Consider the following 72,089-nt stretch of genomic DNA (forward strand, 5'->3'; position numbering starts at 1 on the left):
CCACCAGAGATCCTTTCTTGAGCTACACCAAAGAAAACCCCAATCCTATTGCCAACGAGTCAATTCTGACTCATAGCCACCCTATGGGACAGAGTAGAACTTCCTCAGAAGGTTTCCATGGAGTAGCTGGTAGATTGGAAAGGCCAACCTTTTGGTTAGCAGCCTAGCTCTTAGCCACTATGCCACCAGGGCTCCTCTCTTGAGCTCTACCTGGTAGAAAATAACTCTATTGTCGCTTGCCGTCGAGTGGATTCCAACTCATGGTAAACCTATGTGTGCAGACTAGCACTGCCCCATAGGGTTTTCAATGCTATGATCTTTCAGAAACGTATCGCCAGGCCTGTCTTCTAAGGCATCTCTGGATGGGTTTGAACTGCCAACCTTATGGCTAGTAGTCAAGTGCTTAACTGTTGGCACCACCCAGGTAAAATCGCACATCTCTGAAAGGAAGCCTTGATGTTTATTTTAATATTAATAATTCTACTTTATATTATTTAAAATAATATAAACAGGGACAAGGAAAAACTCCATAACTATAAGTATTAGTTGCTCCACATGGGAAAGTACATTTAAAAACATTTTGAAATCCTATATATTCTTAGAACAAATCCAGACCAATGGAAGGCCATATTTGTTTTAATCTTTTTCTCTCTAAACTTATGAAATGAATAACTTCCAACTATGTCATTTGATTTTATCAAATGACATTTTACGCCTATTGAGCAAAAAATTTACATTAAGAATGAGGGATTGTGAAGTCACTTGATTTATCTTCACAAAACTTGTTTATTATAAATAAACTTGGCACTTTTGTTTTTAAAAGGCTTTTTATACCCTTACAGTAGTTTACATGTGTATATTTGAAAGTAATTATTGTTTTATTGTTGGTGATAAGAATCTGATGTCATTTAAGTATGGTTTTTATTATTTTGTGAAACATTGTCCTTTCAAAGAGTTTTAAAAAATTATGCTCACTTCATTTTATTGGGCCATATGAAATACAACGACACCCTGGTAGTGTAGTGGTTAAAGGCTACGACTGCTAACCAAAAGGCTGGCAGTTCAAATCTACCAGGCACCCTTTGGAAACTCTATGGGGCAGTTCTACTCTGTCTTATAGGGTTGCTGTGAGTCAGGTTCAACTGGACATCAATGGGTTTTTTTTTTTATGAAATATGCAAGGGTCCATCTATCCTTAGTTACGCTTTCTCCTGCCATACTTTTGATTCTTTTCCCTGCATGAGTAAAAAAGGTGAATTCAATGTCTGGTCAAATACAACATTGCTTCAAATTTATTAGAAAAGCAGATAAAAGAGGTTAGAAAGATGCAGCAATATGTAATTTTTTTTTCAGTAGCCTAATTTCATTTATATTTTTCAATTAGTACAGAACTAACAATGAAAGGGGAGTTTGTACTACTTTACTGTGATACTAAAAATCCTCTTCTTTTTTTTAAATTGTGATTTAGGTGAAAGTTTACAGAGCAAATTAGTTTCTGATTAAAAAATCCTCACCTTTAAAACATTTATTTTGCACATATTCCAAGTAACATAGCACATAACATTTTCTGCAAGTAAACTTATGCAGAGATATCAAGTTTTATAAAATACTTTTAATAAATTTAGGAGAGATTAAAAGCTCAGTAATCTTCAGAAAGCATTTAATGAAGCACACTTATAATAATTATATCAATTTTCATTTATCTTGGTGTTCCCAGGAAATTTTTTCACCTGAAATAGTTTGTGACCTAAATCAAGATAAGGAAAAAAATTAACTGTGCATTTTTTCCTTAGCATAGTTTTAAGTACAGAACAACAAAAAAAACCCATAGCAGTTAATTTATTGACTATTAGTTAACTGACAATTAACTTACCTGAAATAAATTCATAAGATATAATGTTTTATTAACAAACGGAATTTGTAAACAGTCTGGTGGAGTTTTATGAATTTCATGCATCATAAAATTAACATTTTGTTTTGGGTTTAAGTAGAGAATGATTTTAAATTACTTAAATGAAGACAAAAGATGATCATAGTTACTCTCTGAGTAAATGCTAATGATATTTGGAAAACATTTTAAATAGCTAAAGCTGCTTAACACAAACTAATTCCCCACACTTTCCAATAATCCTTTTAATGCTTTTATAGTGTCTTCCCTTGTTGATTGAGAAATCCATCCTGGCAATTAATTGTACTTTGTGTACAATCGATTGTACTTCGTGTACAATTGCCACTTCCACACTTAAGCAAGTATAAGAGAAATATGAAGACACAAACACATATAAGTTAATTTGGGGGCTAAGGATATCATTTAATTGCTCAGAAAGCATTCTACACCTACATTCAAGAAAATAACTTATTGTGATATTATGATATATCTCCAAATTTATAACATTAGATTTTCAAATACCAAAACTAGTAGCATTTTCAGCATACACTATTGTGTATATCAGACAGCGGAAATCGCATTACCAAAATAAATTATTTTACTCCTGACGGCACAGAGCCAAACACTGAGCTCTGAAGGCTCCTGAAAAAATCAACTCTGGGAACATCTCCACCAGGTGAAAAATGTAGTGAGAAAGCAGCTTTCATTTTCCAAACCAAAGACCACATCTAAAAATAACTACAAATCCTTCAATTCAGAGCCATCCGATTCGAGAGAAAGCAATTATCTGGTACCAAAGGAATAATTCTCCCCAAGGTTTTGAAGAAAATATTTAATTTGCACATCTGAAATGAAAATTCACTTTTCTTTAGCCTCCACAATACCCAGCTCTCCCACATAGTCTTCCATAGCAAACATAGTAGTTAATAAAAGTTTTCAAGTAGGAGTTACAAGAAGGAGCTTTGAAATAGCTCTGGAAGCCCAAGTCTTCAAAGAGAAGGTACAAGAAAGCAGAGTAAGTCCTGAAAATATATACATATATATAAAAGAAAATTAACAAATGAAAGCTTTATTTCTAGAAAGCATTGAAGTTATCTGAGAACCAGGAAAATCTAGGGGCGCCTCCTATTTATAATAGCTTTGTCTCGAAGTCTGCCTCCAATAAACAAAAACGTTAGCAGATGCTGCTATCATTTTACATTCAATAAACTCCTAATATCCGTTGACAGATGTTACTCTAATAAGGACAGGTTTACTGCTTTACGCATGTCTTTGCTAATGTCCTAAATTTGGGTTCCAGATGATCTAGAAACTCAAGCCCCTCTTCTTCCTGCCTGTCACTGCAGCAGCCAACCGAACCAGCCACGGACCCTTTTCCTTCATAGTTATATGAATGAACGTAGTCTTCAGAATGTTTCTGCTCCTCAGCTTGTCCACACAGATACACCTTCTGCATCAAAAAAAGAGCACATTTTATTATTATTATTTTTTAAAAACACCTAAACATATTAGCATAAAAATAATGTCTTTGATTTACCTTTTACTGTTTAATTTTTAACCAGAGTGTGTCCTCTAATGGATTCCTACATATAAAAAACGCACATGATTGGTCTGTATTATAGTCATTCTTAAAATATAGCAAATAAATATATGCTCCTAGTGAACATATTTATGAAAATCCACATACATCAGGCAACTACCTTTGAATTTCCCATTTGAACATAAGACTTGCATAGGTGAAGTTTACCTCTGAAATAGCTTCACGTATTTGGGGAAGCAATATAACCTATGATTCTTATGTTTTTACACCACTATATACCTGGCTTATGTTAACCTATATTGATTAATGTGAACATAAAAGAAAACTAAGAGCTAAACCCCCCCGAATCATTTTAACAGCCTATCTGGCGATTTTGATAGTCAAAACTTTGTGACCACATAGAGGACGCGAAAGCACTACAAAAATGCTTCTGATTTATGATCTGCTTATTACCCTGTAACAAGTACATTACTCCAGATGGTTTTCCTGATAATTTGGGGAGAAAAAAACTATCCTCCCTAAGCACATCTACATATGCTACTCCTCAGTGATGGTTTATAAAACTGATTTTTAAAATTGAAATATACAAGATCGTTTTTCTATTTGAGTTTGGACCTGACATCCACATCTGTAAGAATTTGACATGAAGAAGGTGATGAGCTCCAGGTGTATGAACTGTGGAACTTTTGGGAAACCCTGATTTATAAATAGTGTTTAACTTTCATATACTGTGAACTTGAAGAAATTGGAGCTTACTTCACCGAGACGAGGTTGGGTGAAACTATTCCAGTCCGTGTATATGTATCTGCCAGTGTCTGTTACGCCCTGACCTACTCCCTTGCTGGATTCCAAGGTTTGGTGTTCACCTCCTTTGTTGGACTCCAAAGTGTAGCCTCCTTTAACCATCTCAAAACTCTGCTGGGTTTTGATTCCCTGGCCACCAAGGGTGCCCCCCTGGCCACCAAGGGTGCCCAACAAGCTTGTGTCACAAACGTAGGACGTCTGTGTGGGAAGTCGAATATTTGCCTCCTGAAAAATAAAGTTAGGGTTATAAAAAGAATGAATCAAATTGAAACTAACCATATGCTTTCATTTTTTTTTTCCCCACCATGTGCGAATCATTTAACAGGGATGCCTCTTAGTTACCCATAAAATGTGGATAACAGTCCCCCATCACAGGATAGTGAAGTTTAAATGAATTAGCATATGCAAGGCACTGAGCACTCTGCTTGGCAGAGTTGGTGCTCAATGAACATCAGTCATTATTCTTATTGTTACTATTATGATGCTGGAGCCCTGGTGGTGCAGTGGCTAAGCATTCGGCTGCTAACCAAAAGGTTGGCAGTTTGAATCCACCAGCCACTCCTTGGAAACCCTATGGGGCAGTTCTACTCTGTCCTATAGGGTCACTATAAGTCAGAATTGGCTCGATGGCAATGGGTTTGGTTTTTGGCTTTATAATCAAACTATCATCATTGGATCACCACACAATTCAAATAAAGGTGAAATTCAGTTTACCATCACTTCTTCTCCAGGACCCTCAGTATTGGATACAATTAAATTTTGCTGGGCCCTATCTTCGGGAAAACATTTTTTTACTGTCTTCTTAGCAGTAACACAGAAACATGTAAACAGGATACCTAAAATATAAAAAGATTGAAGTAATATAGTATTTATTTTCTGGCTGGTATGTATTAAGTCATTTGAATTATATGATTTTCTAAAGTTTCTTCATTGAACTTTTAAAAATTCTTTTAATAAATTAAGATCACTTGGGTCGTAGAGTTTAAAACAGAATATTAGCAAATGTATTAATACATAGATGATCTCTGTCTCGGATATTATGACATTAGGTTACATAAGATACAAATCAATTTAAAGTAAGAAGGATGAAGTGAACATGGCTTATTAATAGTTTACCTCCCCAGGTCCAGAATTAATTTGTATGTTTTTCTTATTTCCTCCACATTGAAATAGTAACTTTATTTGTCAGAAGTCTGAGCTCTCAGGCAGTCCTGTTCATCCTGTTTCCTATCCTATGCCCTAATTCTCTCCTCCTCAATAAGACACGCCACAAGTTGGTATTATTGGTACTTAAAATTATGAAGAGCACACACCAACAGCTTTAGAACCACAAAATAAAGAACATCAGGCATAAACGCAAACAAGAAAAGCAACTATGTAAACCAGTGTCCGGTTTTGAAAGTGTGCATCAACTAATAGAGCACTAAGAGGAGCATCCAGTTTATGCCTGGGACTCAAATCAGTGAATTAGGACACAGTAAAGACTTTTTTTTTTTTTTTTAAAGACTATGAAAAAAGTTCATAAATACAAATGGGCTCTGTGTAATCAAACAGATTATTAAAACATCTACGGTCATACTTTTCATTACTTTTGTATCTCCAAATAACAGGCTGCAGGATGCAAAATCTTGGTGACCTTTGCGGCGTTATTTTTTCTTTCGTGGCTTACCATATAACCATTTTCCACTCACTGGAGTCTTCTTCAGATGTATGCGAAATCACTTTTTCGTACTCATTAATGACATCGAACATCTAAGCAAATTTTGGAGTTCCTTAGTTTTTACTAATTCTTTTTCTGAATTCCCTGCATAAATATGGCTAGTTGGAAGACTGTAATGTTTTATATATAATCTTAACAATCTTGTCCAATCTCTTCATTTTGCATATGGAAAAATGAACTCAAAGAATAGGAAATGATTTACCAACATCTCACAGCTAATTATTTTAAGAACTGAGGCTAAAACTTCTGCAAACTTTAAGTTTAATCTACTTTTACTGCTATTTTTCTTCTTCTGTGACTCAGAACTCCAGGTCACATACTAGGCACATAAAGGCATATATTTACCAAAAGCTGTAAATGTCATTGATATAAAGAACTACCATATAATATTGAAAAAAAAAAGAGAGAGAGAGAACTTCAGTTAACACATTACATATAATTATACTTACATAACAACAATGCAGAGCCCAACACCATGGCAAGAATAGCCCATTTTCCAAGTATGACATTTGATATCTCAGCATCTCTCACACCTACAGCATTATTTCTACAGTCAGATGGAGCTATACACTCACATACTGTCACCGATAACACATGCTTTGCAGACAAACCATGTCTATCTTTTATTATGATAGGCACAGAATAATCTTTATAATCAAGAGGCTTCTGTTCACGAAGAATGGCAGTTTTACCTGGGAAGATAAAAGACAGAATATATATTGATATGACCTTTCAATAGCAATATTATTCCTACTTCATGTTCTTGGGGGCGGGGGAAACACTTAGCTTAGAAGAAAAACTCTAGTGGTTCATTTTCATGCCTTAGGAATGATATTGATTTTTTGGAAAAACAGGAAAAAAGTTGACATTGCATTACATTCTGTGTTAGTCTATCTCAACATAGATTCATATGTCTTCTTAAAAGATACTTGGAACACGGGTCTCAGCTTAAGAGAAATATAATTATTACTATAAAAAAGCAAGATATTATCTTTTGTTTCTTTTAGGATTATTGAAATAATTTCCTAAAATAAATATTTATTTATTTTGATGAACTAAGGTGAAAGTCATCATAATAAATAAAAAGACTATCAGTCCTCTTGCATTTCTATTGACTACAAAATTTAGCATAATTACGTACCATCCTTTGATTCTAAAGTCCATAATTTGCTGGCAGACTTATCCAAAAAGAATTGAAATGGTGGACCATTATTAGGCCCATCTAGATCTACAGGTTCCAAAACAGCAAAATCTTTATCATTGTGACAAATTGTCAATTTTTTATCAATTTTTGGTGGGTGATCATTATGATCTTCCAAACGAACTACCAATGTTCCAGTGCAAGATCTGCCATCTAAGGAAAATAACAAATAGGGTATTAATTGGCTTCAAATTGTATCTGTTTTCTACAATTCTAAAATGCATAATTGATATCTGCTTTCTACTAAATTCCTGAAATTAGATTAGCACACACATTTCCCCCATCTCAGACACGATTGCTACCAGAACACAATAATGACTTCTCTTCCTTGAAGACCTGGGCGCTGGATCACATGATCTCTTGGGTTTTGTGTTTTTTTTCCCCCCCCCCACAACTAAAAAATATGAGATTATGAGTAATGTCACTATAGAATAATCAGGAATAAGTCAATCACAAAAGGACGAGTACTGCATGATCTCACTAACATAAAACCCTTAGAACAGGCAAATGTACAGAGATAAGAGTTTACCAGTGGTTAACAGGGGCAGGAGGGAAGGGAAAAGGGGAATCTTTGCTGAGCTAGCACTGAGTTGCCATTTATGGGTATAGAAAATATGACAATGAATGTTGCTGATGGTTTCATAGCATGATTGATATAATTACTTTCATTGAATTGTACAGATAAAAAATGTTGAATTGGCAAATATTGTGTTACCTATATTTTTGCAATAATAAAAAAAAGAAAATGGATTTCTTATATCTTCTTTCTGTATGAAGAGCATATACTTATCCTTGGAATACAAAGACTTTACAACCCTCTACATTGTTTCTTGATTTCTTCCCCTGACTTTTTTCTTGATGAATCCTCAAAACTATTGCCCTGAGATAATCTTTAAACCTTAAACTAAAAGTATCCCTTGAAATCTTAAAACCAAACAACATTTAGCTTAACTAGTGAAGACTTTTTTTTTTTTTTTTTTTGATGAAGACTGTCTGCCTTGAACACTGTGCTCTTTTAAGAACTATCCGTGTGGAATCAATTTGACAACAGCAACTTGAAAGATTACACGGGAACCTTAGGGAACAATGAGTTTACGTTAATGAAGGACGAACAATTCGGAAAAAGAGGGTGAGAATAATTGCACAACTAGAAGAATGTAATCAATGTCACTGAATTGTACATGTAAAAAAAGAGCTTGTTAAATTGGTGTATGTTCTGCTGTGTATGTTCTCAACAGTAACAACAAAAAATAAAATGAATTCAATTTTTAAAAAAGGCATTTCAGAAAAAGCAAGAGGAAAAACTGAAAAAAAAAAAAAAAGAATCTCATAAAACCATTAAATGTTCTCCTTCCGATAGGGTTGCCATGGCCAGGAATACTTTCTCCTCCCCTGGCAAAACCTTCCAGAATCTGTTCAAATGTCGCCACCTCAGAAAATTTGATGTGACATTTACAGACAATGATAGCCATTTTTCTCCCTTGACTTCTCAAAATACTGCTCATACTTGGCTCTCAGTCCACTGGGCACAGTTCAATAGCAAGATCTGAGTCTTATCATCTGGAAAGCCCAGTGGTCTGACTCATATTTCTTGCCTAATTTATAGCTTCATGTTAACACATTGAACATAATACAGTTATTATATTTACACTTTGCAAAAATTTAATTGAGTAAACCAGGAAATTATTTTGCACCTCTGCCCTATCTTAGTTAATATGTTCTCAAGAATACAGTGTGACTATTACTGGCCTAACCCTTCACACTTAAGTCTCAAATATTTCTAGTTAAAATAGTGCCCATTATTTGTACTTCAGAGAGAATGAAGTTCATAAAGTATGTTTAAATTCTACAGTTTGTGATAGGATAATAAACTACAAGAAGTGATGAGACTTGAAAACCAAAATAAACAGATTATTTAATTATTTAATTGATAAAATTTCTCTCTCTTTTTTTTTTGCTTTGAACATTAGTCCTAAATTTTGAAATAGTCTATATATGTTGAATTTATCATAAAGACTACTAATAAATTATATGTAAATATAATCCATATTTTCTTTTTAGCTCAAAATAGCACAAGCCATAACATGTAGTAAATTGCAGGGGAATTTTTTTTTTCTGTTGAATAAGCAAAAAAAGAATTTATTCAAAGTGACTTTTAAATCAATTATATGTGGTAACTACTGTATAAGCTACTTAAAAACTATTCTAGCTGAACAAGTTTTAAAATAGCTAGAAAGAAAAGAGAGCTATAGGTCTTATAGGGAGAAATACATGATAGAATATAAGCATTTTGAGTCTTCCAGAAACATAAATAACTCCGAACACTAGTAACAACTTCAAAGTTAGCAAACTAACAAAGAAGTGAGTAATGTGAAAAGAAAGTTTTTTTTTTTTTATTGAAAAATGTAGTTACAGTCTCTACATATGAGTCAACATGTATGCGCTGATTTTACTTTTTAAAATTTAAGCAGAAAGCAGTTTCTCTGTATGGAAAAATTGAGAGAAATCACGCTTTAAAAAGCTGATAAAGAAATATGACAGACACTCTGGAATACCCTTTAAACTTGGAACTCAAACCACCCCTGGAGGACACATTTCAGCCAAAGTACTACTTGGCTCATAAAATAAATAACGCCCATGAGTACTGTGCTCCTTTAAATAATCATCTAAAAGAAACCAGAGGGTGAAAATTTACCCTAGACCAAAGATGAAAAGGTAAGGGGGCACAGGGAAGCTAGATTAATGGAAACAGAGTAACCAGAATGGAAATAATGAGAATGCTGGCACATTGTGAAAAATGTAACCCATGTCACTGAGCTACATTTATAGAAAAACCCTTTGTGGTAGAGTTGATTCTGGCTCATAGTGACCCTAGTTGGAATCAACTCCATGGCAGTAGGAAAAATACATACAGAAATTATTAAATGAGAACCTAATTTGATGTGTAACTTCCACTAAAAATACAATAAAATATTTTTTAAAAAAGAAATATGTCATCCATCAGAAAGCATATCATCACTTATTAACCCTATATTCGACTAAAATTTATCACATAACATTATTTTCCATCACAGTGTCTGTTTTAAGGATGTTGTTAAAAACAGAATGACGGATGCTTGAAATTGTTAAACTGAATGATATTTGAGACCAGAGCTGAAAATAAAATTGTAAAAGGCTTCTAAGCTACGAAAGTTAAGTTTCCACCTTACCTCTGGAAAATGGAACCAAAAATAAATAATTACTGGTAACAGTTGAAGATGAAATGGTAACTAATGGCATGTTTGTTTTCCTCTAAACCTTACTTTAACTCATAACAAATGTCAAGTATCAGCACGTAAGGAATACCACACACTCAGAGATGGAAAGTGTATCTCAGACATTAACTAAAGTCTAAACTCACAACATGTCCACAATGAGGATTCTGAAAATAATAGTTTCCTATTGCCACTTAGATGTTGTCAGTAGCCACAACTAACTGCTTTATGAATCAGCCAATTCCATGTGCCAACTAGGAACTAGGTGCCATTGAGTTGATTCCAACTCATGGCGACCCCAAGTGTGTCAAAATAGAACCGTGCTCCATAGGGTTTTCAACAGCTGATTTTTTAGAAGTAGACTGCCAGACCTTTCTTCCAAGGCACTGATGGGTGAGCTTGAACCTCCAGTCTTTGGGTTAACAGCTGAGTGCAACTGTTTGTGCCACCCAGGAACTCCAACTCCATGTACCAAAACCAAAAAAAAAAAAAAGCAAACCTGTTGTTATCCAGTTGATCCCTATGCATAGTGAGCCCACAGGGAGCAACGTGTGGATTCCAACTGCCCACCTTTTGGTTAGCAGCCAAACGCTTAACCGTTTGTACCACCACGGCTCCCTCCATGTACCAAATCTGTTAAAAAAAAACCATTGCTGTCAAGTCGATTCCGACTCATAGTGACCCTATAGAGCCCTGGTGGTGCAGTAGTTAAGAGCTCAGCTGCTAACCAAAAGGTGGGCAGTTTGAATCCACCAGCTGCTCCTTGAGAACCATATGGAGCAGTTCAACTCTGTCCTATAAGGTTACTATGAGTCAGAACTCCATGTACACAGTTCAATTGTTAGAAAATTCTTAGGTTCTTTCTTAAGTCTCAATAAGTCTCTTAATAATCTCCAATAATTTTTTCATGGTTTATTTTTATTTTTTGGACTATGCCTTCTAAATGTTTACCTCTCCCACATGACAATCCTTAAATATTTAAAGAAAATTACTTTTACACAAAGTCAAATATAACAAAACATTTTCTAAGCTTTTAAAGTCAATTTTCTATATTAAAACTAATTGTTCAAGAGGCAATTACACCTTTGGAACTGCAAAGCTCTTAGCAGTGAAAGTCACAACATAGACCTGGAGATTTTTGGGACTCTCAAATAAAGGAATGACAAATACCTGCTTTAAGCAAATGTATACCAAATTCTATACCTGATAAAGGGTTGGTTTATCAAAAGAAAAAAAAAAAAAAGCATCTAGTTAGGGTAACAGAAAGTACATTAGAAAAAATGAAAGTACCCTTTTTTATATAGAAGACACATAAATGCGAGAATTAACACATTATAACCAGTGCAGGCATGCTTACAAGAATTAAGAGAAGTGAAGACTAGTGGGAACAATCACAGAAACTCTGATTGTCATTAATTTGAAGAAGCTGAGGGACCTGAATTTCAAACATGAGGGGCAACACTTTTCTAGTTAAAAAAAAAAACAAACCCAGTGCCGTCGAGCCGATTCCAACTCATAGGAACCCTATAGACAGAGTAGAACTGCCCCCATAGAGCTTCCAAGGAGCGCCTGGCGGATTCAAACTGCTGACCCTTTGGTTAGCAGCCATAGCACTTAACCACTATGCCACCAGGGTTTGCAGTGTATGAAACAGTGCTTCCTAAAGTGACAGTGAGGAAGCCAGCCTGACCGAAAAAGAGGATCAACACAAGAAACGTGATGAAATAAATGAGACCCTAAGAAAGCTAGAATACCTAGACCATTATACAGAATATTGATGACTATTAAAACTAAATGTTCACACGCAAATATAAGTAATTATTTATTTGGCTGTTGGAAGTATATATTAATGGATTAAAATTCATGGAAGCAAAATCTTCATGTCATCATACGGTCTTTCATTAAAAATTTCTGACATCCTTATCTTTCTTTCTTCTTGAGCACACCAGCTACCCATGACCTTGGGACATATAGAATTCAGACTTCTGCTTTTATTTCCTTGTACTATGATCACTGTGCTTATGTTCTTTTAGCACCAAAAGACAAAGTTAATTTCTTATATTTTTTTCTATATTTTCCTTCTCTCCAAATAATATTTTGTTTTCCTTTCATGAAGCCTCTACATTTCTGTGAAATTTTCTCCATTTATGTTTTAATCTGGGCAGCAATTAACTTCTGATGATTTCCATACCTTATTTTATGGAGTAAGAAAGTTTTCATACTATTAGAATCTCTTATGAGAATATAAAATCCTTTACTACAATAATTTCAGTACCTAACCTAAATATGGTAATCATTTAATTGACAGCATGAGAGGATTTTGCCTTGTCTTATGAATTCTAATTTCCACAGCAATTTGCCTAGAATTTGGAATTTGATAGACAATCAATATTTGTGGAATAAATGTAAATCCTTGTCTGACAATGTAACAGTGTTCTTAAACCCATTCAAATTCACTTAAACTTGTAAAAGAACAGCAAATCACCCAGGATTATACTAATGTCTTCCCCATTCTTTAGCAGATTTTTTTTCCTCCTACTTTTACTGAAAGAACTATATTAAAAGTGTACTGTTACAGGTTGAACTGTATTCCTAAAAAATGTGTGTCAACTTGATTAGGCCATGATTTCCAGTATTGTGTAATTGTCCACCATTTTGTCATCTGATGTGATTTTCTTATGTGTTGTAAATCCTACCTCTATGATGTTAATGAGGCAGGATTAGAGGCAGTTATGTTAATGAGGCAGGACTCATTCTACAAGATTATGTTGTATCTTGAGTCAACCTCTTTTGGGATATAAAAGAATGCAGCAAGCAGAGAGACAGGGGACCCCAATACCACCAAGCAAGAAGAGCCAGGAGCACACATCCTTTGGACTGGGGGTCCCTGTGCTGAGAAGCTCCTAGTCCAGAGGAAGATTGATGACAAGGACCTTCCTCCAGAGCTGATAGAGAGAGAAAACCTTCCCCTGAAGCTGGCACCCTGAATTCAGATTTACAGCCTGCTAGACTGTGAGAGAATAAATTTCTGTTTGGTAAAGCCATCCACTTGCGGTATTTCTGCTATAACGGCACGAGATAACTAAGACGCATGTGCAAAGTATCAAGAGGAAAGGAAGATCATACATGTGATTAAGTAATGATATTCACTCCCAGGTTTTCTTTCAGAGGAAATTTTATATTTTGAAACCAAAATGGGAATATTTATTTAAAACTGATTGATTGTCTCACTGATTAAGACTTAAGACACAGTATTTCCATCCCAAAGGCAACAGAAACAAACCAAAGCTGAGCAAGGAAGAAAAAACCTGAAAGGAATAGATGTGTTAGATGAATTAGCTTGCCCTTCCCGTATAAATTGTAAGCAGCTAGCATCTTCATTAATTTTACCTTTTGTCTCTCTTGTTAGAGAATCATCTTTAGGTAGATGTGGCTTTTATTTTAAAACTATAGAAAAACAATTAGGGTGGAATATATGAGAAAACACTTTGCATTTATCTTATTATCAAAATATCAAGGTGGGCAATGAATAAACAGGAAGCTTTTCAGTATTTACTTTCAATTTTTGTTAATTTTTCATGAGATTTGATATGTATTTATTCATACACTCACCCATTCCTTCTAAAGAAATTCAAAGATTCTATAGAAAAAGACTACAGCATTGGTATATCAGCTAGTTTGTTTTGAACAGCCAGCATATGTAGACAAAAAAAGCGGAAACTCCTTGGGTTCTGCAGATAGTCAAAAGAACAGACTGTCATAAAAGTCTATCTAAGTTAATTCATCTTTATCATTTATGGCAATTTTCCCCAAATGAGTGAGAATGTAATTAATTTATGTGATATAGAATGAAATATTATAACTTCTATTTATACTTTTGATCTTCTTTTAATATCTATTTTGTGTAATTTTATGATGTATATAACACACTAGCCCACGCCCATTGCCATCGAGTTGATTCTGACTCAGAGTGACCCTATAGGACAGAGAAGAACTACCCCATAGGGTTTCCAAGGAGCAACTAGTGGGTTTGAACCGCTGACCTTTAGGTTAGCAACCAAGCTCTTAACCACTGCGTCACCAGGGCTCCAATATAATAGTACATGTATATAAATAAACATACTATCAAAAACATGGAGGTACATATTTAAATATGATTTACTGATAAGGAAAACCTTTTGAACAAACAGTCTTATTAGTAAATCATATTTAAAAATGATCATTACTTTATGACACTTGAAGGGCATTTCTTACAACACAGGTCCTAGAGCTAACTTGCACAGGAATTGCAAACCATAGCAAAAGACTTAAGCCATAGTTTGATCATTTCTTTAGGAACTAGGATAAATGTTTTTTTCCCCTTTAAGAAAGGCTCAGGAAAAACCTACCTTGAACTCATCTGTTTTAGGTGGATTGACCCCTTTCAGCAAATTCATATCATAATAATCTAAACCCAAAGTCCTGGAAAAAGTGGAGATCCTCAAGTATGTCACCATGTTCCCAGGGGAGCTCAACTAACATGGTTTTTGAAACTTAGATTTTGGCTCTCACAGCCTAACCTTTTATTTACTGATGCACCAGAGCCTAAATTGAGTGGTCTTCAAAAATTGGGCAATCATACTTCAAACATTGTTTACATTAAATTGTGATCTGGAAATAAGCAGATTTCCTTAAAAAACATGTTATGTAGAAAGTGGGAGAAAAGACACTCCTTCAGATACCTTGGAGGGAGGAGGGATTGTGGTGGGCACAGAGGAAAGGATGTGAACTGAATGGAGAAACCTAGACACAATCCAGTTCTATCTAATCCTAATATTTCATAATAACTTGCTGTCAACATGAAAATAATGCTACGTTTATATTTTATTTCTAGAAAATGACACTCACCTGCATCCCTTGCAATCACTGAAATATTATATTGGTCATTTTTGACAAATTTTGATTCTCTATCCAGTGTTTTTATAGTTTTCAAGTTGCCAGTTAGTTCATTAACTTCAAACCAGTTATCTTCATCTCTTATCTTCGTATATCTAGTTTTGAGAAATCAAATGTCAATGGTCAAGCCAAGGACAAGCCAAGGAACCTAGTCTTACAAATGTCATTTTGAAAAATACGTACAGTTTTCCTAAATTTGAAATCAGTTGACTTTACAATTAAAAATAAGGGGCTTTTTGAAAAGTTCATTACCTTAAGCCTTCACTACTGCCCCTTTCCGGATCCACCGCTTTGTATCCAGAGAGCTCTGTACCAACTTTAAGGCCATCTTTACTCTGAATAACTTTCATTGGTGGCTGGCATTCGGGGCCCTCATCAGCGTCTTTAACTTTAACAGTGACAGTTGCAGTGCACATAGTAGGAGTTTGTGAGTTTGCCGCTTTAGAGAACTGTGCTTCATTAAGTACACCGATTATCAGAATAATTTGGTGATGGGCTTCATAGTTCAATGGCTGTTCAATAAACATACTTTTATTAGTCAATCTATAATACTATATACAGAAGACTTATGATTATAATGGCAAGCTTTAGCCCAAAAGGGAAAATCATTTTTATGCATAAAATGTTACCAAAAGTTGGTGCTAATGTAGTTAAAGACGAGTAATTACGTTTCCATAATGACAAACACTATCAGAGGCAAAATTGTCAATTTTAAGATTCAATAAAATTTTCTTCTCACATTTATTTGAGAAGATTCTGCCTTTATTTTTTCATTACAAATTTTAAATATTAATAGAAATACCAAATAAGTGTTTGAAAAATTTGAATGGACTACTTTTCTTCATTATTTTATTATTTAACACATGGGCTAACAGCGATAATAACTACAACAGCAGAAGTCCCTCCAAGCTAAGTATATAAAATAATTAGATAGATCACTAGGACATGAGATCTGGTCATAACACAGAAGATATGCTAAGTATGTTGAGTCAACTGATATAACGACATCATTTAGCAGCACCTATGAAACTTTTCAAAACATGTTAGATTTGGCTCTGCTTAATTCCTAATGTGGAGCTTTGGTGGTGCAGTGGTTAAGAGCTCAGCTACTAACCAAAAGTTCTGCAGTTCGAATCCACCAGTCACTCCTTGGAAAACCCTATGGGGCAGCTCTACTCTGTCCTACAGGGTCGCTATGAGTTAGAATCAACTTGGCGGCAATGGGTTTGGTTTGGTTTTTAGTTCCTAGTGAAAACGCAACTGAATAATTAGAAAGAATCCTGAAACAACAGTTAAAATGATTAGAGTCCAAAATCTGTCATGATAACAAAAGAAGGAGAAGCAAGAGAAAGAAATCTAGGAGCTAAATAAATTTTAAAAAGTAGATAAATGACCGTATAGTAATTAAAGAACATCTTCTAAAAATCTTATCAGGAAAACACAATTTCTGCACAAAGCATCTAAGAAAATACATCGCCTCTAAGAAATTAATGAAGGAAGATATGTAAGAAGTTAGTGAGGGCATGGGTAAAAACACTCAAAAAGGAACCACGTGTTGTTGGTGTAATCATTCTAGGTGCCAGCAATTGCAATTAAGTTTTTAAAAACCCCAAAGCACTGGCTTCCTCAAACATAGGATGATTAATGCAAACTAAAAAACCCGAAAACCAAACCCATTGCTATTGAGTCAATTCTGACTCATAGTGACCCTATAGGAAGAGAAGAACTGCCCCAAAGAGTTTACAAGGAATGGCTGGTAGATTTGAACTGCCAACCGTTTGTTTAACAGCCAAGCTCTTAACCACTTCGCCACCAGGGCTCTGATTAATGGGAATAGCTGTTGAATGTTTAATACAGTGGTCTGTCTTATAAAGACATTATATCCATTGCCCTTGAGTTGATTTCAACTCATAACAACCCTATAGGACAGAGTAGAGCTGCCCCCATAGGGTTTCCAAGACAGTAAATCTTTACAAAAGCAGGCTGCCACATCTTTCTCCTGAGCCGAAAGCTGGTGGAGGGTTCCAACTGCTAACCTTTTGGTTAGCAGTTGAGCTCTTAACCACTGTGCTACCAAACCCACTGCAGTCTAATCAATTACGACTCATAGAGGCCCTAGACAGGGCTCCCTAAAAGACATTATGGAGAGGTAAAACATATAATGAAGGTGAAGGGAGTTGAAAAGCCAAGAGGTCTGATTTCAAATAGTGATTCCTCCAATGCTGCATATCGTGTGTTCAACACCTGTAAAATAAGGGATTTGGACAGGTGGGTGCCTAAGGCGAGTATTTGATTACTACTTCCATCTTTCTCTGCTTTGGATCTCCTCATATACAGAAGAGTGGGTTTTCTACCTGCCATGCCTTTCCCCTAAATGAGAGTAAAATAATAAAAAGAAAAAACTGTATGTAAATCATTTCAGCATTACATTGCATTGCAGTACTAAAGCCTTGTACGTGTATGTCAATGCCCAAACATAAGTTGACTTTTTTTAAAGCATCGCTTGATTATTTTATTTGTTTACCTCGATAACACATAAGACTCCTTCATTTGTATTTGGATCTGTGGAAATCTTGAAGTTTCCATTTTCGTTTCCCTGTAGGATCTTATACACAGCCTTTGAGTGAGGAGTGTTGGGCAAATCCTTGTCAAGCACCGCCATTCGTAAAATCTCAACGTCAATTCTGTTTTCTTCTACCTCTACGAAGTACTGAAACAATTGTCTCTTATTACTATAAATATATGGCTTTAACAATGTGATTTTCTGTTCAAAACTTCATGTTTAAAGAAAAGTGACGTGGCAGCGTACATACATCTTTTGGAAAAGAATTTACAAATTTAACGGTTAGCGTACTTCTTTTCACCACACACTGCTTTTTCAAATCTTACCCCATCCTCAAAGACTAACTCATGCCTCGATTCCTCAACTCCTCTAGGTCAATTTTCCTGATGCTCAGATTTGTCTCTTCTCTGAACCCCCATAATTTTTATGGTCTATCTCTCCCTTTTTAGACATACTAAAAAGACATAATAAGGACTTAATAAATGCTTTCTGTTAATATATCAAGCTCTCAACACTTGTAGATAATTATAACCTACATTGATTTCTTATAATTACTGGAAAACTTATCATACCAATCTTTTTAAATTTATTTGTGATTAACTAGCAATCGATGTAAGGAGAATGTTATGCCTTTGATAAATTAAATTATAGTTCTCCCCCAGAGAGGCAAAAAATATTAAAAGTCTAAAAAAAATGAGCAACTCGCACTCTGCTAGAGGAATAAGATCAATCTTTAGAAGAATGACAGCCACTGGAAAATAACAGATCTAGACTTTAATCCCAGGTTTTCCTTTCATGTCGTCAACTATTTCTACAGAAATCATTTTTTTCTCCCTATGTTATTTGTAAGTGGCAGATATTGAAGCCACAATTTATGCTCTCACAGAGCTACCAAATTCTAGATTAGATTTAAAAAAAAAAAAAAATGACTCTAAGTAAATGAATAGAGGTATCTACTCACAGAAGTTTCTGTGAACACTGGTGAATTGTCATTTTCATCCAAAAGTGAAATAGTAATTGTTCCCGTATTAAATAAACCAAAGGGTTGGCCTCCCATGTCTCGCACTTCCATTATTAACTCGTATGTTTCACAGGACTGAAAAAAAGGGAAAAGATACGTTGATGAATAGTCTTCTATTTCCCATAACTTGCAGTTATCATCACCATTATGTAGCCTCTGATTATTTGGTAAACTTTTAATTATTATTATTATTATATTTAAAACACACACACACTATAAATACAAATACAGAGCAAGAGGCTGGCCAATCAGTATAATGGAAAGTTGGTGTGTCTAATATAACATTTAAGATCTTAAAGCTATTTTAGCTTCAACAAATCAAATCTGGACCATGATCTCAAGTGAGACCTCATCTAACACCTTGTACCTTCCCAACGTGTCTGCAGGTACAAAGGAATTCTCTAGAGCAACCCTAACCAAAGCCATATAGAAACCTGCTGGAAGAGGAGGTCACAATGGCCATATTGTCACTTCCCTTGAGAGCTCGTTATTAGTTTAAATATAATTTAGTGCTTGGGAAATAAACTAATTACCTCTCTGTCCAGGAAAGATGAAACTGTTGTGATGACACCTGTATCTGGATGTACAGAGAAATGCTTTGGGTGACCTGGGGTTTGTCGTAAAATTTTATATCTCAGGCGAGTATGTAAGGTGTCAGGTTCATCATTGTCTATGGCAGTCACTCGCCCCACTGAAGTTCCTATTCAGATAAATCCAATATTGTAAAAAAAAAAAAAAAAAAAAGGAAATTAAAATAATGATATAACTGAATTACAAACAAAAATAAAATCAAGGCATTGTTGTAGAGAATTCTCTCAAAAAGCCACAAGTAGATTCGTTTTACAAATAAATTGAGGAATGGGTAAATGTTCTGTAAAACTTCTCTGAGCCCTTTCATCATTTCACTCCATGCCCTTAACTTGAAATTCAATTAAGTGACTACCTGATTTGTACCTTACATAAATGAAAAGCAGTTTTTGTTTTTTTTTTCTCCCTCCACCTTGGTTCCCAAATTCTTCTCCCTTACCTCCTGCCCCAGTTCATGGGCCATTTTTGGAAAGGTCCTTCTCTGTATATCGTCTCTTTTGTAGTCCAACTTGGTAGTGTTAATTAGAGCAATAGCACAGTATTTGCACATAGAGTTTCCCAGACCGTGACCTTTTGGAAGCATATTGCCAGATCTTACTTCCAAGGTGCCTCTGGGTGGATTTGAACCGTCAACTTTTCGGTTAGTAGTCCAGCATTTAACCATTTGCACTGCCCTGGGACTACTTAAAGTGTCCTATAGTATATCCTTAAAAGTCAAGCATTTAAAAATGTTCTAGGTAATTGTGTTAGAAAACATTAATGGGGAATTCAATTGAAACAAAAATCTAGTGTTTCCCTAAAGTTACTATCATATGATACACTTGTTACGAGTTTAGGCTAAAATGAAAGCTGCCATCCGTTAATTATAATAAAGGGAATTCACAAAAGCAATACTGATGTTATAAGACTTCACTAAGAAGTGGTACTATACCTATATCACTTAGGCAATCAATCCCTTTGAATTTCAAACGTGTATTAAACAAAAATATTGTACAGCACCATACAATAAACTTTTGTATATTTTTTTTCGTATCACTCTCCTTTGGAGTATTTTCGTGGTTTAGAAGGGCAAGTTTAATTTTTCCTAAGCTTTTCCCCTATCCTTACATAATGGCAATTTAAAAACGAAATGAAAAAAGACAAAAAGACCTCTCATTTCTCCGAAAGACAAAATGGTTCTTGGCCCATTCATATTGCCCCTTGACATGTCCTCTGTGAATTCCTAGCTAGCCTCTTTTAGACTAAACAACTGACTTCCACCACTGCACATGCAAACCAACCCCCCGCCAAGAATTGAGTCAAGCAAATATTGCTAGAATTATAAAGTCATCATATAAAAAGGAAAAAGATATGAAATTTTACCTTATTAATACGCCTTAGTTTAAGAAAATTTGCTAAGAGCAATTTAAGACCCTTAATAGTGATATCCTGTAACATCAATTTCTACAGGGGAAATGGGTTCTTAATCAGAAATACCAAAAAAAAAAAAAGACATGTAATCATAAAATTAACAACTTAAAAATCCTAACATTCAAGTATTAAATAATTTCATCATACTGTAAAATGTGAGCTCACCAGGTCTGCAATTTTCAAGCACAGTAAAGGCAGTCAACTTGTTTTCAAAATATGGGGCATTATCGTTATCATCTTCAACTCGGATTTCCATGGGGAGTGGATACTCGGGTGCATAACCATCTGCGGTTGTTGCATAGCCATATAGCTGAAAGGTAGAAATACCCCATGAACTTGTTGGTAAGGGAGAAATTACATACACATTTAAACCTAGCAATTGAGGGAAGATGCAACCTTATAAAAAGCATCTACCGAGGTACATGGAACTAAGAAATTTTGCAGCTGAAAGATAACACACTGGCACAGGTTATATGCACCATATGACTTCAATCTCCTTTTAGAGTGATTTCTCGTTATTCTCCCACCAAGTACCCCACACCGCTGCTGAATGAGGCTATTGTCTTCCCTGAATTAACCGCATGCTGCTCTATTTGTTAGAATGTATGCAGAATTCCCCCCAGTTATACTAAAAAAAAAAAATTTTTTATACTAGTAACAAGTATTTCTTTAAAGTGTATAAAAATGCTATTCTATTTATTTACAGATTTATACATATACATGTATATATACATGTAATGACTATGTCTGAGTGATTGAATTGTGGATTCTTTTCTCTACCTGAATTTTCTCATCTTTCTATTATAAACATTCATTTCTTATGAATAATAAAAGCATATACATATTCCTAATTCCATGTCAAATTCTTCCTCTTTCAAAATGATGTATCTTGGCTTCAAATACCAGGATTTAATGTCCTTTCCATTTAGAACACATCAAATCATTTTTGCATTCTGCTTACATGGTTTATGCATAGTAAGTGCTCACTAAATAGTTGTTGAATTAAATGATTTTCTTCACTGGCAGGACAAGCTGAACCTGCCAAAAGTGAACCCTGTAATAACTCAGTTCTTCATCACAACTATCTCTTTCTGATTATTTCCCTATTGTAACCATCCCATTACAAGAGAATGCTCTTTAGAAGCAAGGGTAGTGAGACTTTGGCTTGCTTACTCTGGACACACCATCAGAAGATACCAATTGCTGGAAAAGGACATCACACTTGGTAAGTAGAGGGTTAGCAAAAAGGAGGAAAACCCTCAATGAGATGGATTGACAAAATGCCATAACAATGGACTCAAACGTATCAAAAACTAGGAAGCTGGTATGGGATTGGGCAGCACTTTGTTCTGTTATACATAAGGTAGCCATGAATCAGAGGCAACTTGCCAGCAACTAACAATAACAACCATCATTCCGTAAAAAGTGAACCAAGCTCAAAATCTCTGGTATCTAACTATTCCCTTTCCCACATTACCTTTGTTGGTAGCCAGGTTCCAATGATCATGGCATTCTGTGTCTCTATCATCCACCTTCTCCTTTCTATTCCTACCACTATCCCAGTCATTAGACTCCAAGTATATCCTAAATGACGTCTTGTTGATCTTCCTGCCATTGTCATAACTGACGTTCCTTTCGCCAATCTACGTAACACTGAGGAATAGGATTCATTTTCATAAAGCACAACTTTAATCGTGATACTGTCTAATCAAAATCTTCAGTGATCAGTCATCATCTACCAAAGTAACCACAAAATCCTCACCATTGTGTTAGAAGGTGGCGTTGTGTCTTACTCTTGAGGCTAACTGGAGGTAAAGGTATTTCCACTCCCCTCTGCACTGGAATGTATCAAAATAACCATCCATGTTCTTTCTGTCCCTCACCAATTTTTTCTCAAACAACTACCCAGATGGGCTTTTTCAGCAATAAAACTTATATTTTTATTTGCTCCAGTTTTACTACTCTATCTTGTTTCCCAATATACTATGAACTCAGGAGCTGCATATGGGAGTGCATACCCCGCCATCATTGCCATCATCACCACTACCGCCATCATCGCCATCATCACATCTAGATGTCACTTACACCATTTAGCCTTCCTAACAGCCTCTTCTTTTGTCCCCCAGACAGATGGTACGAACTTTTCTTTCTTTAAACTGGTGTCATTTGGAGATTCTTGACTGGCAGAAAACTGTGAAAGTGCTCTCTGTGTTAGATTACAGTTGCCCTCAGGATCATTAGTGATACACCAGAAACAACACAGTGCCTTAAATTGAGTAAGTCTCTAATAAATAGTTTTTTGTTTTTTTTTAAATATCCAATTATATCTATCTTACTCTTTTAGAAACAAAACAAAAATTACTCTTAAGTTTTGTCTTCTGTAAAAATTGTCATAAAGATTCTGTTGAACTGGTAATGCATTCTTCTAACTCATCACGCTGGCATTAAAATGTCTCCCTATATAACCTTAGTCCATCTTGCTAAAATTTACACTAATTCTTGCTAGTTTGTTACTCCAATGGAAAAGAAGATCAGTTACTTCTCACCACATCGTCACGTGAGTTTGAGGTAATAGTACCTCCTTATATTTAACTGTAAGTAAATATTATTATTTCAAATTCTACTGTATGAAATTTGGTGATATTTTTTCTGAAACTATTCTGGTTTTGCTTTTTGTTAAAAATCAGTCAATTATCTCCAGAGTAAATAAAAATTGAAATCATTATTGTAAAGAGGATGATCTAAATAAGAATGTAGTTAGATTTTAAAGCATAGCATAGCTCACTAGGATAACCCACTTATATTCATATACTAGAGGAACCAAATATAAATATTTTCTTATTTACCTATTAAAGCACTACTTTTCAAATAACTCAATAAACATAATGGTCTTGCTGTCTTGTTTCAATTATTATATATCAAAGGCAATAATATTTTAGTGAGTTAGAATGTTGCTATTTAAATCGCATGTGAATGTTGTGATCTCAAGTTTCATTTTTGGGTTCTTCTATAGCTTGAAGAACCTCATTTTTTTTTTTTAGCTCTTTCTCAGTTTTACTGAAATTGTTTCTTTCACTGTCATTTTTGTCCAAAACTTTTTGAAAAATGACCTATACTCACTGCTTCCATCATCACTCAATTTGTTCTGCCTTCAGCCCAAGATCTGGTTTAATATTTTATTATTTTACTAAAAATACTCACAAAAAGAGTGCCAACACTGCACCAAAACCAGTACCCTTCTCTTTGTTCTCCTCGTATTCTAATTATAAGTCGCAGTAGGTATATAAGAAGTCTAACTCTCTATATTAATACTAGTAGCCACCCTTCTTGAAAATCTGTATCCCCTTGGTTCCCATAGCACTGCACTTTCTCATTCTCCTTCAGTTTCTCAGACTTGTCTTTCTTAGTATGGATCTTCTTCTTCCACTTACTACTTGACTATAAATATCTCCCTAAGATTCTATCTTGACTTTTTTCTTACTCTGTGAGTTCTTACAGAAAAGGCTCTTACTCTAATTTCTGTGTAAATAGCTCTCACATCTATGTACTCCTGACTTCTCTCACCCAACTCTTATTTCCTTGTCTGATTGACCTTTACAATTTAGACATTCCACATATGTTCCAGAGATAACATACCCAACATGAGGTAATCCCTGCCCTCAGATCCATTGCTCTTAATTTTTTATGTTCCATTCTTACTAAGAGTATCATCATTCTCCCAATTATTAAGATCAAATGTTCACAGTTATCTTCTACTCATTTATTTTTATGTTTTTAATTTCCTGCATTTTATCAGAAAACAAATCTTGCTGAGTCAAATGACTTCTGGTTCCCCTTTTCCCCACTGCTTCTTCCATCTTTTCACCAAAGCTGTTGAGATAGCCTACTGTCTTATTTCCTTACATTTAGGACTGATCCTTCTTCAATAACAAATATCACTTCCAGTTATCCCCCTAAGATGAACTCCTTATTATGTCACTCCCCCCTTAATAAAACCTTCAATGACAGATCTGATTTTTTTATGTGAATATACAGAAAATTTAATTCCTTTGTTCTAGTATTCATGTCTATAGCATGCCCCTCTACTTTCTCCAACTATGTTCTTCTCTGACCTCTGACACACATTATATTCAGCAGTCACATGAATGTAATGATTGTTTATAAATGGCATGTACTTCAAACACCAGTGTTTTTTTGTTTTGTTTTTTGTTTGTTTGTTTTTAGAGGTTATTCCTCCTACTTGGAATCCGTCCACCTCCCATGGATGCCTGTTAAAATCGTATTTGTTATTCAAGGTCTAGCTCCAATCCTAGCCCACCCATAAAGATTCACCTCACATGCGAGCAGCGCCTTCTTCTACTGTTATTCCATACCCCTTCATATGAAGACTGATACAGCTCTTAATAAAATTAACACCTCAAAAATTAACTTGTTCTACATTGTGATGATTTAAACATTTTGGTTGACCAACTAGCTGATGAGTTAATGGATAGGAGTAAAAGTGTCTCATTCATCTTTTAATACCGTACAGTGCCTCTCACAGAGTATTCATTTGTGTTTGTTTAATAAAACCTATAGCAATTATTAAATAAGGATAATGGTGACAACACTATGCTAGGCAATTTGGGAAGATGCAAACTCTTGCTGATACAGGTTAGAACTTGAGCTTGGTCTTATGTTGAGAAGTATATCTGGTGTAGACTAAACAAGAAGAAGGGGTGTAGCACTAGCACCAAAACTGAGCAGGTACAGAGTGTGAGTTCACAGAATGTCCAAAAAGACAATGGATAAAAACTTGTGTGTCAAGAAAAGGAAATACATGTTAAAAAAATAATAATAATAAGGATCTGGATGGATAGGTAAGAAAGAACCAGACTAAAATTTTTTTTGTCTCTAACAACTTTTAAAAGGTACGAATCCTCACTCAATATTCAGAAAGGGTGATTGAACTGCCCCCTTTCATAGAATAATTTGGAATTATAGGAAATTTATTATATAACTGTTTTTCAAAATACTAGAAAAAAGGGAGTTATGTAAATCCCTGAAAAATTAGATGAATTTAATAGTTTAAGGCAAACTCCCCAAAGTGTAATTATGGTGTGACTCACCCAGGAAAAGCTTCATTAGCCAAGACAATCCAACATGGAGCAAGAGATATGAGATGCACATAGAATATGCATTGAATTAGATTTATGGCTTTTATTCTTACTAATTTATGAAATGAAATTATGTCAAATGACAGTCTATTATTAAAAATTAACATTTATATATGCTAGATGCAAATAAAGAATTGGGAAACCCCAGCAAAATCCTGGTTTTCAGGACAAAATTCTGGAGTATGTGCACTGTTTGATCTACTATTGGAAATGTTTTATAAGGGTTTTACAGTATACACAGCAGTTTCACCAACATCATAGCATTCACAGATCACAACAGCCCTGGTAAGACAATTATTAAACTCGTTGCCGTTGAGTCGATTCTGACTCATAGCGACCCTGTAGGACAGAGTAGAACTGCCCCACAGAGTTTCCAAGGAGCACCTGGTGGATTCAAACTGCAGGCCTTTTGGTTAGCAGCTGTAGCACTTAACCACTATGCCACCAGGGTTTCCAAGACAGTTATTAGCAGCCTGTAAAACAGAGATGAAAAATTTTGATAGTTGTAACTTGCGTAAGGCTAAAAGAAAAAGTGGAAGAAACTAAAGATCTAATTTCCAGAGAAATGAGTTTTTTAGCAAAGAATGATAAATAAAATTTAATTTGATAGAAAAGCAAAGACATATTATTTTAATTTCAACCTATACGTCAACAAAGAAAGGTTCTTTTTCATACTCCTTTGAGTGATTTTATAACTTGCATGGTGTTTGAATCTGGTTGTTTTACTTTTCTTTATGAATTTTCCTAATTTGCAAATGGAGTTTCTTAATGCCAATTCAATCATAATTATGTTCATGGGAACTAGAGAAATATGGATAATTCTGAAGGACAAATGATTCAAAATCCTACCTTTGAACATAGAAATTTTAAAATTTACTCATTTATCCTTTAAAAGATGTGAAAAAAAAAAAAAACCAGAATAAGTTACCTCTAACTTTATTCTCTTCCCCTTTCCTCGAGCAACAATCATAATACGAAGCAAAGATGGCAGCAGGATGACCAATGAGAAGCAGCTGAGGCCCTCAAATAATTCACAAACAGAAACTTGTCAAACGATCTCTCAGCAGGATAGGAAATGAAGTGTACATCCCAACATATGGCGTAGGAAACACACACAACAATCACAGGAGTGACTGCTAGTGTTAGATCTTTTCTTTTGGTGAAGTAGCTATAAAAGCTACAAACAACTCTATCTTCTATCATTATTTTGCTTCTTGATAAAAAGATGAAAATGTTTGCAATGGTGGTTGACATTTGTCTCTTGTAACAGCCTATGTAAGTGATTTTTTTTTTAAGTAACAGTTTGGTATGGTTATGAGTAATGAATGTTTATTGTAGAGAGTCTAGGAAGGGACATACAATTATAAAGAAAATATGTCATTGGAATCCCACCAATATATTTCATTATAAAACCCCTAATGTGAAACATATACGTTGTTTTGTAAGTTTTGCTACCATGTAGATTGCTTTGGTGGACATTCTTAGGTCAGGGCCCAATCTCTTGGGCACGATTCATAAGATCCTTTGCACTCTGGTCTTCACTTACCTCTCTAGCCTTGTAGTTCATACTCTTCTTTAGCTTCCAACTACGTTCCAGTCAGCGTTTGCTTTTGTTGTTCTTGCTGTTGATTTTTTTTAATCATTAAATCTTTATATTAACTGCTGTCTCTGCCAGAAACTCTTAGCTACCCACTCCAGTCAATGCCCACTCATTTTTCAGACGTCTGCTAAGATGTTACTCTCTGGACTGCCCAAGTATGAGATAGGTTTGCCTTTTATGTGCTTCTTTACTATGCTTTTTTATAATTCAAGATGGTAAGTCCTTAATCAGTTTTATTCACCATCTCCCAGAACACCTAAAGTTCTCTTGTAAGTATGTCAACTTAGAAATCAGAACACAAGGCAGTTATGTGACGTTTGAAACAGAAAAATAAAAGGGTTTAATTTTCAGGGGAGTTAATTAGAATTTTCCTTTGATTGGATGAAATAAGAAAATAAGTGGGTAAACTATTCCGGATTACAAAGGAAATAAAATGGTGCCTGATGACCTCATTGCCAAAGAACAATCCTAAAGAAGGAAACAGAAGAATGCAGCTGGTGCCAGCTAAAGCAGTTGGTCTCAACTCTATTTTCCCTCTTTTCTTTTCCTTGTAATACTCACTGTCATTCTTTAACAATGAAACCAACAGAAATTTGAAGTTTATAAGTTAGCAATATTTAAGATAGTAAATCAAATATTTGATTATCGCATTATGTGAGCAAGCAAGCAGTATAGAAAAAATAAAACTAGCAATAAAAAAACACAATTCTGAATAAATAATTCAATGATCCTACCGAAAACTGTTGATATTGCTCACGATCTATGCTTCGTGTACAAAACATATCCCCAGTGTCTTTATCTATGTAGAACAAATTGAAGGGCTCTTTGTCCACACCTGGTCCACTTATGGAGTAAAAGATGGTATAATTCTGTGCAGTATCAGACTGGATCTATAACAATAAGTGACAAATTAGTATTATAACAAATATACCATGATGAAGATTTCAAACTAAAATTCTTCTGATGGTTTATATTTTTTTAATCACTTTCCCTCTTTCTTACTCACTTATTCTTTCTTTTCTGCTTATCTTCCCACCATCTCTCATTGCATTCTGCAATGTACAAAGTCATAAACTTGGTCATTTATTTGATTACACACTTTTTTTTAAATTGTCTACATATTTGTGGAAAATTTGTGGAGCTGAATATAACTTTAAAATTTCTACCCACTTATTCTCATTCTTTCAGTGAGTGTAAACTATTTCAAAATGAAAAATTGTATGATTTAAAAAAGTAGAAACAATTCAATTGCCCTTCTACAATTAATTCTTCAAGAATACATAATTTCAAAGCTAGCCGTGTTTACGCTCCAGCTATGTGGCAGTGACGCCTCTTGGTAAATAAAAATACTCATCATCTTTTGGGATAATAAATGCTAATTTAAGAGAGAATCGAATTATGAAAAATCTTTAGACATGCTCCTTATACATGAATACCAGAGTGTTTGGAAGAATTTGGAGGCAGAACTAAGAGCATCAGAAACTCAAACTATAAGACCTATTTCTAAATGTATAAATATGATTTATGAAAGAAAGTGATAAAATACACTGCCTTACTCCTATGCAGCTATAGCTTGGTGAATAAGATAATCCTTAATTGTACCACTAAACTAAAGGCCTGATTCAATTACTGGGCAATTCAAATGGAAAGTTTTAATGACAAAAATTCTATCACATAAAAAATAAAAGAAGCTGATATTTACCTGTTGAATGTGTTGTGGAAATGGACCTAAGGAGTTCTCCATGATTGAACATGGAAGAGGAGCCCATCGTCTCTTGCTGCGCTTAAGGCTGGTGTCTTTGGTATGTCTCTTCTTAGGAGCCTGTATTTGAGGCAGAATGAAGAAATACACAATTACTCAACATTCTGCAAACTGTGACTTTTACTTATATATTGAAATGGAGAAAACAAGTAAAGGTGTACATAATAATGTCATGGATAATTTCCAAATGATTTTTATTATTTGGTAGGAAGATAAACACACGCACACACATATAAGTAAGACCTCAGACTACATTCTGTCCCTAGTTTTACCTATTTTCTGATTTAACCTGCTATTCAACCAGAACTTTATTAGGCATTGGTAAAAAAAATCCCATCTTGAGAAGCTTTAGACCCCACGAATATAGATAATCCATTAACTAATATTTAAGAATTAATTTTACACAGTGGTTAGCTGTTTAGCTGTTAACCAAAAGGTCGGCGGTTCAAATCCACCAGCCACTCCTTGGAAATTCTATGGGGCAGTTCTACTCTGTTCTATAGGGTTGCTATGAGTTGGAATCAATTCAACAGCCATGGGTTTAGGAATAGCATGGTCAAACTTTCTTAAAACATTAACTAAAGTTACAAGCATGCCTTTATATCTACGTAAAGACATAGGTTAGCATTTGTTCAAGTATATTTTGTTTTATGTAATGTAGAGATTTTCAACAATTTGAATATAAAATGATGTTTTGTATGTCTTAGCCACATTCTAAATTCAGTCAAGTTTTCTTGCAATCAAAAGTAATTTTGCTGGGACATCTTCTTAAGTTGAATCATTTATTAATGAATGATTTTTTATGGTCAAAATCACTGTGCTGAGAGTACATAAAGTGAGATTTATGTGAATTTCAGTAATCTTCTCCCCTCCGATTCCTTGGACCAATCACCACTCTCACTGCAAGAAAATGAGCCTTGATATGGATTGGCCACACCTCCGCTCCAAGGAGAGGGAACCCATGGAAGTTTCAATTAACATGTGAGTAATAATTAAGCCTGAGACGATTTCTTCTGAAAGCAAGACTCAACCCACGGTAACCTGGGAGAGAGCCACTTAGGGTGGAGTGCTACATCTTCAGTCTGAATCAGTTTTCACTGAGCTTTAGACCCACCCCTGCCTTGTTTACAAGTTGGTTGTTCTCATTGCCACACCTCAAAACACTACCTGAAAACTGTGATGTCCTTTGCTCCCCGGATACAGAGCTGTTTACGTTTACACACTTCTGTACATAGCTCTGCCACTCCTTAGAACAACCAGTATGTGTGTGTAAAATTATAAGTGGAATAGACAAGTAAGTGAGCATTCAAGAACACTGATTTTAACCCGGAAGGAAGTAAGTTAAATGAAGGACTGCGAGTAGTTTCATATGCTACGCTACTTAAGCCTTTGGCCATTATACCTTATTTTCTCTTGCTGCCAGTAGAAGTTTGATCTCTATCTGTTCCTGCCTCTGACTGTCCGAGAGTAAAATGAAAAAGCCCTTCCTTTTAGAAGTCAAAATGAGGTCCTCTGTTGTGTAAATAGAGCCATCTTCTAGAATTCTGAAGTCAGGATCACTTGACAGTATTTGGCTGGCAGACTTGAGACACTCCTCCAGATTCACTGCAGAGAAGAAATTCCACAGTAATTTGTACCACGAAACAGGAATGGAACTGGTTTTGCAGGAGTAACAGCTGCGAGTTAGCGCATGAGAAGCAGAAAGGGAGAGCTTGCCCTTGGAATTTACTGATTACCCGGCTATTCCAAAACATAGGGCCCATGGAAATTAATTAATGCAGTCTTATTTTCCACTACTTTTGTTATAAATTGGAGCCCTAATGACGCAGTGGTTAAGCATTTGGCTGCTAACCAAAAGGTCGGCAGTTGAATCCACCAGCTGCTCCTGGAAACTGTGTGGGGCAGTTCTACTCTGTCCTGTAGGGTCCCTATGAGTCAGATTCAACTTGGTGGCAATGGGTTTGTTTTTTGGTTTTGGTTGTTATAAATTAATTTATGACTAGATGTAAAATATTTTCTAGTGTCACTGGACTTAGTCTGTTTCTACTTTCATTCTTATTTATAGTTTGTATACATATGTATGTATATGCAAATTTGCTGTTTGATATCTATTGTAGTATAACTGTATGAAGTTAGTGGCCTTTGAACTTATTTGCGATACTCTTTGGATAGTTAAAGCTATCTTGTAACAAATGAGAAAGCTGGTCTATTCTTAAGTAATGTTTTCAGGAATATTGCAAATTATCATTTTATAATACTTTTTCTGAGATTTAATTACCCCAGTGCTTAATATACATTTTGGCTATTATCAAAATAATTTCTACTCAATTCACATATAACACATTTACAGCATTTACTAAGTCTTTATAGTATTTACTATATATCTTTTAAATGTCTTTAAAAGATATAACTGATTAACACCTCAAAGCACTCAGCAAAACAATTCTGTCTTGGAAAGGGTATCACTTCTGAATTAAAGGTGTATTTTTCTAACTGTAAACTGAAGGCTAATGAAACACCTTGATGAAAGGAACGTTACCTTTGGACTCAGAAGAAGTCAAGGGTGGTTGTGGTAGTTAAGACCCATCAAAATTTTATTTGAATTTCCCAAGTTACTCTGTGAAATTGATCACATATAAATTGTTGGCAGGTACTTGTTCATTGTGATCAATTTTTATTCTGAGGCATTTAAAATAAAATAACTAAAAATTTTACACTTCTGTTTTGTGTCTAATCAGTTAAAGAAGCTGGACTTTGGAAATAAATTTAGAAGTAGATTTGTTGATATGGATTAAAACGAGCTTTCTTTTTTGTTTTTAGTGCCTTGTTTTGTTTGAACTAAGTTCAAATCATTTAGCCCTCTGGTACTTGCTAATTTTTCTGGCAAGAAAAATACCAAACTAACTTTTTTATTTAGCTGTTTCTAACCACTACCGAAAAGCAAATAGTCCATCTTTCATTATATGTCTAGTTTTAATGTCAGGAAGCTACTATAGGGCTTTTATCCCAAAACTTTTCAAAAATAGTCTTAAGCTAAAAGTTGGAAATTACAACCATGAAATTCTTAATAGAGTTCTTACCTTTGCCTACAAGTGTCTCAGCCTGAAGACGAGAAGGAACTCGAAGAGAAATTTTCTTACAAGCATCACAAAATAATATCAGAACCTCAAAGAAAGGAAAAAAATTAGGAATTACATTTGGTCATGTTTTTATGTTACTATTTTGTCTTATTGATAAAAATTTGTCAATTTCTAAAACAAATATTCTTTCAATCTTTTGGTTTTTTTCATATTCATTTTAAAAGGAAACAGCAATGAAAGTGGCTTTAGAGACACCAGCATGATTTAGTATCAATGAAAAAAATTAAAGTGAATGGTAGTTCTGAGGATCTAAATCATACTGTATCATTTCAAGAAAATGTGTTACAAGCTATTGACTTTATATAAAGATTATCATCTCTAAGACCAGATTTTATTTTTTAATTCATCCCTGAAAGTGATTCTGATGTTTCGCATGAAAAAAGGTACTTGATTCTGGAATACAATAATCACATATTTGCACTGATTATTGAATCATCATTTTCACAGCCCTAAACTATTCGAGGATATAGTTATGAAGTCAAGAAAAGATTTGAGGATTCCTTTTAATCTCATTAAAAAACAACACTCTTCAGACTGGCTTGGCATAAGCTTCAAAGTCTAGAGATCTCAGATTATACAAATATTATGTATATATTAGTACCCTTTATGTTATCTACTTTTTAACATTTTTTTTTTTCTTTTTTAGTCTCTCTCTTCTTTTACTGTGGTAACAATATATGTAATAAAGCAGTGGCCATTTCAGCATTCTTCACAGGTACAACTCAGTGACATTAATTATGTTTATCATGTTGTCCAACTATCACCATTATTTGTTTTCAAATTTTTTCACCACCCTTAACAAAAGCTCAGTGTTTGCTAAGCAATGAGCTCCCCTTCCTCCCCCAACCATCCCTGATAACCACTAACAAACCTTTGTCAGTACACACTTGCCTATTCTAGGATCCAACTATTGCCAAAAAGCTATGTGCTTCTAGAAAAGACAGGTGCTATCTGAAAAATCAAATCCATAAGTTTATAAGTGTCTACAAGTTCAAATCATATTTTCCTTCTTTTTCTTGGCATTTTCTGTTGGTTTGCTCTCTCTTTATCAAAATAACTATGTTCTGCTCATTTAAATATAAAATAGAGCTGAGCTATGTTTTCCAGGTACAGGTCATTTTTCTCATTAACTTTTCTACGAGGACAAATTTCTAGTTTGGGAGAAGGAAAAAGAAGAGATTAACATCTGTGTTAAGGATGTACACTTCTTTTCTACCTCAGCTCAATTCAGTTGCGTCCATTGGATGTATTGCAGGAGCCCCTTTAAGCAGTTTGTAATTTTTTGAAAACTATTGGGCAGATAATATCAAAAACTTGAATTTAAAAAGTCTCATTTGCATTGATAAAGAAAAATGATGAATCCATGAAACATTTCATAACATGAAGGAATCTGGAAGACATTATGCTGAGTGAAATTAGTCAGTTGCAAAAGGACAAATATTGTATGAGTCCACTATTATAAGAACTCGAAAAACAGTTTAAACAGAAGAAAATATTCTTTGATAGCTACAAGAGTAGGGAGGGAGAGAGGAAGAAGGGTTTTCACTAATTAGATAGGAGATAGAATTATTTTAGGTGAAGGGAAAGACAACACACAATACAGGAGAGGTCAGCACAACCGGACTAAACCAAAGGCAAAGAAGTTTCCTGAATAAGCTGAATGCTTCAAAGGCCAGCGTAGCAGAGGCAGGGGTTTGGGGAGAATGGTTTCAGGGGACATCTAAGTCAATTGGTGTAATAAAATCTATTCAGAAAACAGTCTGCATCCCACTTTGGAGAGTGGCTTCTGGGGGTCCTAAACGCTAGCAAGTGGCCATCTAAGATGCATCACTTGGTCTCAATCCACCTGGCCCAAAGAAGAATGAAGAACACCAAAGACACAAAGTAATTATGAGCCCAAGAGACAGAAAGGGCACATAAACCAGAGACTACATCAGCCTGAGACCAGAAGAACTAGATGGTGCCCAGCTACAACCAATGACTTCCCTGACAGGGAACACAACAGAGAACCCCTGAGGCAACAGGAGAGCAATGGCATGCAGACCCCAAATTCTCATAAAAAGACCAGACTTAATGGTCTGACTGAGACTAGAAGGACCCCGGAGGTCATGGTCCCCAGACCTCCTATTAGCCCAAGACAGGAACCATTCCCAAAGCCAATTCTTCAGACAGGGATTGGACTGGACTATGGGATAGAAAATGATACTGGTGCAGAGTGAGCTTCTTGGATCAAGTAGACACACTAGACTATGTGGGCAGCTCCTGTCTGGAAGGGAGATGAGAGGGCAGAGGGAGTCGGAAGTTGGTGGAATGGACACAAAAAGAAAGAGTGGAGGGAAGGAGTGTGCTGTCTCATTAGGGGGGAGAAACTAGGAGTATATAGCAAGGTATATATAAATTTTTGTATGAGGCACTGACTTGATTTCTAAACTTTCACTTAAAACACAATAAAAATGAAATAAAAAGTAGCATTTGTATTCAGGTTTAATTTAAGTATCCACCTTTAAAGACAGAAGACATTTTGGTTTATTTTCCCTTTTTCTATGTTCATTCCTAATAACAAAGGATGCTCTAAATTATACCTAAAGAACTTCTCAGCAAAAAGCATTCTATTAGTAATGATTTAAATATATACTGTGGAAAGGGTATTTTGTAATTAGAAAAATGTATATGCATACATATTATGTGTGTGTATACATGCATGATACTATACGTACATTATGCATTATGCGTATACATACATACATATCTACACATCTACACATAGATATGTATACATATATATATAAAATTCTTGTAGGGTATATCCACACTCCCACTCCCACCATTGTTTCTCATCTTCTTTCCTGCCTGCCCTAGAACCCAATCTTGGTTGTCCTGCCTCTGCAGGCAGAGCCAATGGAAGTTTCCAATCATTAATAGTATTCCAGTCTTCCATTAAGTACTGATTAGAGGGAGTGGGGGTCAGACAATCTTTTAGCCAGTGTGTGGATAAGTGATGAATGGGCGGGGATAAAGCAAAGGATACTGGACAGGCAGGGTCCAAAAGCAAAATAAACCTCAGTAAATCTCTTGGAGAATTTTCCCACATTTTACTTAACTAATGAAGATTGTTCTCTGAGTTCTCTTTTCCCCAGTCAGTTACAGGATGAGAACTTGACCATCAATCCTGCATTGTACATTATTTATCTGAAGAAAGTGTTTATCCTCCATACAGTAAAAACTTCAAATTCTGAAAATATAATTTGAAGCTAAAATCTTTTGCTAAAATTTAAAAAAATGGAAATTTGCAGATCAAAAATATTCAGTGGAGAGATAGGACAACTTTCCTTACTCCCCTCCCCATCACGGAAACATTAATATCTTAGTACACCATTACAAAACTACTAAAAACTCAAGTGGAAACCAAACTCATGTTTGTTTTTGTTTAATGACTATCATATTTTTTTTTAACTTATTTTTCTCAAGTTAAACTCCTCACTTGAATTAAGATTTCTGCCCTTCTCTTGGCTTTTCCTGGGTGAAATTTAAAAAGTCCTGGATAATTCACACCTTTACCCAGAATCCTTTTCCTTTTCTCTCAGCTCAGTGGAACTACACATGTGTAACAACCCGAGGTTATTTAATGACTAGTCACAAAAACAAACCTCAGAACCTTCTGGGCCAAATGCCTGAGGAATGAACTATTCTGCTACTCCTTTATAAAAACACCATAGCAAGAATAGGGAATTCCCTGGAAAAAAAAAACATTAACATCATAGCAGGGGCACTTAACGGGTATGCTAAACATCTCTCATCTTGGATCACAAAGCTATCAACTCCTCCTGGGATTTTTCTCAGCTCTGCTGTTGTTTTCCTAGTCTGTCTTCTCTGCTTTCCACCCCACCCCTCTCTCTTTTAAGCCCAAACTAGAGGAAGGATGCTGGTAGGGACATGCTTGAATTCCCTAATCCTTTTTTGTTGTTACTCACCAGGAGAGAGAAAAGGAGCTGCTTACAGAAGGTGCTCCCTGGGGCAGCAGAGGCCACAGCCATCAGAAGCGGTCCCAATGGTCAAGGATGGTGACTGAATAATAAGGCAGCCTGGGATGCACTAGGAGGCTAAGCCAATGCCCAACAGCTGGCACTTGGGCAGGATATTCTGCTGCCACCTTGGCACAGATGAGCTTCTTTGGAGAAGAATCAGGAGGCAAGTGACAAGAGAAGAGCAGCCTAAGAATTGCTTTCCTCCTATTCCCAGGTTGTCTTCCTCCTTCCCATTCAATTACCTCTTGTAAAGAGGTTTTCCTAAAAGTGGGGAGGGTGGGGTACAAAACACCCCAAAACCCAGCCACTAGCTCCTCCTCACAGCAGCTTTCAAAATTTCCCCTGCCACTTGAGACATAGGTAGAAGCAGGAGGGAACACCCTCTATCCTCAGCCCTCCTCCCTTTCCCCCCAGGTTGATGCCATGAAGCTTTCCCTGGTTATTACCCACTCCCACGCCTTCCCCTCCTTCTTGGCCTTATTAATCTATTTTGCCCCCAGGTACAACCACAAATTGTGCACAAACTCGATGCAAAGAAGTGATGTTTGGAATCATCACCTTCCTTCCTCAGCTGCCATTGGCAAATCAGGGAACATAAACATGCATACTCACATCCATCAGAAGTTATCTCCCCATCTAAGCATTTAGGTATAGTCTGTCACCTAGCAGCTCTGCCAGAGATCTAGCATTCCAGTTTAAAGCAGCAATTTCACAGATGCTTTGTGTCTCGTCCCTGTTATCATCTGTCCATGGTGGTTTGGTCTTATCAGTGCCGCAAGGGAGCTTACCAGAATGCAAAGACCTCATAAAAGCCAAATACTATTTAAATATGTGATTGAAATTAACCAAGTAGGAAAATAAGGAAATATCTGGAGTATAATTTTCTTATCGTTTTCTTTTTGTTACACATGAAGCTATTCAGTGGGTATATTATATATATGTATTTTTTTCCCTCGAATATCTTTATTTGAGGACAGCTACTTTTTTTTTTTTTTTTTTACTATCTATGGGATCACATTTCATTAAGATCACTGCATTCATGCTAACTTGTTGTACATCACATACAGGTTACCCTAGCCTAACAATAATTCCATCAGGTTTAGGCTCTTTTAAAGCACTAATGACACTTGCAAGGAGGACTTTAGCTTCAGTTCTCCTGTTGCAGTTCAGCGAGCTCAATACTATCAGTTGCACTCAGTGGCAGTGATGGAAGTTGGGGGGGATAAATGTTTTCAAATGTTAATTGCTTAATTTTGTGTACAGAGAGGCAACTAAAATTCATGTTTACTGAGCCACTGCTATGAATCAGAAACCATAAGCAGCCCAGTGAATTACTTAATATGGCCCTTTTAGCCATTCATGATCTTGCAGCTCCCCCAAAATGATTGAGTGGGACTATGCAAATAAGGTGTTTATGGCCCACCAAAAAATTGGGCAACTTGGTAATAATGCAGATAAGGTGCACGGGGTCCTTGTGGAAATTGGGCCATACAAATAAGGTGTATGGAACCCTAACAAGCCATCCTGCCAGGCTTAAAGGGGGCCAATCCCAGAACTGAAGAGAAGGGACTTCACTACAATCAAGAAAGAAGAGCCAGGAGCAGAGTACATCCTTCGGACCTGCAGTTGCTGTGCTGAGAACCTCCTAGACCCAGGGCACAGAGAAAGTTGTAATGCTGGAGACGGTGAGAAGTGGTGGCAGACAAACGGCAGTGGGAGACTGACACATGAATGTTGTATTAGGCTTCCCAGCCCACTGAGCGAGGCAGCTACAGTGGATGTAAGGTCTCATGGAGTGAGAATGCTGAGCACCTTCAGGCAGGAGGCTTGCTGGTAGAGTTAGGGTGCCTCCAGGCACTTATTGGCAGAGCTTAAGAGCTTTGTAACACTTGACCAAGCAGGACAGAGATCAGGTGAATCCTTGTAACGGCCCAATTAGGACTCCATTTAGGAGATGATAAAACTCCTGGAGAGTAAGTAATCATCCTTTGCCCATGGAAAGGAGGCATGTCCTGAGGGGGCCAAGAGTAGCCTGTCCTGAGAGGGCCCAGAGGAGCCTGTCCTCAAGGGGTCGAGGAGAACCTATCTTCAGGGGGTGGAGAGGAGCCCTGCATGGCCGAGGGGAACTGCTGAGGAAGGGAAGAAGGGGAACTTTGCCTACACGCTTCCTGATCCTGATCCCTAATTGTAACCTGTTAAGTCCTTAATGAACCCTGTAACTCTGAGTATGATGGCCTGTGAGTTCTGTGTGGCCATTGCAACAAATTATTGAACCCAGCAGAGAAGTAGAGAGTGCCGTGGAAGGAACAGCTGGTGTCAGGATTTGTAAAAGGGTTGGAGAGCGGAGGTATGACTGACCTCCACCTTATAGGAATCAGCCTTGGGCTGATGTTGATGGTGATTCTCCTCATCTCTCATGAAAATAGAGGAGGACAGGTGCCATTGTCATCCACACACATGATTTTTACACCAAGGCAAACATTTCAGTGAATCCTTCTAACAGCCCAATGAGGACTCCATTTAGGAGATAACAAAACCTCTGGAAAGTAAGTAATCACCTTTCGCCCGTGGACCCACAGAAAGTGAAGAAATGGACATTTGAACATAGGTCTGTCTGCCACCAGACTGATACCCTTTCTACTCCTTCATGCCATTTCTACAACAAATTGATACCAATATATCAAAAAGGAACAGAAAATGATTGTCAGGTATGTGAGAATCTTGGTTTCCCGAAAATAAGCCAATTTGAGACTAACAAAATATAATCAGAAACAGTTACAATTTACAGCTCTTAGTAAAAGCCATTCCTACCAGAATCCCATGGACTTCTTAACCCGTTTTGTGAGAGTCATTCTATGGTCAAATAAAATGGCCTTTAAGCTGCTTAACATGAAAGTTTTTATAAAAGAAATCACTCTTCTAGCTCTTGCTGCTTACATTTCTACATCATGTTTGACTAAAAAGTAAAGGTACAGCCCAATACCCTGGCTGCTGAGAAAGAAAGAATGAAAGGTTTTCTTCTGCTTATTTGACAGCAAGAAAAATTCCTTCTTGTAGGCACATGCAGAAATGACAATATAACAGCTTGGTGGAATCAGAGTCAGGGACATTCGGTAAATAAATGACCTTGCCAAAGGCACAACCACCAACAAATATATTTAGTATCTCAATTGAAATTTGGTTCATCTATCAGAAAAAAAAAAAAAATTACTGTAATGGAATATTTTTATGTTGGATATTTTGGGAGAAAAGAATGGGAAATAGAAATGAGAGCAATTATATGTAGATCTAAGTATAGTTCTGTTGTATTTAAGAATAACTAAGTATATGTCTAATTATATGTGTGTATTCCTGTAGCTCAAGGAATTAAAGACTTAAATTTTCCAGCCCTGGAAAGTGGGGATACATTTTGGTTAATGAAGTCATTATTACCTCTTCCTTCCCCATCAGATGACATTCTCCGCTGATATCAGAAGAGATGCATAAGCAAAAATTGAACTGGTGATACCGCAAAAGTTAGCAGGTGTTGGCTTATCGAAGAGATGCCGTGCACTGGTAAATTCAAATGAATCCAGAATACTCTCCATGGTTCTGGGATGTGAGTCTCTTGAATCCACTTCTTTTAGCCTCCTGTTATGTCTTCCCGCCTCCCATTATCTCTCTTTCTCAAACATAGCAGAAAAACTTGTACACAAGCTAGCCCCAATGCATTGGTTTGCATGTATGTCACATCAACAATGTTTCCCACATTTGCTACTTTTACACGAAGCTTTTTTCCCCCCAAATCTAAGTACTTTATAGGAAAAGAATAACATATCACTACAGTAAAATTGACTCTACTTTTAAAAATTAGGTTTAATAAAAATAAGACAATTTCCTTAATAATAATCAGAATATTCAGTTAGAGCTCTGTCTTGTTTTTATCTTTATGATGGCTTTTTTTTTTTTTTTCTTTTAACCTATTAACAGGTAAAATTGAAAAATTGATACTGTGGTTAAGAGTATGGATTCTGGGGCTAGGCCATTTGGATTCAAATCCTGTCTTTATTACCTTTTTGCTATCCTAACCTTAGGAAAGTCCCTTAACCTCTCCGTGCCTCAGTTTCCTCACCTGTAAAATGGGGATAATAATAACTGCTAATACATAAATTATTATGAGGATTAAATGTGATATTACATAAGAGGCACTTTGAACAATGTCTGGTTCATAATAAGCACTAATGTTATGCACCATCTAATTGCGTAAATATGCAATAAAAAGTTAGAGACTGAACTTCAAATGAAACAACACATTAGTGTAAACTCAAGCTTTTTTTTGCAGAAGCCATCCAAACATATAAAAAAAAAAAAACATATACAGCATATTTATTCACTGAGAAAATATTAAGGAGCCATATACTGGGCTCAGGCATCTGCTAGGCGATGGGTCTGTATAGGGTTTTGGGAGAAAAAAGAAGACAAAAATATTATTTAAAAAAAAAAAAAACCCAGTGCCGTTGAGTCGATTCTGACTCGCACACTATATAGAACACAAATATAATTCTCTTTCTGGCTCAAAAGAGAGGGTATAAAGAGACACCACCACAAGTATTAAATGCCTTACCAATTTAGATAGAAATTAATAGATGATGATTAAATTTTTAGTGCAGAGATGCTTATAGAAGAGATTGTATTCTAAATATAAAAATGTTGCCTAATCTGTTTTCCACCGCAGATTTATGGTCATACAGAGAAAGGTTTCATTTAAAAAACGCCCTCATCCCCTTGCATTTTTTTTAATTTCTGGCTTAAGGCACATTGAGAAAATATGCCTTCCTGTACGTTTCAAAGACTATCTTATTTGAAATACAGTGACAAATTTCACAAGAGATGTTTGAGCATAGCCAACTTGCAGAAAGGGATGATTATGAATAAACTCAGACCTTAAAAAAAACCGGTTCACCAAGAGAGCTATTATCTGTCAAGGTGACCCAATTTATTCTAAAACCTCTGGATTGGTAAGAATGCTGTAAACACCAATGAAGCTATAACAAAAAAATAAAAATAAAAATAACAAAACACTGTGTTAAATACACATAACTGAAGATCTCAGAAACTATAGGGGTAAAAGAGGGCATGTAATATCTATTGTGCCCTGGTGGCGCAGTGATTAAACGTTCAGCTGCTAACCAGAAGGTCAGCAGTTCGAACCACCAGCAGCTCTGCAGGAGAAAGATGTGGCAGTCTGCTTCATGAGACAGCATAAATGCACGAAAAAAGAAAAAGGAAGTCTTAGCTACAAAAGACAGTATCTTGGGTCCCATGAATTCAATGTACTGTAGTGGAAAGCCCCTTCCATTCCATTGGACTTGTAGTCTTTTATCTGGGTGTGAGAGCTTTTGAAAAAGAGAGGTAATTCAAATGTAATTACTAGCAATGATTTCTTAAGGTTGTTTATACAGAATATTGATCAGTTTTGGCCTAAAATGATCACTGTCCCTTATCAAAACTGTTGGCAGATCTAGGAAAAGAATTCTCAGCATATATCTCTGGGTATTTTAGAACTCTATCAGTGCACACACACTTAACGCAATCTGGCTTAAGCAAAATAAAACAAAACAGAACTGTTAAGGATGAGGGAATTTGTTAGCTCATGTAATTGGGTAACCTAGATTCAGGCAGAGCCAAAGCCAGGTGTTCAAATGACATCACTGAGATTGTCTCCACCTCTCAGCTCTGCCTTTCTTTGTGTTGGTTTCATTATTATTCAGTTTTCCCACTGTGAAAGCAAAGACGGCCACCAGCTCCAAGATTAGTTCTATTGGTTTAGTCATTCATAATTTAAAAAGCACGTCTTGTTCCCAATAGTTCTAGCGGAACACAATTCCACTAGCATGTGCTTAGTCACTTGTGCCTCCCTGCACCAGTCAGTTGGCCAGGATAATTGAAACCTTTGATTGGTCAGGTATGAATCTTGTACATAAAAGTAAAGGCACATGGTGGGTCAGAACCACATTGGCAAAGAGTCACGGAGAGATAGAAGCACAAAGGAAACTGTGGGCAAATGACTGAGAAGAGAGATTAGGAGACAGACTGGCAAATCAACAGACATTCACTAAAGTGACCTTTTCTTTGTTATCATTTACCCATCAACCATTTATTAACACCTTCTATACTTTGACGCTATGCACTCTGGTGATGATACAAAGCTGAAGACAGGCACTCTGTCCTCATGGAGCTTAACATTTATTATACATTAAAAAAAATAGCTAAAGTGGTTTCCATGATCATTAGGGTTAAAATCTTGTTGAAATAAATCTAATAAATATTTTAGACTTTTTTCCATGTTCTGCTATTTCTTTCCATTTTTATTTTCTATGTTAAATATTTGAAAATAAATTTTAATGACTGATGGACTCTTTAATGATTTATCTTCAGTATTAATAATCACATCATTGAATGGTGATTTTTAAATAAAAGGTTTTATATTCACTACCTAAAAATTGTTAAGATAGAAAATTAGGAGAGAATACTTCATCCATCATTTAATCTTTCAGTATGTATCATCCCAATCTAATTTCTGTATAGAATTTTAACATTATTATACTTACGCTATAAATTTAATTTTTAGCATGCTTATCAGTTTATATAAAACAAACATTTGTTCTATGCATATCATGACAAGCATCTGTTAGTGACTCTGATATTGTTGTTGTTAGTTGTAAATTCCTTCAAATAAGTGCATCATAATTGATTTAACCACGTCCTAAAAGAAATAAAATAAAATAAAATAATTAAAAAAAATTTTTTTTAATATTGGGAATTCAAGTTCTCAATTTTTCATTATTATAAAGAATACCTTTATAAATAAACCTTTTTTGTGTATTGTTGCTGTTGTTAGGTGCTGTTCAGTCAGTTCCAACTCATATCGACCCTATGTATCACAGAACGAAACACTGCCTGGTCCTGTACCATCCTGACAATCGTTGTTATGGTTGAGCCCACTGTTGCAGCCACTGTGTCAATCCATCTCATTGAGAGTCCTCTATCCTCATTTTCAAGAAGCACCCTACCTGTACTTCTTCCAAGACAGATTTGTTCATTCTTCTGGTAGTTCATGGTATATTCAATATTCTTCGCCGGCACCATAATTCAAAGGTATCAATTCTTTTTCAGTCTTCCTTATTCATTGTCCAGCTTTTGCATGCATATGAGGGGATTAAAAATATCATGGCTTGGGTCAGGCCCACCTTAGTCCTTAGCGTGTTTAGGATTATTTCCTGATATCCATAACCCGTTGCCATCAAGTCAGTTTCGACTCATAGCAACCCTATAGGACGAAGTAGAACCACCCCATGGGGCTTCCAAGGCTGGAAGCAGAATGCCACATCTTTCTATTGAGGAGCAGTTGGTGGGTTCCAACCACCTACCTTTGGTTAGTAGTCAAGCGCTTAACTACTACACCAGTTCCAGATCAAAAGAGAGAGGCTTTTAATGGCTCTTGGTATATAAAGCCAACTTTCATCACAAAAGCTTAGTTCCAACATACACTCTTTACTGACAATGAATACAACAATGAATGGCCTAAAAAAAAAAAAAAAAAAATTTTTTTTTTTTTTAGCTAGGATTAAATATTATCATTTCATTAACAAATCCTGCTCTTTTAATAAGCGAGAAGTTATTGTAAACATTTGAATCATTTGCCTAGTCATGATGTTGAACACTTTCCCATGCCTGCTAAGCCATTGCATTTCCTCTTAAACATGCTTTTTTAATGTATTGCTGCTTTTTTGTAACCTTGAGGAAATTAGCATATTTAAAATTAACCAAATAAGTTAATAATTAAAACTCCCTCTTCAATGGGCCTTCTTTTTGTGATAAGATTTCTTTGCCTTTTCCTTTCTAACCTTGTATTTCTTTGTGATTAAATCTGATAACAGCACAAAGTAGTATTTTTGCCTTTTGAGTCCATTGAAATCCTAATCTTCCTTGAGAAACTAATGGTATTTTTCTTAAAGTAACAGCCAAAAACTTGCCCAGAGCTTTATAAATTAATTTGTTGGTTAGATTGAAATGTAAGTGTTGTCATCTCTATAGCAAATGCAATGCATATTCAAAGGGATATTTCCAATTTCTCTGGTATTAAACTAAAAATAAAGCCCATTCCCCAAGGTTTCTGTTTTACATGTAACTAAAATATTTTTATGGATCTGCTTCTGTGTAGTATTTTGTGAAAATCCCTAAAAACTTGACCTTAACCAAGGATAAACAAATACACTGTAATTTCAATGTTTTTGCTGATTCTTTATGTGTGTAAGAGTAAAGATGAGGGGTTAGTTAGGTTGCTGGTCTCTACAATGTTCACTATAAACCACTGCAGCTACTGCTTATGTGCTGGAAAATATCCAGAAAGATGAGAATGAGAAACTGACACTACTGTCCAGAATCAAATAAACACTTCCTCCTGTGTAGATAAATTCTTTGAAAATTGTGTTTTTTGGTAAAAAAGTTCTCTTCCATTGTATGAATGCAAACTGGAGTGTTTCTGAGAATTTGTACCTGTGCTTTGGAGATGTGCATGGCTGTCTTCACACTTGCGTCCCTTTTAAGACAGATCAGAGATCTGAGGTGCATAAAGAAACTGTGCTTTACCTCAGCTTAGCCTAGAATGTCATGCTGACTCTTTTGCTTTTTTTTGCCACTATTCTGAGTAGAAAGTACATTGTGGTATACTTTGCTGAAACCCTGGTGGTATTATTTTAAATTGAGTAGTTTGAATTCTCTGGAATGCATTGTATTACGATGTCCTAGAGATTGTTCTAATGGGAGGAAAAGGGTGAATATTGGGTTGTTCTCAACCATTGTGATAAGGAGATAAAGTTTTCCTAATGAGGAGGAAGGATACAGAGATTCACACCATGAAGGACTGAAGAAAGAATACTGGGCTAGGCTAGGAAGTTGTTGTTAGGTCCTGTGGAGTTATTCCCTTCTCATAGACACTATGTACAATAGAATGAAACACTGCCCAGTCCTACACCATCTTCACAATTGTTGTTATGCTTGAGCTCATTGTTGTAGCCACTGTGGCAGTTCATCTCACTGAGGGTCTTTCTCTTTTTCACTGACCTTCTATTTTACCAAGCGTGATGTCCTTCTCCAGGGACTGATCCCCCCTGATAATATGTCCAAAGTATGTGAGACACAACCTTGCCATCCTTGCTTTTAAGGAGCATTCCGGTTGTACTTCTTCCAAGACAGATTTGTTCATTCTTTCGACAGTCCATGGCCATTAGTGTTCAACGCTTTAAACCTGTTCTTGAGATGGTCTCTAAATTCAGGTGGTATACACTTAAAATCATACTTTGGCTTTCAAAGACTTGTTCCAATTTTCTTCAGTTTTAACTTGAACATGCATTTGAGCAATTGATGATCTGTTCCACAGTTGGCCCCTGGCCTTGTTCTCGTTCACAATATTGAGCTTTTCCATCGTCTCTTTCCACAGATGTAGTTGACTTGATCTCTGTGTATTCTATATGGTGAGGTCCATGTGTATAGTTGCTGTTTATGTTGGTGAAAAAAGGTGTTTGCAATGAAAAAGCCATTGGTCTTACAAAACTCTATCGTGCAATCTCCGGCATCATTTCTGTCACCAAGGCCTTATTTTCCAACTACCGATCCTTCTTCTTGGTTTCCAGCTTTCACATTCCAATCACCAGTTAATTATCAACACATCCTGATTGCATGTTAGGTCAATTTCAGACTGCAGAAATGGGTAAAAGCCTTCAATTTCTTCATCTCTGGCCTTAGTTGTTGGTACATAAATTTGAATAATAGTCTTCCTTGTAGGAGTATGGATATTATCCTATCACTGACAGTGTTGTACTGCAGGGTAGATCTTGAAATGCCCATTTTGATGATGAATGCAACACCATTCCTCTTCAAGTTGTCATTCCCAGCATAGTAGATTATATGACTGTATGATTCAAAATTGCCAGGACCAGTCCATTTCAGCTCACTAATGCCTAGGATATCTATCTTTACGTGTTCCATTTCATTTCTGATTTCCGATTTTCCTAGATTCACACTTTGTACGTTCCATGTACTGATTATTAATGGATGTTTGCAGCTGTTTCTTTTCATTTTGAGTCGTGCTACATCAGCGAATGAAGGTCCCGGAAACTTGACTCCACCCATGTCATTAAGGTTGACTCTACTTTGAGGAGGCAGCTCTTCCCCAGTCGTCTTTTAAGTGCCTTCCAACCTGGGGGCTCATCTTCCAGCACTACATCAATGTTCCGCTGCTATTCATAAGGTTTTCACTGGCTAGTTCTTTTCAGAAATGGACCACCGAGTTCTTCTTTGCAGTCTGGCTTAGTCTGGAAGCTTAGCTGAAATCTATCAGCCATGGGTGACCCTGCCGGTATTTGAGTGCCATTGGCATAACTTCCAGCATCACAGCAACATGCAAGCGTGCATAGTAGGACAAATGGACAGACTCATGGGAGAGGCTAGGAAGTGGAAGAAGAAAGGAATGAGGGACTTCTTGTGACTTCTTTTCTTTTCTTTGTTTTGCTTGGATGCGAGAAGGATTTCCATGCCTTGAATTGCTTTAAATTTTCCCTCTATTGTAAATATAACTATACTAATAATTATATTTACATTTATATATGTATGTACGAATATATTGAGCTCAAGGCTAGGAAGAGAATCACAAGAAGAACCATGTCACAGAGGAGAATCAGGCTTCAGTTGGCTCATGAATAGTCTGACAAACAACACCTACCCAAAACACCAGAAAATGGAGACACATGAATTCAGTTTGAGGGAACAGTTGAGTTGTATTATTAAAAAATAAAAGAAAAATATTTAAAGATTTTATTCTAGCCTTTTTCTTATGAAATAATTGTATACATCTCAAGATACTAACACAAAACCACAAAACTCAAGATTTTTTTTTTAAATTCCGTGACAGTGAGCAAACTAATGAAAAATTCCATAAGTTATACATTTTAGAATAATATGCTTCACTAAAACATTAAAACTGAATAAAGAGAAGAAAATATTGGGGCAAGAAAAAGAGTGAGAGGGCTTGAGAAAAGACAGAGAAGAGAATTTAAGAAGACTGATTCAGTTCAACCAGTTGTATTCAATGCTTACCATGTGCCTTACACTAGGTCAAGATCTGCTCAACTACAGTGAGAAGTGACATGACTACAGTAAGCTGAGGAACACAAAAGAATGATAATTAACCAACTCTCAGCAGAAGTGACGGGAAGATCTTTCTAGAAACATGACATTTGAAGAGAGTGTTGAAGAATGCGTAGGAAATTGCCAAATGAAGTGGAAGACAGAAAGGTATTCCACGTTGATAGAGCAACAAATACAGTGGCACAAAAGATGGAGAGCAAGATTTACGGTGATCAGACCAGCTCTCCATGGCTAGAACAAAGAGAAAAAACAATGCAAGGGAGATGTTTATTTCAGAGCTTGTTAAGAAAAATACCACAAGTCAACTTGAAATAATCCCTTTGAGCTGTTCCCCTTACCTTTGCCCTGACCTACATGGGAATGTCTAAACTAACGTGGAATTTCCTTTAACTAAAAGAATTAGAAACTCTGTTAAATTGATTTTCTAAGTCCCTGATTGTTTAGACCCTGAACAACGGCACTCCTAAAGTTATTAGTTATTTGGGTTTTACTTGTTTTTCTTCAAATTTTATAATTTAGAATAAATATCTTCTTAAATGAGATACCATATTGGAGTTTATAGAAACTTTTCATATACATTGTCTCATCTAATCCTCCATTGTCCAAATTAGAAAACTCAGAGAAATAAAGGATTTGCCCAAGATTACACTATTAATCTGGGACAAACCTAGATTTAGGTATTTTGCTGCAAGTTCAGGATCAGGCACACTGGTTTGAGTAGATAAATTACTGAAAAATAATGTGCTGTAAAATAATTATGACTTTTGCATAGTTGTAATTTCTAAAATTGAATGTTAGACATTTTATGGTCTCCGCATATTATTCAGATGCCTAAAGTCTGCAAACTTCTTAAGGATTTTCAGTTAAAATAAATGGCAAATGCTGTGAAAATTTTTAATGTTATCAGTTGTATCATACATCAAATAGACAAAGCATACAATTGAAAGAAATCTTTTCTTAGGCATCTATATTTCTATTTTCACTAATAAAGTAAAGAATTTTTAACTTTCAGATATAGTGCATAATGTATAAAATAATTATGGAATGGAGAAAGAAAGGGAAGATGGTAACTCAGAATTATTCTTTTAAATTAAACTATATTAAGCATACACTACAGCTTATATTTGTGTTAATCGTGGTTACATTTGTGTGAATGGATTAAGAGTGATTAACTTTAAGCAAAAGAAACTACACCCTTTAAAGCATACTTCCTTTATGAAATAGCCTTAAATAGCCACTGGGCTCATTTATCATTTCATTCAATGTGCTTCTGCAATCAGTTGGTAACAGACAATTCCCTTACGTTGGGATAACTCAGGGAAAATTCGTCTACAAAATGCTGACTTTAAGAATTCCTAGGTTCTATTCTCAAAGTTTGGATTCAAATTGGAATGGGTGCAATATTTTGCCAGGTCCTCTAATAGTGCTAGTCTAGAATAAGTTTTTAATTATTTATTAATAAGTAGCTGTTGTATGTCTGGAAACCCTGGTGGTGTAGTGATTAAGAGCTATGGCTCCTAACCAAAAGGTCAGCAGTTCAAATTCACCAGGTGCCCCTTCGAAACCCTATGGGGCAGTTCTACTCTGTCTTATAGGGTTGCTATGAGTTGGAATCAACTGGACGGCAAAGGTTTCTTTGTTTTGTTTTGTTTTTAGTGTGTGTCTACAGTCCTCAACTCTACCAGCTGAGCTATCAAAGAGAGCACACAGGGGTTGCCATGCGTCAGAATTGACTCGACAGCAATGAGTTTGGTTTTTATAGTGTATCTAGCTCACAGCTAGAGACTGTGAGAGAGACAAAATAAATAGGGGAGAATAATTATGCCCTATGAAAGCTTACAACATTGTTAAGGAGAAAAAAATGCGCATGTAACAAAGAGAGAACAGAACAAGAAATAGATAATCACATGCTAAATAAATACTTTGGGACAAAATTTGTATGTTTCAGGTCTTCAGAGGAGAGAAATTCAGTGTGGACTTTGATATCCAGAAAATCAGACAATCAATATGTGGTAGGGAGCCAAATACTAGGTGACCTGTGGGGAATACAAGCTTAGCATAAGACAAGGTTCCCGATCTCAAAAAAAAAAAAAAAAAAAAAAGTACATGAACATAATGAGAAACAATGATGTCCTGCTGGCTTTAAGCAATGGAGTGTTAGAAAGAGACTAGTGTACCTGCAAATGGAGACTTGAAAGGTAGGTAGGAATTTGACTAGTAGAAGGGACAATGGAGGACACCTGAAGCAAGAGAGATGCAGGAATGAGTATATAGGAACATGAGAACAAACAAAATGGAGGGATAAGTGAGTCCATGCAGGACCAACTGCATCCATCTGATATTTAAGGTGCCCCTTCCATGTATCAGAAAACTCTTGTGGCATAGTGGTTAAGTACTACGGATACTAACCAAAAGGTTGGCAGTTCGAATCTACCAGGTGCTCCTTGGAAACTGTATGGGGCAGTTCTACTCTGTCCTACAGAGTCACTATGAGTCAGAATTGACTCAACAGCAATGGGTTTGGTTTTTTTGTTTGTTTGTTTCCATGTATCCGGTGCCTTTTCTAGGTTTTAGGGATATAGGTATGTCCTCTTCTACTCACAGTGTGAGAAGGAGACAGATGACATTAAATGCAGTATGATGAAATTGGGTGGTGCAAGTGTTTGCGCTCAATTACTAACCTAAGGTTGGCAGTTCGGACCCACCCAGCAACACCATGAAAGAAAGGCTTGGCAACTTGTTTCCTTAAAAATTACAGCCAAGAAAACCTTGTGGAGCAGTTGTACTCTGGAACACATGGGATCACCATAAGTCGGAATCAACTTGATAGCAACGGGCTTGGTTTTTTTGATGGTGAAATAATAGCTACATACAAAGCGCCACGAGCATAGAACCCAAAGAAAAATTAAGGAGGGCAAGGAAAGCAATGTCACTTAGATTTGGTTTGTCACATGGTGTAGGTGACATTTTAGTGTCTTTAGAGTGATGAGCAGAAGTTAACCATGAAGGGGTCTGGAGGAAGGACAATCTTCTGAGAAGTGCATAATCAAAGGCAATAAAGCATGAAAGAGCATTGCTTATTCAGGAAACACCCAGGCTGGAGGCAGAACTTAAAGCTGAATCATGAAAAGGGTGGTTAAAGAAACTAAAAATTTTTATCCAACTGAAGAGAAAATTCAGTGGCGACGTAAGAACTGTGTTCAAATATTTATCCCTTGGAGGAAAGCCTACATTTGTTTTTTGTTGTTTTTGTTTTTTAATAAACTTTGTGTTTTAGAACAGTTTTTGGTTTACAGAAAAATCGCACAGATAGTAAGCACTCACATATACCTCCCGTCTTGAGTTCCCTATTATTAACGTGATACATTTCTATGACGCAAAGAATGAACCAACACTAATACATTATTATTAATTAAAATCTATACTTTATTCATGGAGTCCCTGGGTGTTACAAATGGTGAAGGGCTAGACTATTGGCTGAAAGGTTGGAGGTTCAAACCCACACAGATGTGTCTCAAAAGACAGGCCTGGTGATCTGCTTTCCAAAGGTCACAACTTTGAAAGCCCAATGAAGCAGTTCTACTCTACATCCATGGGGTTGCCATGAATCAGAATCAACTCAACTTCATTCAGATTTCCTTCGTTTTTTACCTAGTATCTTTTTGTTGTTCCAGGATACCATCAAGGATACCGCGTTAGCCTCCTCTTGATTAGAACGGTTTCTCAGGCTTTCCTTGTTTTGATGACCTTGACAGTTTCGAGGAGCACTGGTCGGGTATTTTATAGATGCCCTTCTATTGGGATTTGACTAACGTTTTTCTCATGATAAAACTGAAGTAAAGCACCATTGTCATCACAGCATATGAAGGGTACATGCTATCAACATGACTTATGTTACACTTGTTTTGAAACATGCTCAGAAGTATGAAAAACATCCAAAGGGGGGTAACTGAAGAGAAGAATTTAAATACTTTATTATGAAAAATGTTGATTACTTACTTTTGGGTATAGAAAGGGAACTACCATTTGTATTTACTGAGCCACTGCTGTGAATGAGAAACCATGACAGGCACTTGCCTGAGATCGAGTGGTTAATAAGTAGCCATGCTGAAACCCAAACCCAATTCTCTTTAATTGTAAATTTAGTGTTTCTCCTTCATGGTGTTATTATGGATATTAAGTGGGCACATTCACAGGAAGTCCCCACCACTGTGTACTGAAACTAATCATCCTGTTTGCTAGAGCTGACTGTGCACATCTCTTCCAAAATCTGCACTCAGAGGCATCACACTGGTAGCTTAAAATCAGTTCTGGTGTGAGTATTTACACCATGGAAATCATCAATCAGAGCCTCCCCCACCTTTTTTTTTTGTAATTTTTATTTGTCCTGGAGAGTCTGTTGTTAAACTTTTACCAGCATAACAATGACTGTTCTATTCCTTTATATATGTTTTTTCTTTTTTTGTATATATATATATTTTTCTTTTTTATACCTGACTATGATGGCAATGGGTTTTATAAACATATTCTGGAGCCCTGGTGGCACAGTGGTTAAAAGCTTGGCTGCTAACCAAAAGGTCAGCAATTCGACTCCACCAGCCACTCCTTGGAAACCCAATTAGATAGTTCTACTCTGTTCTATAGGGTCGCTATGAGTCAAAATTGACTGCAATGGGTCTAATCATATTCTAGCTCCATTTGCCAGTAATTAAGAAAAAAAAATACATTTTCTTGCAGAAGAGTTAAAACTAAATAAGCTTGCTTATTAAGTAAAAAATCTAATTGCAGAGATTTGGAGGTCTAAGTGAAAAATACCCATTGGGCAAAAAGGGAAGAGTGAAAGAAGATAAAGAATGAGAATCCCATGGCTTATTGTCAGGATCTGTGTGATTTTGTTGTTATTGTTGTTTATGACGAAGCTGTTTTATTCACGAATGTGTTCTGTTTGATTTTTAACTGTGGAAAGTCTTCTATGTCTGGAGCAGTAACCAGATATTTACCTCCTGAACATAGGTTACAAAGAGATCTTTCAAGGTGAAATGTATATTGCTAGAATCCCATGCTGATTTGAAAAGTGCAAATGTGCATAACAGGTACTGTAAATGAGAATGCTGAGTATGCTATTTAAACTATGAAAACATGGAAGGTGTTCCTTGCCTACCTTACTCCCATTTAGTAGTTGCCGTTTGATTCTTGGTTGAATGACGCCTGCCCAACAAGAAGAAGGTAGCTTTGTAGAGAGTCTCATTGGGTGGATCCACTTGAAAAGGCTGGTCATCAGAATGTAAATCCCTTCCCACACTCAAGTAGTGGTGTTATCTCCCACAGAAGAATGAAGACACAGTGTTCTGGCTGGGAGGACTTGAAGGAAACGTGCTTGATCATACGGCATTCTAAACCCAGTTCTGTCAGGCTCCCAGATGCCAACTAAGAATCCCAAATTAATTTGAGTAGAACATGGTGATTCAGAATTGGTGAGGAAAGTAGCACCTGATTATAATGAAAGAGACGCTCACCAAAGAAAAACATCATTTGAAAAGATGTTTTTATTATTTAGAGTGATTAAATATACACAAACATTCTACCACTTTTTAGTTGGTTGTTTTTATATATTGTGTGCATGTGTGAATGTGTGTAATATGTATATGTATGTATGTGTGTGTATAAAAGCATTTAATTTAATATATATAATAAATTGGTTCCTGAACATTCTGAAAGGTATTAATAGATAACTAAACCAAATACACACACACACTCCTAAAAAGTAGAAAATGTTTTTTCAGCAACATGCAATGTTAAGATGTGTTGGAGGGATTTTGCCATTAAGCACAAAACAGACCAGTCTAGCTTGTTTTAGATTTTTATTGGACGTCTTGGATCAGTGTTACCTCAACTTGGCTAGTTATCAGAATTGGCGGCTGTGTTTGTTAAGAACACAGATGCCCTTGGTTCTCCTTAGACTTAATCAGATTCTTAAGGGAGTAAAACTATGAATCTGTATTTTTAACAAGTCCCCCAAAAGATTTTGAAGAGTGCCCAGCCTGAGAAAAACTGCCTAGATCAGTGGTTTTCAATCTTGGCAAGGCACTTCAATCATTTGGATTTTTTTTTTTTTTTTTTTAAACACTGATGGCTGGGCCCCACTCCAAACCAATTAAATCATAATCTCCGGGATTGAGCTCAGGCAAATGCATGTCTAAAAAGTCTCCCAGGTGATTTTAATGTGCTGCTAAGATTAAGAATCTTAAGATTAAGAACTAGCTAAATAATAATTTAACAAATCTTTGACTACTGTTTTAGAACAAGAGCCAATGAAACCGTAGTTAGAAAATGCCTATCATCCAGTCTGTGGCTATCTATAGAATTTAAGAGAAGAGCAGCAAATTTGGGGCATTTCTGGAAGTTTTGATGACTACCAAGGGGTGAATCTAAATAAGCTGGATAAATTCCTATGTGTATTCTATTTAAAAATCTCTAAAGATGTCTCACTCATTCACCTAACAATTAAACTTGAACATATCCTATGCATACAAATATACACTTGTTATTTGAGAATTCCTTTTTTATTTTTATTACCCAAATATGTCAATAAAATACACTCCCTTAATTTGAATAAATTTGAATAAACATAAATAAAAGGGAATTGCTAAGATTAGCATTGTCTTTGAAAACCGTATCTTTAAAAAAATCTTATTTTATTTCCAATTTACATTGATCATGAATACCATTGTTATTTACACAAGAAAATGTAGGATCATTGTAATTGTCAACTATAATTTACAAAACTGACGTATTTACCTGTAACACTTTTCTTTTAATAGACAGGAGAAATGCCATATTTTGTACTTACTGAATTAGGAAGATTTATTTTGCTTTTCTATACTCCAGAATCTCTAATGGTTTATTCTAATTTACAGGCTTTATGAAACAAGGTGTACAGTTTTGTTTGTGTTGTTTTTAGAATGCATTCCCAAGCTATAAGCAAGCTAATACATTTCTGTACATTCATTTCATTTAACACAACATTGTAGATATTTGCGTTATGTCGAAGTCACTTATTCAACTCTTCTAATTCAATGCAAGAAGACATTTACGGTCCCTGTGTTTTCCTGTTCTATTTTTCACATAAACTCCCATTCACCTCCAGGTGTCTACTTGGATACCACCTGCACAGGCAAACCTTCCCTGCTTCTGCTGTTGTTGTTGTTAGTTGCCATTGAGTCGATTCCAACTCATGGCGATTCCATGTGTGTCAGAGTAGAACTGTGTTCCACAGGGAGTTCAATGGCTGATTTTTTTGGAATAGATCACCAGGCCTTTCTTCTAAGGATCCTCTGGGTGGACGCAAACTGCCAAACTTTTGGCTAGCAGCTGAGCATGTTAACTGTTTGCATCAGGTTTGAGGTTTATCAGTCAGGTTCCTGCAGAAACCCAAGGGTCAAAAGGTAAGAGAGTAGATGAAGTGATGAACTGTGGTACCTGTGCTGGACAAATATCATCATTATTATCATAATCATCATCATAATCATAATAAAAAAAATTAATAGCTGTCATTTATTGACTGGTTTCTATGTTTCAGATACTGTTAAATGCTTTACATGTATTACCTCAAATTGCGCTCATAACAACTGTACTGTTATTATCCCATTTTATAGACAAGAAAACTGAGGCCTAGAGAGTTTAAGTAACTTCCCCAAGGTCAGAGAGCTACTAAGTGGTGGAGACAGGACTGAACCTACTTGAAACCAGTAGGACACTGTGAATGGGATGAAATGTGGGAATCAAAGAATGGTAGTTGGAAAGTAGGTGACATACATGAAGGGTAGTGAGTAGGTTGAATTGACGGAAAGTTGGTTATGGCCACAGAATAGAGCCCTAGTGACCGAGTGGTTAAGAGCTCGGCTGTTAACCAAAAGGTCAGCAGTTCAAATCCACCAGCCGCTCCTTGGAAACCCTATGGGACAGTTCTACTCCATTCTATAGGGTCACTATGAATCAAAATCGACTCAACAACCATGGATTTGGTTTGGTTTTATGTTACCCCTCAAGTAGTTTTGAGTGACAACAAGTCTCAAATTTCATTATGGTAGTAATGACAGTTGGTGCCCATGCATGCCCAATATGGAAGCACAGTCTTGAACAATGGAGGATGCAAGCTGATGGATAAATATTTCTTCCTTATGTCACATGGCTAGAGAGCTCTGGTAGACATTTGAAGGCTCCTCAGAATTTTGCATGGGATTGATCATCAGTCACTGTGAGTGGTGGCCAATTCAGTAATGTAGCTGTGTATCAGCTTCCTTTTCCCACGTTTCACTCCTCTGCCCTTCATTACTGCTCCTGGTATCACTTTCCAAATAAACTACCTGAACAAAAGACTCTACCTTGTCTTAGGCTTTGCTTCCAGGAAAACCCAGGCCAAGAATAGGAAATGGTTCAAGAAAGCAAACTCTCAGAATGGAATATTCCTTGCTGAAAGAGAGCAGCCTCTTCAAGCTCTAGCTCCATCTCTTCTCATGGCCTTCAAGTCTATAATCAAATTTTGGTCTCATCACAGCCTTGTGGAGAAGTATAATCTTTGCTCTCAGAAGAAATTGCTAAAATACCAAAGGAATTGCAAGTGCTGGTCAATCATACTGACAGGAACTATGGGATCATTATGTTAGAGTTGGGGATCATTATGTGAGAGTTGGTGTTGGACTACAGAGGGTAAAATATAAAAATGGATACGGGAGAATTTTTTTTTATATGAGAGCACTCTTCTGTGACTAAGGATTTAATATTTTGGCAAGATCACTTAGAGTCACTCCTAATATGTTGCTGAAATGGCTTTTTGAAACTTGGACATGGAAATGGCCTACAGTAAATGAAGTAGAGTTCTTGGGAAGTAGAGGTCAAAAGGTTTAGAGAGGTGGGAATATTTGAATGAATTTATTATGAGAGACAGTAGAACCCATCATCTGAATATGTTCACTGAGAAGGCCAGAATATATGAATTAAACTAAGGAAATGAGGAATGCATTAGTGTGGAGTCACTGGTGGCTTTGAGAGCATTGACGGTGGTTGTCCTTTATAGGCTGGAGTTAACAGTAGAAGAGACTGCCACATCTCACTACTTTCAGTGGAGACAGTAAGATTCCAGAATGATAGAGGCCAGATGTAAGATTGACATAGTTATTATTATAATGTGTAGCTAGGTTGGTGTGGCAACCAAGGTACCGGGACACACAGGTATCTGTGTTGTCGGCCAATAGATTCTGAGAGTTGAGATAGATGACCGGTTATCAGGGTGTTGCTGTATCAAGATGTGCCTAGCAGAACATTCGTTTCAGCCATCAGAATGGAAAATTCATTGTTTCTCATCCAGTTCCCAGATGTGAGTTTATAGACCCAGAGCCTGTTGGCTAAAGTGTAGATTGGGTTTCCTTAAAGAAGAACTCTGCAAAGAAACTCAATCGTATCATTATGATCTGAGTATTGTAGAATCCACCAAGACATAAGACTAAGTGAGAGCATGAACAATTTCTTGAATGATGGGAATTGACATTTGAGATTTGGTCCAAGAAGGACCAGAAGGCACAAGTAAATTATATGACCAGATTCTTATGGCATCTACTTTTGCATTTATGCCTCTTCTTCTTGGAGGTATGATCAATTGATGAAGTAGAAAACAAAATAAAACCTGATCCTGGCTCACAAATAAGTCAGCACAACATGTTGGAGTTAATGTTTAGTGAACTGCTGCCACAGTACAGCCCTCTCAGAGGTGGTCCTGGACACAGAGGTGAAGGGAAATATTCCCAGTGGGCAAAATCAAGAGCAGTACACTTGGTTATTCACTTTGTATGGAGGAAGTAGTGGCCTGATTTACAAACATTCATGAACACCTGGGCAGTGATGAATGGCTAGACTGGTTGGTCAGAGTCTTCAAAGAGGCAAGATTGGAAAATTGGGAAAGTCTGAGATGAAAGGTGGTGGTGACAGTAATGGCGAAAATAAACAGCAATAGTTAGAACTATCTGTTAATATTAGTTCCATCTCATGATGTAAACAGTGTCCTTACTTAACTCAGTTTATTTGTAATAAAACTCAACCTGTCAACTTTCTGTCCCCTTCCCTTATTGCCTACAAGGTTTCTCCATTTGAGAAGCGATGTTGTTTATACAACCTTGGAGGGTTGGAGAAAGCAATAGGTTTTCTGATCTAAGAAATATCGTTTGGATCCTCCTCCCTCGCCTCTGCTACAGAACTCAGTATTTTAGTTAGAAATTTCTAACACTTGTAAATATTTGCATGAATAATTGATGTCTTTATAATATTTAATCCTCCAATTCAGGTACAGGATACAACTCTTAGGTTTATTATTTTATATTTAGCAGTAAATTCTTGCAATGGTCTTCATCTAGATTATGCATATATTTTCTTCAGGTCACATCTAACAATTTTATATCTCGGTGTTGTTGTTTACAAGATTTCTTTCCACAAATTTACTGAACATGTTTATTCGGGTCATGACTGAGTAAGGGTACCTGGGGAGGAGCCACAATCCTCTTGCATCAAGCCTTGTGCCCTGGCATGGAGCATGAAGCTGTGTCTGCCAGAAGAAAGAATTTCTTTTTGCATTTCACACAAAGACACCTCCTGGATACCACACCTTGAGTGTATATATACTTTTAATCTAGTAATGGCTATATTTTAAAATAATCCTGATTTTTTACAAATTTTATTTCCTTTTCATCCATTTTAATGAGCCATATTTTTAATTATCCGTTTTCCATTAAATCCTAGCACACTCACTTGGGACAAAAGTCCACTGAGACAGAAATACTTGGTGTTGCTCAATTTTAACCTGCTCTGGTCACCAACATTTTGACTTGTAAAAACCTTGTATTTATATTTAACAATACCTCAAGGGTTCAGCTCAAAACCATAAAAGAAGGCAAAACGATTTGTTAGGAATGACTAAACCTACATTCCATAATGGGAACTGTAGTCAGTTTACAACATATATTTATATTAAGTAAATTATAACGCTGCATTTCTCAAAGGTTCCTGTTAAACACCAATAAACAACCCTCTAGTACTTGTTTACCAATTCCTTGCCCAGTAATACGTTGATAAAAATGTTATTGGAAGCAGCAACAATTGTCTATTCCTTTCCAATCTCAGCATCATTAGCTATCAGAAAGATGCAAATCAAAACCAGAATAAGATATCATTACACTCCCAGTAGGATGGCTAAGATTAAAAAAAAAAAAAATAGAAAATAAAAAATGTTGGTGAGGATGTGGGGAAATTACAACCTTTACCCATTGCTGGTGGGAATGCAAAATGGTACAGCAGTTGTGAAAAACAATGTGGCGGTTCCTAAAAAAACTAAAAATAAAACTACCATATGACCCAGCAATTCTACTCCTAGGTATATAACCAAAACTCTTGAAAGCAGAGACTTGAACAGAGACTTGTACACCAATGTTCATTGTAGCACTGCTTACAATAGCCAAAAGGTGGAAACAACCTAAATGTCCATCAATAGATGAATGGATAAATAAAATGTGGTACATACCTACAATGGAATACTACTCAGCCAGTAGGAGAAATGAAGTCTTTATACATGCTACAGTATGGACGGAGCTTGAAGACATTATGGGACTGAAATAAATCAATCACAAAAGGACAAACACTGTATGATCTCACTTACATAAAAATATAAGAACAGGCAAATGTATACAGACCAAAGTTTATTGGTGGCTACCAGGGGCAGGAGGGAGGGGGGAAAAGGGGGTTAGTGGTGATGGAAAAAATCACATTGATTAAGGGTAGGGTTGCATAGCCAATTATTGTAATTGCTGTCAATAAGTTGTACACCTGTAAAAAAGCTGAATTGACAAAAGTTGTGTGATAGATAAATTTACAACTACAAAAAAAAAAAAAAGAAAAAGTAGCTGCTGAAGCTGCTTATGTGCAACTAAACACCTCATGGAATTTGGTTCCCTGGTTTGGAGGTTTGGGGTCATGGTTTCATGGGACATCCCGCTTAATTGGCCTAAGAACATGTTTAGTTCTTGTCTTAGGCTGGGTTCTCTAGAGAAGCAAAATTGGTACAGCGTATAAATATATAGAGAGAGATTTACGTCAAGGAAACAGCTCACTTAATTGTAGAAGTTGGAAAGTCCCAAGTCCTTGGATCAGAATACAGGCCTTTCCCAATTCATGGAGCGGCAAAAGCTGGTGAACCCAACATGAGCAGTTTGAAGAGCAGAGCTCCTGCTCACAGGCTGTGAAGGTCAAGGAATCCACTAGGTCAGCTGGCAAGACCACAAGGTTTCTCCTGATTTATGTAGCTGCAGGGGCTGGTGAACCCAAGATAGGCAGGTCAGGGAGCAGGACTCTTGCTCACAGGCAGTGAAGATCGACAAATCCCAAGATTGACAAGTAAGCTGCCAGCTCAAGTCCCAAGAACTAGAGGTCAGACAAGAGACAGCTGCTGGATCCTGAACAAGCCAACAATATTTGCAAGGCGAGCAGGAAGGAAGTAGGCGGTGGAAGGTGGAAAGTTGAAGGCGGGGGGGGGGGGTGAGCAGCCACAGGCCCTACTCCCACTGGTACCACTCAGCAGTTTCCATCGTGGGGGTGATCACATATCAAATTCCAACAGGGAAGTGATCATGACATTATACAACTGCCAAAACACTTGAACTCATGGCCCAGCCAAGCTGACACACAATCTTAAACCTCACGGTGCTTCTGTTCTACCAACTAGTTCGTTGCATAGTGCCTGGGGTTTAAAAGCTTGCAAGTGTCCATCCAAGGCATGATTGCTCTCTATTCACCTGGAACAACATAGGACAGGAGAATCAGGAATAGGATATGGAATGTGTGGCTAATTATTTCTGTGATCAACTGCCTCCTTTGCTATGAGACCAGGAGAACTGGATGGTGCCTGGCTACCATTACTGAACATTTTGATCACAGATTCTATAGAAGAATTCTGATCAAAAAGGGGAAAATGCAGAACAGAAGCTCAAATTCTCATGTATTCTAGACTTTCTGGAGCTATGGAGAGTGGAGGAACCCTTGAAACTATTGCCCTGAGATAATCTTTAAAACTTAAACCAAAAATATCCCCTGAAGTCTTCTTAAAACCAAATAGTTTAGTTTAACTAGTAAAGAAGTCTGCCTTGAGCATTATGCTACTTTAAGAACCATCTACGTCAGATAAAATTGACATCAGCAACTGGAAAGATTGGATAGTGACCTTAGAGAGGCAGTGAATTTATGTTAATAAAAAAAAAATGTTAGTAAGGGAGGAACAACTCAGAAAAAGGTGAGAATGGTTGCACAACTTGAAGAATGTAATCAGTTACTAAATTGTACATGTAGAAACTGCTGAATTGGTGTATGTTTTGCTGTCTATACTCTCAACAATAAAATAAATAAAATTTTAGAAAAGACAAGAAAAAAAAAAAAAACCCCAGTAATTTTGTATTTGAGAGCCTCCATAGGTCAAGGCAGATGGTGTGATCCTGCTCTGCTGAGTGTAGAAAGAGAAAGAAAAATGACTTTGAGCACATCATAGACCAATTTTCATCAATGAAAGCAAGGAAGGTGCAGTCGTAATTTCATGGAGTGCCATAATGTGTCAAGTAAAAGATGAATGAGCTTGTATTTTTGAGCTGATGTTATGGTAAAGTTATGTAAAAGAGACGTGTCAGATGTTTAGACAGGGGCACAATTTCAGTGCTTGCCATAGGCACTATTTTCCGGAGATAGGCCTCTGTAAGACATGTAGTATATACTCAATAAATATTATGTACTAAATTGGGAAGAAGATGGTTCTGACTCAATGCAACCTGCAACTGCTTTTCGATACCACTCTCAGTCTTGCCACAGACTGTCATTTGCTTTCTTGCAATTCACTCTCTGGGATTTCTGAACCACTTCCTCTTTGTTGGTGTTGTCTGGCTCCTTTCCATTTACAGTTCCAGCTCTGTAGTTGCCACATCCCTCATTCCCCCTTCCCCCCAGCCCCACCCCCAGAAGTATATGGGCATACCAGACCTCTGTGAAGATTTAGAGACAGAGGGAGCAGATGGCAGGAACTAGAAAACAAAAACACCAAAACACTTATAACATTAGAAAGGCCCTCAATTTATGTGACCACATGGCAGGGATTCCTGAGCAGCTACCTCATTCTCAGAGAATGTTATGCTGCTTAAATTACCTCTTTTTCTCATTCTTTCCCCTTCTGCTCTTTTCTCCTCTAAATTCATTTTTATTTCTAATGGAGAGTGATTTACCCATGTTTTTGTTTCCTTGTCTCCTTCCAGTCCACGTTTTAAAGGCTCGTTTTAGAACACGAACACAGTTATCAGCATCTTTCCCTAAACAATGGCATTTTCTCCCTAGCTTTTCTGCTGTCAGATGCTGAGATAACCTCAGTGCAGCTGTCAACCACCTCCAGGGGCCTGACTAGGCAGAGAAGTATGAGGGGACTGTTGGGCTGTGAGGCCTTTGCTAATGTTATGATAAGGTATCTCTCTTCCTAGGTTTAAAAGAAAAACAAAAAATATCAGGAATAGCTGCCAAATTGTGTCAAATGCTTTCTGAGTATCTTCTGAAGTCTTTTTTTTTTTATTACTCTTTTATAAATAGAAGCGAAACACTCAACTTCATTTACAAATTTCCCCATTTCTTTTTGTCACAGTTCTCCATTGTCTTAAGCTGATTGCTATACTTATCTTTTTGTGTGTGTGTGTGTAGAGAAGACAATGTTTCCTGAAGATTAATGAAAAGAATATTCTTCATTTCTCTAAATCCAAGACTCAAAACTTTGCTCAATTTCACACCGAATCTTTATGCCCAGATATTTTTGTCTACTGGCTTAATCACAACTAATAATAGGTCATATTTACACAGCTTTATCAATTTAATTCACCTCTTTATTTAATCCTCATAAAAACTCTATGACATAAACATAGATGCTGTTATTATTCCCCTTTTAAAGGTAACAAACTTGAGGTATAAAGTGACTTACTAAGGACTTCAAATCCACCAGCCACTCCTTGGAAACCCTATGGGGCAGGGCAGTTCTACTCTGTCCTATAGGGTCACTATGAATCAGAATTGACTCGATGGCACATAACAACAACAACAACAAGGACATATAAAACAAAATAAACTTATTGCCGTCAAGGGAATTTCGACTCATAGCGACCCTATTGGACAGAGCAGAACTTCCCCATAGGGTTTCCAAGGAGCAGCTGGTGGATATGAACTGCCAACCTTTGATTAATACACATAGCTAGTAGATAATAGAGGCAGAATTTGAATTTAGGTAGTCTGATTTAACCAAAAGGTTAAACTTCCCCTTGAATAAATGGAGAAGCAGTTGATGGGGAATACACTTCAAGAGAACCGTACTAAAGTGAAAATATCCCCTAGGAAAAGGTGTCTTTTTTAATAAACTCATATCAGTTATCATCCTAGAAAGGTGAGAAATAGGGTGAATGGGATGGTGAGTGGTTTTGGGGAGGAAATGATAAGAAAGCAAAGTGAAACGGCATCATATAAAATTTTATAATTTTATTTCTACCCACTCATTCCTACCACCCTCCACAGGGCCACTAAAAACTTTGCTGCCTCTGCCACACCTGTCTTAGGCCCTTGTTATAGTCCTCGATAACTTGGATGAGTGTTTCTCATAAGGTGGTGTCTGGATCACAAACAATGGAAACACCCAAGGGCTTGTTAAACCTGAAATTCCTGAGCCTTACTCCAGACCTGATGAGTCTGCCCCGGAATGGGGGAATGGGGCTAATCAAGGACACTACATGTTCAGCAAGCACCGTGTAGGTGCTTTAGTACTTAGTCACTCTCAAGTTTTGAACTGCTGCTTTACAGCTTTTCTGCCTGTGAACTTTCTGTGTTGCCCTGCAGAATTGAACTAACTCCAATCTGATTCTCTCTACCTTGATACTCCAGGCCTGGGTACCAGTACACCGACAGAAATAATAATAAGCATGTTTACCTTAAAAAAATCAAACCCGTTGCTGTCGAGTCAATTCCGACTCATAGCAACCCTACAGTACAGAGTAGAACTGCCCCACAGAGTTTCCAAGAAGCGCCTGGTGGATTTGAACTGCTGACCTTTTGGTTAGCAGCTGTAGCTCTTAACCGCTACACCACCAGGGTTTCCATGCTCACCTTAGTGGTTGTTTTTTCCTTTGATGTAGCGAACAAATTACTTGGATATGCAAAAATCCCTTTGCCTGCAAATGAGAGCCAAACAGTTACACTTCAAAAGATTGGTATGACTGACCTAACCCTAATGAATCTGTGTGCAGAGAACTTTGCAAAATGGAAAATCCATTAGTCTATTCTTATAATACCTCCTGCTAGTATTTTTTTTTTTTGTATTTGTAGGTGTCCTGAATTATCCTTCTTTATTTTTATACAGAAATGTTTGTGTAAGCATCTCACTGAACATCCTTGAAATCAAGTGTTTTGTTTTTGAAGTAGGCATTACAGTTTAAAACATACTTTCATATGCCAAGTTATAAAAAAAAGTTCATCAGCATAAATATTTGTTGCTAAGTTATAAAATATGTTAATTCTATAATTTATTGTAGTAAAAAGACCTTTCAGATCATCCAAAATATAACTGAGCCACAAGAATGATGTTCCTAGGATAGAGTCATAGAATAGAGTCAACTTCAACCTCTTCATTCTTTAGTTTAACATAAAAAGACAATAATTCTTTGAAATTCCTTTTAAAACTTACAAATTTTAAGATAACAAATTAAAACGGCACAAGATTCTATTGATTTGGCATTTTCAAACCTGGAAGATAGTGCTGACAAATTTAGAGTTCTCTTTTGTTTGATAGTTGGCTCTTCCAAGCGTATAATTGAACAAGTTTCTACCTGTATCATTAAAGCTTATCCCAACTCAGAATATGATTCATTCTATCTTTGCATGTAGAACAAGTTTTAGTTTCTTGTTAAGTAATGACCACACAGAGTATTTCTCACTATGTATTGACTAAACACTTGCTGATCCAAAATCATGAAAGTCGTGAGAAATCACAACCAAGTGGCTGTTTGAAGTTCATCTCCTTATACGGTCTTCATGGATGGAATATAGTTTATAACACCAAGGACACAATTCTAGAGTCTCTTTATTATAATAATACTTTATACTATGAAATCTTTCATCAGGGATCTCAAAGGGATTCTACAAACACTAATTTTATCTTTTCCTGAGCTATGTGGGGATAGCAATTCCAGAGGGTTGGGCAAAGAGTTGGAGAACAGCCTCAACCTGTTCAACCCTTGAGAAACTGATGAATGAGCTTGTCCCATCATTAGCAAGCACAGTGCCATGTAGGACTGAACTCTACCTCAGCTACTGTCCTGAGAGAGTTCTAGAAGTCCTCTTTTGTTTGGAATTTTGTTGGGAACTCAAGTGGATGTAGGTTCCTTATGAGGCCAAGAAAACTTCACTCTGGAGTAGATGTTGATATAAGAAGGTGCTTTCTTATACTGATGCTGTGTATAGACAGGGCCATAAGAGAAACAAAAGATGCAATGACTGTGATCAGGTCCCCAAGCTGCAGTGCTCCTAAGTAGAATCTCTTAGTGGCTTAGGAGTGACCTTAAATTAAGGTGACAATAGGTCAAGGTTTGCCCAAACCCATTGCTGTCAAGTCGATTCCGAGTCATAGTAACCCTACAGGACAAGGTAGAACTGCCCCATACCGTTTCCAAGGAGTGCCTAGCAGCTGTAGCTCTTAACCACTACACCACCAGGGTTTCCATAAGGTTTGCTCAGTCTGTTCAAATTTATACCTTTTGTTGGGAAATAATCACTAACATTGCCCCTTTGTCACTCTCAAAACTGTCTTGGATTGTGTGAGAATTTATACGATCTCTTTTACTTAATTGCATGGTTCTACACTTTCTAAAGAGGAATGTTTGTGTGGTACAAATGGTTAACATACTTGTTGCTAACCAAAAGGCTGAAGGTTCAAGGCCACCCAGAAGTGCCTTGGAAGAAAAATTTAGTGACCTACTTCCAAAAAGTCAGCCACTGAAAACCCTGTAAAGCACAATTCTAATCTGAAACACATGGGGTATCCATGAGTCAGAATCGACTCGACAGCAAATGGTTGGTTTTATACTTTGAAGAAAGACCTTTCTTTAAAAGAAGGAATATTGAAAGCCACAGGGGTTGAAGAGAAAACGTGCAGCTCTGTTTATCCTCTCTAAGCCTCAAATTTCTCATAAGGAATAAGGATAGTGACACCTACTTTACCATGTTGTTGTGAGGATGAGGTGAAATAAAACATGCAAAGCCCTCCTGGAGAGCCTGGAACACAGTAAGCTCCCAAGACGTTCAAGTCTCAGTTCTAGTCCCTTTTCCCTTTTTCTCACCAAAAGAAAACTCTGAGATGGATTCTGATGATCCAAAGAAGTATGGAATTAAAGCATCTTCTTCACCTGTGGTGTCCTCAGAGGTGCAGGAATTTTCATATAATTCCAGGAAGCCTCAAAGTCTCTAACCACACCTTTTTTTTTTTTTTTTGGAGGAATATAAGATAAGAAGACAAGAGTTTGGCTCCTCCCTGACAAGGTGTCTGGATGTGTTACCAGCCTAGGGTCTGTAGATGGTAAGGAGTCCAATTACCAAAAAGGGCCAAAAGTTCCTCTTCAGATTAATCTTAATTAGACACAAGGAAGAACCTTCTAATTAAACTGTTTAAACCCCAACCCAATTAAACTGTCTAGGATGAAACAAATGGCTTCAAAAGATATTGAGTTCCTTGTCACTGGGCAGGTTAATCATTTGATCACAGGGACGTTGGTGGTTCAGCGGTAGAAGTCTCGCCTGCTGTGCAGAGGACTGGGGTTTGGGTCTTAGGCAATGCACCTCATGTGCAGCCATACCACCTGTCTGTCAGTGGTGGTTTGCATGTTGCTGTAATGTTGAACAGGTTCAGCTGACCTTCCACACTAAGCTGAACTAGGGAGAAAGGCTTGGTGTTTACTTCCAAGTATCAGTCCATGATAACCCTATGGATCACAACAGTTCAGTCATGGGTATGGTGCTAGACCCAGTAGCTCTTCTTTCCACTGTGCATGGAGTCACCATGAGGTCAGGGCTGAATCAAAGGCAGAAAACAACACTAATCTTTTGACTGGACTATTTGAAGGGTCACATTTCAGATGGGTTAGCCCAGTATCAGAAATGCTTTCTCTCTTTTGGCCTGTCTGTCACTCATTATGGCCTGTGCCATTCCTATATTTTCAAAGAAAACAGATCTAGCTAATAGAATTCAATTAGTGTCATTCCATCCTACATGCTTTCTGATGGTATTATGTATGTTAATTCAAAGGGACTGTATACTCATCTTGAGTATTCTATAATATCTATCTCAAATTCTGCACCTATAGGTAACCTGTTGCTGTCGAGTCAATTCCAACTCATAGCAACCCTGTAGGACAGAGTAGAGCTGCCCCCATCGGGTTTCCAAGGAGTAGCTGGTGGATTCTGCCAACCTTTTGGTTAGCAACCGAACTCTTAACCACTGCACCACCAGGGCTCTGTGCCTATAAATAGTAGATGCTTAATAAGTACTTAGTGACTAAAAATGCAGACACATTCCTGCAGAGTTTCCCAGGCTGGTCCTAAATACGAATTAGCACTATAGTCAACATCACCTGTGGCCCTTTGACAAATTATTCATGCTTTCACAAGATGCAAGAAGCATGATAATTGGCAAACTCTAAAAATGCATTAATCCTTGGATTAGGACTGAGACTTTTGACAATAGAGACTGAAACCACAAAAGGCTATGTCAACTATGCTGATTATGAATAAAAACACAATATCCCTAAATAATATAGTTAATATTACAAGTAAAACCTGATTACTACAAAATACAGTAATATAATTGTTTACAACATAAAACCTCTTGGGACATTCTTATTGTTTGAAAGTTTAAAATATTTAATAAGTTTTGGTCGAATATAAAATAAAATTAAGATTATAGGTATAATGGGATGAAAGTAGCTGATTCTGGCAGGAACATTGATCATTCATTTCAAATTGTTTAGAAGTTTCATCAAAATATTATAATTAGTGTATCAAAAAAAAAAAAAAACCCACTGCTGTCGAGTCAATTCTGCCTCATAGCATCCCTATAGGACAGAATAGAACTGCCCCATAGGGTTTCCAAGGAGTGGCTGGTGGATTTGAACTGCCGACATTTTGGTAAGCAGCCTGAGCTCCTAACCACTGTACCATAATTAACTTATAGATAATATATTTTTGAATTGAAGAGAAGCATACCTAATAAGAGAACTTTAAAATATATGAGGATGATGAATGTTGAAATGCAAATGTTTTCATTATACACATATTTACTACACTGTGTGTGTGTGTGTGTGTGTAAGTTTAGCTTACTTGGAAAGAATTTTTCACAGTTAGTGGTATTCCAAACCAAACCAAACCCAGTGCTGTTGAGTCGATTCTGACTCATAGTGACCCTATAGATAGAGCGGAACCACCTCATAGAGTTTCCAAGGAGCACCTGGAGGATTCGAACTGCCAACTCTTTGGTTAGCAGCCATAGCATTTAACCACTACACCACCAGGGTTTCCCTTAAAATATAATATTGCAGTATTAAATTTAGTCCATAAGAAAAGAGGGTGCCCAAGCATTTCTATTTATCCAAAGCGATAAATACGGTATGTATTGAAATCCATTCTCCATTTCTCTCTTTGCTTAACCCTACGTTTTCTAAGAAGTCTTTTTTTTTTTTTTTGGCCTTCCTATTTTTCCCAGAGAATAGATAAATGAAAATTTATCTGAGAACAGTCAGCAATAAAATTGCCTCTCCCGTCCTCCTCTTCCCAACAAGTGTAGTATGTGGGAAAGATAAATAATAGATTTTTCCATAAAGGGTGTATAAAATATAGGACAGTATGAATTTTTTTACTGAATCAAAATTTTTTTTGTTACAAGTTACAGCTACCTAAACTAGCTAAGTGCCCCCCCCCCAAAATATATGTGTATATATATTCCCAGGAACAAAGAATGGGGCAGGCCAACAGGCTCAAGGGAAGATAGGATAGGAACAAACACACTGCCAAAACACTATCTTGCCCTTTCTATCCTTCCAGTCGTCCTCATCCTCTCCTGTGGTAGATTGCCTTGCCCTTCACGAACAGAGAAGATGAGGCTTTTTTCTTTTCACCTTCATTTTAATTACTCTCTAGGAAAGTGTCCAACTATCCTTTAGTCATGCGGCCAGGTGAGAGGAATGTTACGATTGACATCCTCCTCTAAAAGCACAGGGTTAAAGGGAAAAGAGGACAAATTCCCCAAGGAAGTGGAATGTTGCCCCCAGAAGAAAAGAAGAGTATTAGGGAGAGACCACCCTAGTTGTCCACTACCCTAAAAAATGTCTTTGGGGGCCTGGGAGTCTGGCTCTGGCCTATTTGGGGCATAAAAAAGTGACATCATCAGAAACATCTTTTTTGGTCTTTTATTTATGCATCCTATCAACTTGATGAGCAGGGAACTCATTAAAAATAGAATGAAAAAGATTTCAGAATATTGATTATAGATCCAAGTAAAATGAAATCCTTGACAATCTTTTCTCCATTTATCATGATGTCACTTAATGGTCCAGCTGTGAGTATTTTTGGTTTTCTTTATGTTGAGGTGTAATCCATGCTGAAGGCTGAAGTCTTGAAACATCTTTCTGTACTCTCTGTTTTCAGCCAGGATCCATCTGACATCAGCAATGATATTCCTCACTCCACGCCGTCTTTTGACTCTGTCTTGAATTTCTGACAGTTCCCTGTTTATGTACTGCTGCAACTGTTTTTGAATTATCTTCAGCAATATTTTACTTGCATGTGATAGTAATGACATTATTTGATAATTTCTGCATTCTGTTGGATCACTTTTCTTTGAAATGGACACGTATATGGATCTCTTCCAGCTGCTTGGTAAGGTAGCTGTCTTTCAAATTTCTCGGCATCGACAAATGAGCATTTTGTGTTGCATTGATTTCTTAAAACATCTCAATTGGTATTCCATTAATTTCTAGAGCCTTGTTTTTCACCAATGCCTTCAGTGCAGCTTGGACTTCTTCCTCCAATACCATCAGTTCTTGATCATATGCTACCTCCTGAAATGGCTGAATGTCGGCCAGTTCTTTTTGGTGCAGTAGCTCTGTGTAATTTCTTCCATCTTCTTTTGATGCTTCCTGCATCCTTCAATATTTGACCCATAAAATCCTTCAATATTCCAACTGGAGGCTTGAATTTTTTTCTTCTGTTCTTTCAGCTTGAAAATGCTGAGTGTGTCCTTCCCTTTTTGTTTTCTAACTCCAGGTCTTTGCACATTTCATCATAATAGTTTACTTTGTCTTCTTGAGCCACCCTTTGAAATCTTCTGTTCGGCTCTTTTACTTCGTCATGTCTTTGGTTCTCTTTAGCTACTCTAAGTTGAAGAGTAAGTTTCAGAGTCTCTTCTGACTACTACTTTGGCCTTTTTTTTCCTTTTCCTTTCTGTCTTTTTAATAACCTTTGCTTTCTTCATGTATGATGTCTTCGATGTCACCCCACAACTCGTCTGGTCTTTAGTCATTAGTGCTCAGTGCATCAAATCTATTCTTGAGATGGTCTCTAAATTCAAGTGGGACGTAATCAAGATCATGCTTTGGCTCTTGTGGGCTTTTAAAATGTTTCTTCAGCTTCAACTTGAATTTACATATGAGCAATTGATGGTCTATTCCACAGTCAGCACCTAGCCTTGTTCTGAGTGATGATATTGAGCTTCTCCATTGTCTCTTTACACAGATGTAGTCAGTTTGATTCCTGTGTATTCCATCTGGCAAGGTCCACGAGTATAGCCACCATTTATGTTGTTGAAAAAAAGGTAGTTCCAATAAAGAAGTTGTTGGTCTTGCAAAATTCTATCATGTGGTCTCCCGGGTAGTTTCTATCACCAAGGCCATATTTTCCATCTATCAATCCTTCTTCTTTGTTTCCAAGTTTTGCATTCCAATCACCAGGAACTGTTAATGCATCTTGACTGCATGCTTGATCAATTTCAGACTGTAGAAGTTGGTAAAAATCTTCAGTTTCTTCATTTTTGGCACTAGTGTTTGGTGTGTAAATTTGAATAACAGTTGTATTAACTAGTCTTCCTTGGAGGTGTATGGATATTATCCTATCACTGACAGCATTGTACTTCAGGATAGACCTTGAAATATTCTTTTTGATGATGAATGCAACACCCTTCCTCTTCAATTTGTCATTCTCAGCATAATGTTGTTGTTGTTAGGTGCCGTCGAGTTGGTTCCAACTCATAGCAATCCTGCGCACAACAGAACGAAACACTGCCCGGTCCTGAGCCATCGTTACAATCGTTGTTATGCTTGAGCTCATTGTTGCAGCCACTGTGTCAATCCACCTCGTTGAGGGTCTTCCTCTTTTCCTCTGATCCTATACTCTGACAAGCATGATGTCCTTCTCCAGGGACTGATCCCTTCTGACAACATGTCCAAAGTATGTAAGACTCAGTCTCGTCATCCTTGCATCTAAGGAGCATTCTGGCTGTACCTCTTCTAAGACAGATTTGTTCACTGTTTTGGCAGTCCATGGTATATTCAATATTCTTCACCAACACCACAATTCAAAGGCATCAATTCTTCTTTGGTCTTTGTTATTCATTGTTCAGCTTTCACATGCATATGATGCGATTGAAAATACCATGGCTTGGGTCAGGCACACCTCAGTCTTCAGGGTGACCTCTTTGCTCTTCAACACTTTGAAGAGGTCCTTTGCAGCAGATTTGCCCAACGCAATGCGTCTTTTGATTTCTTGACTGCTGCTTCCATGGCTGTTGATTGTGGATCGAAGTAAAATGAAATCCTTGACAACTTCAATCTTTTCTCAGTTTATCATGATGTTGCTCATTGGCCCATTTGTGAGGATTTTTGTTTTCTTTATGTTGAGATGCAATCCATACTGAAGGCTGTGGTCTTTGATCTTCATTAGTAAGTGCTTCAAGTCCTTTTCACTTTCATCAAGCAAGGTTGTGTTACCTGCATAACGCAGGTTGTTAATGAGTCTTCCTCTAATCCTCATGCCCCGTTCTTCTTCATATAGTCCAGCTTTTCATATTATTTGCTCAGCATGCAGATTAAAAAGGATGGTGAAAGAATACAACCCTGACGCACACCTTTCCTGACTTTAAACAAATCAGTATCCCCTT

The 72,089-nt window shown here is 36.7% G+C and overlaps 1 protein-coding gene across 2 annotated transcripts; it reads right to left on the reverse strand.

Moving 5' to 3' along the window:
- Positions 1-3,140: 3,140 nt before the first annotated feature.
- DSC1 (desmocollin 1) lies at positions 3,141-36,616 on the reverse strand. 2 transcript variants are annotated; one of them, XM_049900709.1, is made up of 16 exons: positions 36,554-36,616; positions 32,523-32,607; positions 30,845-31,047; positions 29,383-29,502; positions 28,415-28,570; positions 21,090-21,234; positions 19,460-19,626; positions 18,867-19,001; positions 17,867-18,052; positions 15,595-15,854; positions 15,295-15,437; positions 7,094-7,306; positions 6,402-6,644; positions 4,947-5,068; positions 4,185-4,457; positions 3,141-3,338 (listed from the first exon to the last, which is right to left on the reverse strand). In XM_049900709.1, exons 1-16 carry the CDS (start codon positions 36,614-36,616, stop codon positions 3,141-3,143), a joined length of 2,712 nt encoding a protein of 903 aa, XP_049756666.1. The 2 variants fall into 2 exon arrangements, with proteins under 2 accessions (XP_049756666.1, XP_049756667.1); XM_049900710.1 differs by lacking the exon at positions 3,141-3,338 and adding an exon at positions 3,436-3,471.
- Positions 36,617-72,089: the final 35,473 nt, after the last annotated feature.

Source organism: Elephas maximus, chromosome 11 (genome assembly GCF_024166365.1).
Source record: "Elephas maximus indicus isolate mEleMax1 chromosome 11, mEleMax1 primary haplotype, whole genome shotgun sequence".
Taxonomy (NCBI): domain Eukaryota; kingdom Metazoa; phylum Chordata; class Mammalia; order Proboscidea; family Elephantidae; genus Elephas; species Elephas maximus.

Coding starts and splice junctions, on each gene's coding strand:
- DSC1 (XM_049900709.1), bottom strand. CDS start 36,616: ATGGCTGTGGCCTCTGCTGCCCCAGGGAGCACCTTCTGTAAGCAGCTC. Junction 32,608..36,553: donor AGCTCCTTTTCTCTCTCCTG/GTGAGTAACAAC, acceptor CCTTTCTTTGAG/GTTCTGATATTATTTTGTGA. Junction 6,645..7,093: donor GACTTTAGAATCAAAGGATG/GTACGTAATTAT, acceptor TTATCTTCCCAG/GTAAAACTGCCATTCTTCGT.